The sequence below is a fragment of the Aegilops tauschii genome, chromosome 3 (genome assembly GCF_002575655.3).
Source record: "Aegilops tauschii subsp. strangulata cultivar AL8/78 chromosome 3, Aet v6.0, whole genome shotgun sequence".
NCBI lineage: Eukaryota > Viridiplantae > Streptophyta > Magnoliopsida > Poales > Poaceae > Aegilops > Aegilops tauschii.
This window is the reverse complement of record NC_053037.3, coordinates 201,289,937-201,362,025: the sequence shown is the minus strand read 5'-3', so window position 1 is coordinate 201,362,025 and position 72,089 is coordinate 201,289,937.

Here is a 72,089-nt window from a genome sequence, read left to right as displayed (position 1 = left end):
CAGAGCAGCACCTAGGGGTGCCCCGAGGGGGGCACAACCCACCAGGGCGTGCCAGGCCCCCTGGCATGCCCAGGTGGGTTATGCCCACCTCGGTGGCCTCCCGCACCCCCTCTTTGCACTATAAATTCCCAAATGTTCCGAAACCCATCGGGGTTAACCTAGATTAGAAGTTCCGCCGCCGCAAGGCTCTGTAGCCACCGAAAACCAATCGGGAGCCTGTTCCGGCACCCGGCCGGAGGGGGGAATCATCTCCGGTGGCCATCTTCATCATCCTGACGGCCACCACGATGAGTAGGGAGTAGTCCACCCTCGGGGCTGAGGGTTTGTACCAGTAGCTATGTCATAAATGTCTCTCTCTCATGATCTCTATCATGGCCTATGTTAATATAGTCGGATCATATGATGTTTCTACCCTCTATACTCTTGTTATGATGAATTGAATCTTCACCCTTTGAAGTTTTGTCTTGTCGGATTGAATATTCAGAGATGAGAACACATGGTATATATCTTGCTGTATGAATACTTGAGGTGACAATTGGGGTATCATATTGATTCACTTGATATGTGTCTTGGCATTCAACTCGGGGATTCCCGCGGTGATATTGGGGTAATCCATGCATAGGGGATGATGCACGTTTTTCTCCGGTAGAAACTTTGGGGTCTCCTTGTAGTTCTTTGTGTGGACCGAGTATTATGAATATGAACTTGCTTTGGTGTTATCTTAGTACGAACTCTTGATTAGATCGATTGGAAAGAATAGCTTGCGTTACTCTAGTACGAACTCTAGGATAGATTGATCGCAAAGAATAGCTTTGAGTTGGGTTCGTACCCTACAAACAATTCCTATCTTTTGTTCCCCGCTAATAGGAACTCGGGAGTGATTCTTTATTACACTTTGAGGGATAATCATATGATCCAACTATGTTAGCACTGTTGAGAGATTGGACTAGTGAAAGTACGGACCCTAGGCCTTGTTTTTAAGCATTGCAATACAGTTTTTGTGCCCGTTTACTAATTGCTACCTTTCTGTTTTTATTTATTCAGATTATAAAAATATATTTCTACCATCAATATTACACTTTTATCACCATCTCTTCACCGAACTAGTGCACCTATACAATTTTCCATTGTATTGGGTGTGTTGGGGACACAAGAGATCTCTTGTATTTGGTTGTAGGGTCGTTTGAGAGAGACCATCTTCATCCTACACCTCCCACAGATTGATAAACCTTAGGTCATGCACTTGAGGGAAAATTGCTACTGTCCTACAAAACTCTGCGCTTGGAGGCGCAACACGAGTTTACAAGAATAAAGTTGCGTAGTAGACATCAATTTTCTTGTTATTGGTTCCCCACAAGATGAATTTTATCCCATTATCTTTGGTAGACCTTTCTTGAACACCATTAATGCTAAAATATATTGTGACAAACAAACTGTCAGTGTTAGCTTTGGTGATGAGTCTCGTGATTTTAATTTTTCCAAGTTTAGTAGAAAATCTCATAAAAAAGAATTGCCTGATGAGGATGAAATAATTGGTCTTGCTTCTATTGTCGTACCTCCTACTGATCCTTTAGAACAATATCTGGTAGACCGTGAGAATGATTTACATATGCATGAAAGAAATGAAATAGATAAGATTTTGTTTGAACAACGTCCTCTGCTTAAACACAATGTGCCTATTGAAACTCTAGGAGGTCCACCTCCACCTAAAGGTGATCCTGTGTTTGAATTAAAACAATTGCCAAACACTTTGAAATATGTTTATCTTGATGAGAAGAAGATATATCCTGTTATTATTAGTGCTAACCTTTCAAAACATGAAGAAGAAAGATTATTGAAAGTTCTAAGGAAGCACCGAGCCGCTATTGGATATACTCTTGATGATCATAAGGGCATTAGTCCCACTCTATGTCAGCACAAGATTAATATGGAACCTGATGCTAAACCCGTTGTTGATCACCAACGTCAGTTAAATCCGAAGATGAAAGAAGTGGTAAGAAGGGAAATATTAAAACTTCTGGAAGCAGGTATAATCTATCCTATAGCTGATAGTAGATGGGTAAGTCCTGTTCATTGTACGTCCCTAAGAAGGGAGGTATTACTGTCATTCCTAATGATAAGAATGAACTTATTCCACAAAGAATTGTTACAAGCTATAGAATGGTAATCGAATTTAGAAAATTAAACAAAGCAACTAGAAAAGATCATTGCCCTCTTCCTATTATTGATCAAATGCTAGAAAGATTATCTAAGCACACACACTTTTGCTTCCTTGATGGATATTCTGGTTTTTCATAAATACTTGTTTCTCAACCTAATCAAGAAAATACCACTTTTACTTGTCCTTTTGGAACTTATGCTTATAGACGTATGCCTTTTGGTTTATGTAATGCATCTGCTACCTTTCAAAGATGTATGACTGATATATTCTCTGACTTTTGTGAAAAGATTGTTGAGGTTTTCATGGATGACTTTTTCTGTTTATGGGAAGTCTTTTGATGATTGTTTAAGCAATCTTGATCGAGTTTTGCAGAGATGTGAGCAAACAAATCTTTTCTTGAATTGGGAGAAGTGCCACTCCATGGTTAATGAATTTATTGTTTTGGGCCATAAAATTTCTGAAAGAGGTATTGAGGTGGAAAAAGCTAAGGTTGATGCAATTGAGAAATTCCATGTCCTAAAGATATCAAAGGTATTCGTAGTTTCCTTGGTCATGCTAGTTTCTATAGGGGATTTATCAAAGACTTTTCTAAAATTTCTAGGCCTCTTACAAATCTTTTGCAAAAAGATATTCCTTTTTTTTATGATGATTGTTTAGAAGCCTTCGAAACACTCAAGAAAGCCTTAATTTCTGCACCTATTGTTCAACCACCTGATTGGAACTTACCTTTTGAAATTCTGTGTGATGCTAGTGATTATGCTATTGGTACTATTGTAGGACAAAGAGTTGATAAGAAACTAAATGTTATTCATTATGCTAGTAAAACTCTAGATAGTGCTCAACGAAATTATGCTACTACTAAAAAAGAATTTCTAGCAGTGGTGTTTGCTACTGATAAATTTAGATCTTAATTGTTGACTCTAAAGTTATTGTCCACACCGATCATGCTGCTATAAAATATCTTATAGAAAAGAAAGATGCTAAACCTAGGCTTATTCGATGGGTTCTCTTGCTACAAGAATTTGATTTGCATATCACCGATAAAAAAGGAGCAAAAAACCCCGTAGCTGATAACTTGTCTAGGTTGGAGAATGTCCTTGATGACCTACTACCTATTGATGATAGTTTTCCTAAGGAGCAGTGCTGCCATAAATGTTTCTCATAACACCCCTTGGTATGCTGACTATGCTAATTACATTGTTGCTAAATATTTGCCACCTAGCTTTACGTACCAACAAAAGAAAAAAATTCTTCTATGATTTAAGACATTACTTCTGGGATGACCCACATCTTAGAAAGAAGGAGTAGATGGTATTATTAGATGTTGTGTACCTGAGCATGAACAGGGACAAAACTACGGAAATGTCACTCCGAAGGTTATGGAGGACTCATGCGGGAGACAGAACTGCTCACAAGGTATTGCAATATTGGTTTTATTTGCCTACTCTTTTCAAGGATGCTCGTAAGTTCGTCTTATCTTGTGATGAATGTCAAAGAATAGGCAATATCAGTAAATGTCAAGAAATGCCTATGAATTATTCACTTGCTGTTGAACCATTTGACATTTTGGGATTTGATTACATGGGAACTTTTCCTTCCTCTAATGGGTATACTCATATTTTGGTTGCTGTTGATTATGTTACTAAGTGGGTAGAAGCTATTCCAACTAGTAGTGCTGATCACAACACCTCTATTATAATGCTTAAGGAAGTTATTTTCCCATGGTTTGGAGTCCCTAGATATTTAATGACTGATGCTGGTTCACACATTATTCATGGTGCTTTCCGTAAAATGCTTGCCAAGTATGATGTTAACCATGGAATTGCATCACCATATCATCCCCAGTCTAGTTGTCAAGTCGAACTTAGCAATAGAGAAATAAAATTAATTTTGCAAAAGACTGTCAATAGGTCCCGGAAGAATTGGTCTAAGAAATTCGATGATGCACTTTGGTCATCTAGAATAGCATATAAAAATCCTATGGGTATGTCTCCTTATAAGATGGTTTATGGAAAAGCTTGTCATTTACCTCTTGAGTTAGAACATAAAGCTTAATGGGAAACTAAAGAACTCAACTAAAATTTCAAACTTGCTGGTGAGAAGAGGTTATTTGACATGAGCTCATTAGATGAATGGAGAACCCAAGCTTATGAAAATGCCAAGTTATTTAAAGAAATGGTTAAAGGATGGCATGATAAAAGAATCCAAAAGCCTGAGTTTTTAGTTTAAGAATATGTTCTTTTGTACAACTCTCGTTTTAGATTCTTTGCAAGAAAACTCCTTTCCAAATGGGAAGGACCCTATGTTATCGAGGAGGTTTATCGATCCAGAGCTATCAAAATAAATAATGCCGAAGGTACTAACCCGAGGGTTGTTAATGGGCAACGAATAAAACATTATATCTCAAGTACGCCCATTAATGTTGAAAGCAATATTATCCAAACTATGACACCGGAAGAAGACATAAAAGAAACCTTCCGCAACACTCCAGAATCGTGAAAAAGAAGATGTACGTGATACGGTAAGTAAACGGACTCCGAAAAATCTGCAAAAATATTTTTTGTCCGTTTTGGAATATAACAAAAAATAGGAAAAATAAGAAACTACTGGGAAGGTGACCCTGGTGGGCACAAGACACCAGGGCGCGCCTGGCCAGGCACGCCCAGGTGGGTTGTGCCCACCAGGGGTACCATCCGGACTCCATTTTTCTTTTGTTTGCTTGTTTCCCAAGATAGAAAAATCTTTATATACCCCCCGAACCTATTGACCAACATATCATGGAGAAATCTTCTGTTTTCGTTTCTTCCTGTTTTCAGTCAGATCTGTTGAGCTAGGCATCATGTCTTCCTCCTCCTCCAACAAAGTGGAAGAGGATGCTACCGGAGATCAAGCGCCGGTGGTTGAGCAGGCCTGGCCTGCTGAGGAAGAAGAAGAAGATATCATTAAACCATACGATGATCATCTCACCCCCACCGAGATCGAAGCCTTCCGGATCATCAAAATGGTTCGTGTGCAAAATAAATATCTCACCCGTGAAAATATTCTCTTGCAAGAGCACATCATCGCCCTCCGGAGCGTCATCCGTAGATTGGACAATCTCTTGATCATGAAGGATAAGATCGCTACTTCATCATCACCACCACCTTCTTCTTCATCACCAAAAGAAAATTGAGTATCGGGTATGGGCACTCCCCTTGGCTTACCACTACTAGGGAAAACCCTAGCAGTAGCGCGGGTTTTGAGGCTATCAGCAGGGCGGGCAGCCACGCTACTAATAAGGCGCTAAGCTAACTATTAGTAGTAGCGCGATCTGTACCCGCGCTACTACTATTGACTATATCAGCAGCGCTTTTCCAGAACACGCTACTATTAGTTAGCTGTAGCGCTTTCCTAGCCCCTCGCTACTGCTATGTGTTTCATCATTTCCCCCCAGCTTCCTACCTAGTTTCAGTTTCAATAAACTGCAATTTCCAGATACTAGGTACTACTAGATATCAATTTCATAAAGCATTATAGGTATTAGGTAGTACTACCTCTGTCGGTGTCAAAACCGGCGGATCTCGGGTAGGGGGTCCCGAACTGTGCGTCTAAGGCGGGTGGTAACAGGAGGCGGGGGACACAATGTTTACCCAGGTTCGGGCCCTCTTGATGGAGGTAATACCCTACTTCCTGCTTGATTGATCTTGATGATATGAGTATTACAAGAGTTGATCTACCACGAGATCGTAGAGGCTAAACCCTAGAAGCTAGCCTATGATTATGATTGTTGTTGTTGTACGTACTAAACCCTCCGGTTTATATAGACACCAGAGGGGGCTAGGGTTACACAGAGTCGGTTACAAGGGAGGAGATCTACATATCCGAATTGCCAAGCTTGCCTTCCACGCAAAGGAGAGTCCCATCCGGACACGGGACGAAGTCTTCAATCTTGTATCTTCATAGTCCAACAGTCCGGCCAAAGGATATAGTCCGGCTGTCCAAGGACCCCCTAATCCTGGACTCCCTCAGTAGCCCCTGAACCAGGCTTCAATGACGATGAGTCTGGCACGCAGATTGTCTTCGGCATTGCAAGGCGGGTTCTTCCTCCGAATACTCCATAGAAGATTTTAAACACAAAGATCGTGTCCGGCTCTGCAAAACAAATTCCACATACCACTGTAGAGAGTATAATATTTCCACAAATCTAATCTGCTGACACATTTCATAGCGTGACATCACGCCGCGGCCCGGTCATTACGGACCGTTTTTCCCAGCCTGCCCCTGCACATCTTGCGAGGCGGTTTTATTGGCACGTCTTGTCGAAGCAGAGATCATGTCCCCTTATCACGGGATTCTCATCAATACGGGTGTGGGTAACCCAACAGCGCCATCAATTACGGCGCTTGGGGAATAAGTGAGTTTACCAGGCAGGTGAGGAGGTGCACAGTTTGCACCGCCCTTATGAAGGGGCAAGGACTCCTCCTTTTTACCCACGCCCTCTTCTTCCCTGCCCATCCATTCTCGCGCACTCGAGCTCCAGCGCCCAAGTTCGCATTTTCTCCGCAAAATCACTCCAAGCATGTCCGAAGCGGGAGGCAAGTGGATGGTCTCCTCCGTTACGGAGGAGAACATTATGAAGCTCCGGGAAGCCGGATACCTGGCCGCAGATATCGCGCACCGGCTCCCAGATGCGGGGCAGATCGTCCCCACCCCAAACCTCACGAAAGGGTTGTATTTCTTACCCATTTCGTCCGCGGGCTAGGATTTCCCCTCCACCCATTTTTCCGCGGGCTCATGTTCTACTACGGGCTGGACTTTCATGATCTTGCCCCCAATATCATCCTCAAAATCTCGGCGTTTGTCGTCGTATGCGAGGCCTTCCTCCGCAATAAGCCCCACTTCGGCCTGTGGCTGAAGACCTTCAATGTTAAACCGAAGGTGGTGGTCGGCCAGCAAGCGGAGTGCGGAGGCGCCATGGTGGGGAAAATGCCCAACGTCACCTGGCTCGAAGGCTCCTATGCGGAGATCGTAAAGGGGTGGCAATCGGGATGGTTCTACATCACCGAGCCACGCGACACCAACTGGGTGGCGGTCCCCAAATTTTGATCCGGTATCCCCATGCGGCTCACCTCCTGGAAAGAGAAGGGCCTATCCTGGGGTTCATCGATGGAGCTGACCGGACTCCAGACCTGCGTCAAAAAACATGATAAGCAAGAAAATCAAGCTTGTCAACGTGGTCCAAGTCATGCTCTTCCGCCGGATCCTCCCATGTCAAAGACGGGCATTCAATTTGTGGGAGTTTGACTCGGCTAAGCACCAGACGCTGCGACAACTCTTCGACATGACGCACAAGGACGTCTGGAAGGTGCTGTTCAAGGGCGTCGAGGTACCTCCTCCCATTACCCAGGATCGCGGACTCAGCGCAAAGCGCCCTGCCAATCCGGTAAGTCTTTTATATCTCATAAGATGTTCTTTTCCCCAGTATAACCGTGTGAGGGATCTGAGCCTCCACGCCTTTTAATAGGACTAGGTAGCGACAGCGGAGCAGATCGATTGTCCAGCCCCCCTGCCCGAAGATCCAACAGATGCTCTCCTAACGGAGCTGCTGGTCCTGGCGCCTTATGAGGCGCCGGAGAAGAAGGCCAAGAAGAAGGCCACGGGGACCAGGAAAGGTCTCCGGCGCAAGGTTATATCGGACTCATCGTCCGAAAACACCGAGGTGCACTCCGCCCACAAAAAAGAGGAGGAGGAAGAGGAAAGTTCTCCCCCCCCCCCCCGCCAGCCGGGGGGGATAGGAAAAGGAAGGGCGCCCCATCAGGGGAGGCCGAAGGGTCCAAGAAGGGAAGGACCCTCCTTCCGGACTGCTCCACGACGGCCGCTTTCAGCGACGAGGAGTGGTTACCCAGGGACAAGCCCCTGGCGAAGTCGTGGTTACCATAATAGTTCTTGCTATGTTTTATTTCATTGCTTCTTATCACACCGAACATGATTATGCAGTCCATCCCGAGCCCATATCGACGTATCTTCTTTGGATGATTCTTTGGGTCCGTCGGATATGAACAGCGATTCACTCCCGACCGCCTCTTCCCCCGCCCTATGGACGATGCCGAGGTGTTGTCTCAAAGGGCACTGAACCAAGGGGAGACAGTTTCGGAGGCGCCCCAAGGCGACATTCCAGGCGCTGGGCGCACGAGGGGCAAGACTCCCCTGGGCCCTAATGCCGGGGGCAGCAAGTCTAGCCCCCAGCCGAATACTGCGCCAGAACCTCGAGTGGTTCCGGATTCTGTCAGGCAACCCCTCGCCAAGGGGGGAAAGCCGTCTGTGCCGATGGCCTCTGTCCATCCAGAGGCATCGGACAAATTGCTGGAAGCGCTTCGCGGCACTTCCATTGACGAAGAGCACCGTACTGTTATGAGTGTGGTGGTCAAGAAGGTTCAGTCCGCCAAAAGCGTACTGACTGAAGCATGTGCCAGCCTCCTAACAGGCTTTGAGGTAAGTAATAAAATTATTAGAAAATGTTACAACATAGATAGTAGCCCCTGATGCTTTGTTTGGCGTTTGCGAAGAAAGGCCGAACAGAGGATCACATAATAATCGCAGGAGTCTAATCAGAATGTGTCTATGTGAATAAGCAGGCTTCACTGCTGGCCGCTGCCGCTCGTACTGCGGAGGTCGCCGCACTGAAGCGGGACCTTGAGCGGTCCAAGGAAGAGCTCGGCCTTACCAAGAGGCAGCTCGAAGAGAACAAAGTTAAGTGACACCCCGTCTGTATATTGTTAAAGAAAAATGTGGTTTTTGAATAATAGGATCGTCATGAATTTTGCTAGGGGCCACGACCGAAGTGGCGGCCCTGAAGAAGGCGCTGTCTGAGGCCGAAAACAAAGCGGCCAAGGAGCACATCGAGCGAGAGAAGCAAGAGGCCCGAGTCGGTGAGGTGCAACAAGAGCTCCAGGCTCTCGTCAAGAAACACGAGTCCTTGGAGCATGACTCTAAGACGCAAGGGTCCGAGCTTGCGAAGGCCCTCGAAAACGCACAACATGCCAAGGCCGAAGCCCAAAAGGGCCTCCAGGATATTCAGGCGGTTAAGAAGATTGCGGCAGGTAAGGCATTCATTATGCAAAGCAAGCATGTGAAGGAAACTTTCCTTTTACTTACCCAAGTTCGGAGCTCTCTAGGAGCGTTCGCAGACCTACCCCGCAGTGTGTCGGATGCCGCGGAGTTCTACTGGTCTCAGTATACTGGGACCGAACATCCGATGCCCTTGAGCGACCAGCTGAAGCAACTGGTCGAGCTTCACAAGGCGGCCGAACAGGCCATGAAAGGTCTTATAGTCCGGATGTGGCCTGGTGAGCCCCTGCCTGGTAGCTACTTCGGTCTGGTAAGGTGGCTTGTGAATGCCTGCCCACGGTTTGAAGTCATAAAGTGGTTCTTCTGCATTGAGGGTGCGCGCAGGGCCTTTGCCCGGGCGAAAGTGCACTGGGAGAAGTTGGACGCTGAAAAGCTGGTGAAGGAAGGGCCGCCGGAGGGCAAGGAGCATCGCCACCCCGAAAAGTATTATGACAGTGTCCTGAAGGGTGCCCGCCTTGTGGCGGAGGAATGTGCTAAGGATGTAATATTTGAATCAATGTACTCATGTGATCCTGTAATATGAAACGAGTTCATCTGTGCTATGCAATGCTTGTTAATTTAAAATATTACCTTCTGTGCGGCCGTTTATAAAATCTGAGAGTTGGCCAGTCGTCGGCTTCTTCCCCCATGTAACTAGTACTGAGGTGTTCGGGATAAACCTGATCACTCGTTATCCCAATTTTGGGTCCTTCGAAGGAGGTGTTCAGCACAATGAACCAGGCAATCGGACTATAAAGCTTTATCACTCTCACTTAGCCATAGAAGTCTACAATTTTAAATTTTGGCGAAGCCCCTAGTATTCGGAAGGCCGAATTTTGGGGCGCTATATACGCCTAAATCGGACAAGGCCGACTCCTCGCCCAAAGCGGAAGAAGTCTTTAAGGACTTGAGACCTCTCGAATAGCGACCAGCTCTCGCCGCATCATGACAGTTAGTTTTCGGCTTTCTCTACTGAGGTGCTTGTCCGGAAGAACCGGGACACAATCGCAGTAGTTCTCCCAGTGCTACCTTAGCCGATATAGCGGAACGTAAGGTACCAAAACATGGGAGCCGGGCAAACCCAACTATTGATCCAAGACATGATTCGGAGCTGATGCATATAATCCTATAAGTTCGGGGTGCCGCACTGTCGAAAGTGTTTGGACTTTCCACGCCGTGTTATGGGGTACACTGAAGCCCCTGGCGCACTAGTCGTACCAGAATGTACGGGTGCAATTTGTCGTAAATAAGCAGACAAGGAAAAAAAAGTAAATGCAATAATAGGCTAACGCTATGCATTGTTATTTAAATAATACGTCAAAGCGTACGAATACAAGTAGTGCAATAAGCAAAAAATAGGACTATTTGACATGTCCTATCCAAGGGCAAGCTACGTATGGGTATGTAAAACAGGTATATCGATCGTTATCAGAGACCACCTGGGGACTCCCTTGTACGTCAGAGCGTCTTGCTTCCTTGGTATTTCCTTCCCGCAATGGGTCCAATGATCAGACTGCCGGAAAGGGCTTCCAGAGAGTAAGGTCCTGAAAGAGAGAAAATGATAAAGGTATACGGCCCCTGGGGTGGTTGAGCCGCATTGTGGGACGTGCCGTAGTCGTGCCTTCGCCTATGCCCATGGTATCTTGAGTGCGTAGTTATGTACGGGCGGCGCAAATTTTGCCGCTTGACTGGGACTAGGACGGAGGCCGAATTGCTAGGCGAGCTCAAAACGTGCCTGGCGATCCTCCTGCGGGGTACTCTAGACACGCTTGAAGGTGTCCGGGGTCTTTTTCGCCGAATGGGCGGTTTGCCTAATAAGGCTCGTTTGCACTTCTGCTGCGACGGCCGCAGTGTGCTCCTCCGTGCGGAGCGAGCGTTCTGTGTTTCCATTAATTGTTATAACCCCGCGTGGTCCTGGCATTTTGAGTTTGAGGTATGCATAATGCGATACCGCATTGAATCTGGCAAATGTAGTTCGTCCGAGCAGTGCGTGATAGCCGCTGCGAAAGGGGATGATATCGAAGATTAACTCTTCTCTTCGGAAGTTGTCCGGAGATCCGAAGACCACTTCCAGTGTGATTGAGCCCGTGCAAAAGGCCTCTACGCCTGGGATGACACCTTTAAAGGTAGTTTTGGTGGGTTTGATCCTCGAGGGGTCTATGCCCATTTTGCGCACTGTATCCTGATAGAGCAGGTTCAGGCTGCTGCCACCGTCCATAAGGACTCGAGTGAGGTGAAATCCGTCAATGATTGGGTCAAGGACCAATGCGGCAGAACCGCCATGGCGGATACTAGTGGGGTGGTCCCTGCGATCGAAGGTGATCGACAAGAGGACTGTCACAGCCCCAGATCAGCCCTTGCTTGATTTTTCTTGCATCCATGCATCATGTTTAAATTCAAATGAAATTTGAATTGGGGAATTTTCAAAGCCTCAGAAACCTTTTTAAAATGATCAACATTAAAATCTTCTCAAAGAAGCCCAAGAAAATGTTCCTGTTAAACCTTGAAAAATATTGGCAAGAATAAAATTCAAACCAATATTTTTGGAATCACAGAAATATTTATTTTGGGCCTTCTTGAATTAAATCAATTACATATTTGGGTTGGATTTATTTCTGTTACATAAGAAATAAAGTTCATATATTTTTGTGAGTTGCCTGTGACCTTGGACTAGTTTCTGAGCTCACATAACAATTTACAGAAAGTTTAGAAAATGATTTGATGTTTAAATCAAGTCAAAACAAATAGCAGAAAAATTAGAAAAGAGAAATAAAAGTCAGAGAGGAGGGAAAATTTACCTGGCCTCACCTGTGCGGCCCAGGAGCCGGCCCAGCCCAGCTGGCCGATGCCAGTCACCTCCCACCTCGCGCCAGAAGGACGCGAGGCGTGTGTTCGCCGCACGCCGGCACGCGCCCGCGCCACCTCCTGCTTTCCGCCGCTTCCCGACGCGGCTGTGAACGCCACGCACCTCCCCTCGGCCCCCTCGCTCCTCTCCCTCACTCCCTGCTCTCTCCCTCGCCCTCTGCTCCCTCTCCCGAGCACACCCGAGCGGAGCTCGTCGACGCCACTCGCCGTAGCCATGGCCACCGGCCACCCCTCGCCCCGCCAATGAGTCCACGAGCTCCGCCTCGACGCCTTGAAGCTCCCCCTCAACGCGAGCATCGCCGGACGCCCTGTCGCCTCGCCATCGACCCGTCGTCTCCGCGCACGGCCGTGCATCGCCGCCGCCAAATTCCGACGCCGTCCGTGCCTCCCCGAGCTCGCCGAGAACCTCTTCGTGACCACGGTGAGCCCCCGGTCATTTCCCCCTAACCCTGTCCCCGTTTGGTTGCCGTAGCACCATTCCCCACGAGCACCGAAGCTCGCCGCCGCCATTGCCAACGAGCTCCGTGCTCCTGAGCTCGGCCGCTCGCCCGAGCATCACCAGCGTGCTCGCCGCGCTCCTGTGAACCTGAAGCACCCACGGGTTCGCCCTGCCGTGCCCTGTAGCGCCATCTCCGCCATTGCCCGAGCTCCGACGGCCGCCCAAGTGCTCGCCGCTGGCGAACCAGGCCACCCCGCGACCTTCTGACACCTCCCCTGGATGCGGAAGAGCACTTGGGCGGTTTCCGCGCGTCCAACCGCCGTCTGTAGCTCAAGTCCGGCGAGTTGCCGCCGCAGTTTTGGTTGTCGCCGGCGAAACTCCGGCGAGGACCGACGTGGCGCAGTCATTAGCGCTAATCCCTGCCAGCTCAGCCGCCCTTAGCCACTGACAATGGGCCCCGCAGCAGGTCAAAGTGCTAGTCAACGCGGGTTAGCACCAGGTGTCACTGACGTGTGGACCCCACACATCAGGTTTGACCCTGGTCAGCGCTGCTGACCTGCTGACACAGGCATGACGCAGTGCTGACGCAATTAATCCTTTTCTGGATTTAAACTAATTCAGAAAATTCCAAAAAATAGTATAAACTTCTAAAAATCATATAAAATCAACCGTAGCTCAGAATGAAATAATTTATATATGAAAAATGATCAGAAAAATGCAATCTATCCATCTGTATCATTTTCATGCATGTCAAACTAAGTTATACCTGCTGTATAGGTGAAAACATGATAATGACATTATAAATGCTAAATATGGAGTTTGCATATGAACCCTTAGTTCATATGGACCTCATTTAAACTGTTGCTAGATGCATTAGTGTAAATCGTAACATTCTTGACATGTCATGACCATGCATCATATTGTCGCATTGCATTGATTGTGTCCTTCTCTGTTTGCCGGTAACCGTCCCCTCTCAGTAGCCGATGCTCCGATGACGTGATCGATGACACCGATGAAGAACTATAATGTCTTTAGAAGTGCCAGGCAAGCAAAACCCCCTTGTTCATTCCGATACAATCCCACTGTCTCGCTCCTGCTCTCTTTTACTGCATTAGGACAACAACGATTCATCTGTTACTTGCTGCGATAGCTGAACCCCTTTATCCTCTGCATGACCTGTCATTGCCACAGTAAATAGATGAAACCCACTAGCATGAGTAGGAGTTGTTTGAGCCCTGATGTGCCTACTCATTTATGATTATTTGTCATGCCTGCTAAGCTTAGAGTTGTGTCAGGTCTGATTCATCGGGGATGAGTTGGAAGGGTGATGAACATGTCCTACTGTGTGTGAGCTAAGTGTGTGAACACGATTTGGTAAAGGTAGCAGTGAGAGGCCATGTAGGAGTACATGGTGGGTTGTCTCATTGAAGCCGTCCTCAGGAACTGAGTTCTATGTTTGTGATCCATGATACAGTTACTACCACGCATTGGGCCCGAAACCAATGGACCCTCTCGGCTTCTTAATCACCCTTGTCCTCTGTCCAGGAGTTGCAAGTAGTTTCTGGTGTTTGTAGTATGCTGGAGGCCGTGGGCAGCGCTGACCGGAGGGGTGGGCTGGGATGCGGTAGGCACGTGGCCGGGCATGCCGGGCGCTCGTTTGGTATCTCGGAACCCCGCACACATCGTTCGGGGCCGTATGTGGAAACCTCGGCCGGACTCCCTGCGGATGGAACCTGAATAGGCGATAAACCTGGACTAGAGACTTGAGTGTTTAGGTAGGCTGTGGCTGACACCCTCACTGGGCTTCCGCTTGAAGGTTGCCGAGTACATGCTGTGTAAGCGGCGGTAAGTGGTGAGAGCGTGTGTGATGAAGTACACCCCTGCAGGGTTAATATGATCTATTCGAATAGCCGTGTCCGCGGAAATGGACTTCTGGGTTGCCTATAACAGTTCATAGACAAGTGAAAGTGGATACTCTAAAATGCGCAAGATAAGCGTGAGTGCTATGGATGGCGTTCTCGTAGGGAGACGGGAGCGGATCCATAGTGGAGTATTGATATGGTGATTATGTGGACTCGTGTGCGCCACCTCAAAGAGTTACTTGCATTCATAGTTTAGGATAGCCACCGAGTCAAAGCTGGCTTGCTGCAGTCAAACTCCACCACCCCCTTTGTTGATACCGATGCATATGTAGTTAGTTCTGATGTAAGTCTTGCTGGGTACATTTGTACTCACGTTTGCCTATTTTATGTTTTGCAGAGAGATACCAGTCTCGCTAGTAGTTCCGTGTGGACTTCGACGTTTAGCTTGATACCTCAGCTACGATCTTGTGCCCTCGGCAGGATCTAGTAAATAGTCAGGCTTCTCAGCCTTTTTCATTTGTAGATGTCTGTACTCAGACATGTTAAGCTTCCGCATGTGCTTTGACTTGTATGCTCTGAATGTTGGGTCATGAGACCCATGTTTGTAATATCTGGCTCTTCGGGGCCTAATGAATAAATACTCTGAGTCGTAGAGTCTTGTTGTGATGCCATGTTGTATTTGCACATATCGAGCATATTGTGTGTATGATTGAAATGCTTGGTATGTGTGGGATCCGACAATCTAGTTGTCTATCCTTAGCAGCCTCTCTTATGGGGAAATGTAGTCTTGTGCTTCCATGAGCCATAGTAGTCCGCTACAGCCCGGTTCACCGGAGTCCTGCTAGCCCAGCACTACTGCTCCGGAACACTTGACTGGCCGGCATGTGTTTCACTTCGTTCCTGTGTCTGTGCCTTCGGAGAAATGTCACGCGGTGACATCCGGAGTCCTGCCTAGCCTGCTACAGCCCGGGTTCCCGGAGTCCTGTTAGCCCAGTGCTACAGCCCGGATTCGCACGCTGCTGACCGACACGTTCGATGTTGATTCATGTATGCCTGTCCCCATACGTTAGTGCCGCTTTGGGTTCACGACTAGCCATGTCGGCCCGGGTTCTCTATCATATGGATGCTAGCGACATTGTCATATACGCGAGCCAAAAGGCGCAAACGGTCCCGGGCCATGGTAAGGCGACACCCGTGGGAGTACCGTGCGTGAGGCCGCAAAGTGATATGAGGTGTTACAGGCTAGATCGGTGTGACTTGGAATCGGGGTCCCGACAAGGACCATGGGTTGAACTTTGGGGCGACTGGCTCCATCGCATAGACGTCCCTTAGTGCACGCTTCCGTTCCCTCTTGGGAATATGGGTTGTGTCGTGGAATTATCACGGCAGATGTCCTCGGGCTAGGACTTAATCGTGGAGCCATCGCAACTAGGAAGCTTGAAGGGGTTAATGCGGGACAAGGAACACGAGGGTTATACTGGTTCGGCCCCTTTCGGTGAAGGTAAAAGCCTACGTCCAGTTTGAGGTGGTATTGATTAGGGTTATGATCACCAGGGAGCTAAACTGCTATGCCCGGCTCTCGATGAGATTGTTCTTCTCCCTCAACCACTGCCGGGTCGTCCCTTTATATAGAGAGGCTGACGCCCAGCAGCCCTTAGAGTCTCGGCCGGCTCATAAGAGTGTCCGGCTCGGACTCTCAATCATACTTGCCTTACACTACAAGTTCTACCATAATAACGTTTGTAACCACGGGCCTTAAGACATATCCGGGTCTTAAGCCCATCTCTGGCCCATCGTCTTCAAGCTTGGCTCCGGGCTTCTGGTAATGACCATTAGAGTAACCCGGCCCCTCCTGGCGGGTGACTCTAAGGTCTATATCCTCAACATTAGGCCCCAGATTGATTTGAGCCGGCTCATGTCAATCTTCGACTCTGCCGACAGAAAAAATCTCCGGCTTACCATTCATGTGAAGGCCATAACCCGGCGTGACGTCATCCTCCGGCCTCCGGATAATCCGCCGTGACATCATCTTCCATTAAGCCCGTTTTTTACTCCACCAGATCCGCAACGGATCTTTGCTTTTACTGTCATCCCGAAAATCGAGGCGCCGTGGGGGGGAGATAACCACGCCGTGGTCTCCTTGAATCTCACGCCCACTTATGACCTTGCCTTATAAATAGGCCGGCCCGACGGGCTTCTCTGCCACTCTTCTTCCTTCTCGCGCCGCTGCCTCTCTCCCTGAGCTCGCACTTCGCCGCCGTCGTCTCGCCTCCGGTCTTCGTCAACTTTGGCCGCTGCATCACCCTGACTCGGACCAGATAAACGGCGACGACTCCCGCACCTCTTCGGCTCCGGTAAGTTCTCATTACCCCGTAGAGTAGATCTGCAGTAGGGTTCATCCACGATCTTCGTGTTCGTCACCATTGCCCGCAAGTTCGGTAGTTCTCCTAGTTGCTGCTCCTGCTTGATCTTAGGCCTGCATAGAACTAGTGTGGTAGTTGTTTTAAGATAAATTTCACACGCAAGTAGCCTTCCTTGTACTGCATAAGAACCTTGTTCGAACCCAAGAACTTCCTCACTTCAGTTTCTAGGTCTAGAAATGCTTTCCTTTGCCAGACCATTTTGATCCAAAAAAGTTACTGCAATATGTGAAACCTGTTTTACCACACTTAGTAAAAACTGCAACCATTGAACCTTGGCGGCTTACAATTCCGGTTTAAAGAAACCACGCGCCGTAGAATCCTTCGATTTAAACAAAACCATGCTTTGTAGAATCCTCCGGCTTAGCTGTGATAAGGCCGTAGATAATCAATTTATTCTGAATGCCCCTGTGGCTTAAATAACCCACTGTACCAGAGTATATATCATTAGTCCCCTTCATAAGCCGCCACCTTAGTTTTGAACTGCAAATCTCCGGCTTATAATTAACCCGGAATTTTTTCCTTTTTGTCATAGACCGCCAACTTTCACCATGCCTCCTAAGGCTCCCATCACGTGCAACTGGATGAGGTCCAACGTCACCAACGAGACCCTAGCCAATTTTGTTAAGTCCAGATATCTGCCTAAGAAAGAAGTCATGCCCTACCGTGCCCCTGACCCGTCAGAAGAGAGACCACAGCCAAAGGATGGGGAGGTAGTGATTTTCGCGGATCACATGAGCCGGGGCTTCGCACCGCCCGGCTCAAAGTTTTTTAGGGACGTGCTCAACTTCTTCGACTTGCGGCCTCAAGATATAGGGCCCAACTCTGTATCCAACATCTGCAATTTTCAAGTCTTCTGCGAGGTTTACCTTGGAGAAGAACCTAGTCTGCTGCTCTTCAGAGAGATTTTTTATTTAAACCGCCAGAATGAGTGCGCCAACGGGCCAAGTCTGGAGTTAGGTGGCATCTCCATACAGCGGCGTAGGGATTGTCTTTTCCCTTACGCAGAGCCACCGAGCCACCCCAAGGACTGGACATGACTTGGTTCTACTGCCAAGATACGTCCCCGGCTGATGAAAGCCCGCTGCCCGGCTTTCGCCCAACACGTCTGGAGCCGACTCACCCACTGTCGGACAAGCTGACTCAAGCGGAGCGCCAGCCTCTGCTTCCTACTATCAACAAAATCAAGGCCCTCCTGGGCAACGGTCTGAACGGAATTGACCTGGTCCGGGTCTGGATCTCCTGGCGGGTGATCCCATTGAGCCGCCGCCCCGGCTTAATGTGTGAGTACACAGGGCGAAAGGATGACCCTCAGAGGCACAGCCGCAATGATCTTCCAGAAGACGTTGCAGAAGAGGAGACCAAGGCTCTTTTAAACGAGAGCCTGGCAGACTGCGGAAGGGCTGGGTTAGCCCCCTTCTGCAAGACCAATCCAGCCCCAGCGGTAAGCCGCTGACTTTAACTTTTTTCTTTGTCTGCATATAACCTTCGTCTGAACCGTTTTAAGAATTCGTCATTGTATTTTTCAGCCTGATGATAAGTTCTGGCGGGTCAAATATGACCATGAGGAGGCCAAGAAAGCCAGGAAGGCGAAAAAAGCCGCCAAGAAAGCCGCCCCTTGCAAAAAGGGAAGCAGGCCTACTGCTTCGGAGCTGATGCAATTAAGCGACAGCTCTGAGTCAGAAGTAACTCCTGAGCATTTAAGTCCTTATTATATTCACTGTTTGTTGCTGTCCGCCTTATCAATACTTGCTCATTGACAGGATGACACCGGCGCAAGTAACCCGGTGGTTGAAGAGGTAATGTCGCTTTCCTCCGACTCGGAGCCCTTGCCACAGCTAAAAGTCCGAAGGGTAACCCGGAAAGTAAGCTTTTCACATCCTTTAGCTTACCAAGACCCTCAATTTATTTTTAAGCGACAGGTTCATGAAAGCCCGCGTCACACCCAGACCAACAAGGACACCGATCTCTCCGCCGGGCTACCCGACGCAACAAGGAAGCGTCGAACTGAGGTTTTTTCTCACTTGTACCCTTTTCATCCGTTGGCGGGTGTCATCCGTCAGCCACTCAATTCTTCTGACTCCAATTATCAGGAGACCTCCCCTTCTTCGGGCGACTCTATGCAGTCGAGCCTTCCAGCTTTCAAGACCGCGCCCGGGTAATGACAACCATCTTACATTATATTTGTCTGTACGTACTCTTTGTGTGCTTAACACTTCTGTCTTTTCAGTGCTCAGGCAAAACTCACCAAAAGAGCAAAGAAGACCAGATCAGCTGGAGTGCCGGATTTGCCTGAACCGGAGGTGATGGCTCAAGAACCGCCAGCTGCCTCCGCCCCCGAAGCCACCACTCCAATGGACACGGCACCTGAAGCCGCTGCCCCAACTACCAAGGCAACAACCGAAGCATCAGTTAACCCGGAGGCCTCCGGCTCAGCTCCACCAACAGACGACCCGGACGTGGTGATCACCCGGACGGAGTTTGTTGAGCCGGGGAGACCGACCGTGTTGGCCAAATGCTCCGCTAAGGGGGAGCTGCTCCAGCCCCACCGGGCGAATCTGGACCTCTCCAACTACAGCAACCTGAGCATTGGAGAGCTCGTCTCTTGCTACATCAGCCAAGTACACAAGAGCCGGGACGCCGAGGTCGCCATGGTAAACCAGATCCAGCAAAAATCTGAGGTATCCTTCTGTTATCTTCTTACTTACTACATAGTTATCTTTGCCATGCTAGCCCCCAAGTCGACGAGTTATGATTTGAATATGTTGTAGACTTAGGTTCCGGCTTACTCAATTGAGCCAGCTGTATGTAGATAGATACGTTCAATATGCATTAGCCCCCAAGTGCCAAGTATCTTTGCTTGGAAAGTGCTTGGGACTTATATAGTAACTGCTCATGTCATAACCCGGAAATTTATACAGGCTGTTGGCAAGAAACTAGAGTCGGACCTTGCGGATCTCAAGAGCCGGCTGAAGACGCAGGAGATGGAGACCCGGAAGGCAAATGCCAAGTTTGTCTCCAGCATCGCCGCTCAAGAGAAGCTAAAGACAGAATTTGATGCCGAGCGGAAGGCCTGGGCTGAAGAGAAGGCCGCACTGGTGACCCGGGCAGAATAGGCGGAGAAGACTCTCTCTGAGAAGACCGCCGAGCTCTCCGGCCTAAAGCGCCAGGTTTCCCAAATGGTGGCCGCCATCTTCGGTAAGTCGCCTTACCGGCTTTCATCAATGTTAGAATATTTATATCTCATGATTCATCCTTGTCGCCGACTTACTTGATTCTGTTAAACAGGTCCCAGAAGTGCCAACCTCAATCAGAGCGTGGTCACCAAGCTAAAGGCCGTGTATACCCTGGTGGAGCAGCTCTACTCACTTGGCAGAAGTCCTGCGCTGGCTCGCCGTTCTGCCTCAGCGGATCCAAGAGCTGCGACGGGCTTCTGCGAGAGCCGGAGCGATCGCCGCGCTGAGCCGGGCCAAGGCACTCCTGCCGGAGTTAGACCCGGCGAACATCGCCCTTGGCTATCCAAGCCTGAAGGAAGATGGCTCAGCTTTCGATCAGAAGGACTTCGCAGCGTGCGTGAAGGCTGTACGCCCGGTGGCCACCCTTATCGGGAACGACACAGATCTGACCAAGTACCAGCCGGGTTATGACGCGGAGAATCAGAGGATTCCAACCCCTCGCTATGAAGCCCTCAACCTGATCCCGCCGGCTCGTCAGCACACCTTCGCCCCGGAGATTGACCCGGCCGGTTTAATTGACGAGGAAGCCCAATTCGAGGCTCTCCGCGACATCGATTGGAAGTCATCAACCTTCCAGGTCTTGGGATCAGCCGGAGGAGAAGACAGGAACGAGCCGGAGACTTCCACTCAGCGGGCATCGTAACTCAGCTGGCGGTTTACCAAACAATGCTCCACCCTTTTTAGACTTGATAAGTTTTGTAATAGAGTAGGTGCAACAGTCTACCTCTGCCGTGCCATCGTGCACGTATTAAATGCCAAGGTCTTATGAAATTGTCTATTTGATGTTTCTCCGGGTCATAATCATCCCTTTGTTTTTCTCCAACTGAAAGAGGTGCCTTTTAAGTATCCTGCATAAAAAGGCAAATCACAAGTCTCGAGGCGGCTTACCGCCCTGAGAATCAGGTGTTTCGGATAGATAACCCGGAATATGAATCAAAAAAGACTGGTGCTCAATTATATCCTTAACACAGTCGTAATAACACCCTTAGTGGCCTGTAAGCATACTTCCGGTTTAGATAACCCGGGTAACAAGGTTGATATCTTAACTCTGAGTTACCTGTCTTGATGACACCCATGGTGTTCATCTAACATCGTAAACCAAAGTTAAGCCGGCAAAGCGAGACCCGGCCGTACACACCTTGACATAATCAGAGTAAACTTGTGATAGAACATAGGAACTTAGGGGCTTCCAGTTCGAATACGACTAGAAACCCGGCCCAAAGGGGTTAAGCTAAGATTCGGATACGATCACATAGCCCCCAGTGGGTGTGGCGATGCCAATCAAGAGGGTACCGACAGCTATGCTCTCTTTGGTTCGAATACGACCCATGTTTGAACAGGAAGCCCCCAAGTGATTTTTAGAAATTGTTTAACGACGCTGATTCGAATACGATCCACGTCGGTTCTCAGAGAGGTTAAACTATGATTCAAATGTGACCAAAGGTAACCTCCCAATGAGCTCGGCACTTTGCCAATCAAATGGGTATCGACAGCTATGTTCTCTTTGGTTCGAATACGACCCATGTTTGAATAGGAAGCCCCCAAGTGACTTTACTGCTTACGGCTAGATTCAAATACGATCATAAGCCGGATCCTCCTTTAAGTCATCATGTAATCTTGTAATAAAAACAACACGTGCATATTTGGAGGAGAAAATAGGACAGAGGTCCTGCTTTATTGCTTTATCATAATATATACATGGCTGAGAGAAGTATGTACATCACGAGAGCCGGCGGCTCAAGTGTAGTAAGGCCGAAGCTGAGCTATGTTCCACGGCCGACGGGTCTCCTCCTCCGACTTACGTGAATCTTTGTGCTCCCGAATGTCAATGAGATAGTATGACCCATTGTGCAAGCTCTTGCTGACCACAAAGGGCCCTTCCCAAGGTGGGGATAACTTGTGTGCATCTGTTTGATCCTAGATCAGCCGGAGCACTAGGTCGCCTTCCTGGAAGACCCGGGTTTTGACCCGGCGGCTATGATAACGGCGCAGGTCTTGTTGGTAAATCGCTGAACGGGCTGCTGCCACATCACGCTGTTCGTCCATCAAGTCAAGAGCATCTTGGCGCGCCTGTTCATTATCCGTCTCAACATAAGCCGCCACGCGAGGTGAGTCGTGACGGATGTCACTGGGGAGGACTGCTTCTGCTCCATAAACCCTGAAGAAAGGCGTGAAGCCTGTAGACCTGTTAGGAGTAGTGTTGATGCTCCATAAGACGGAGGGCAACTCCTCTACCTAACAACCCGGCGTCCGTTGCAAAGGGACCGAAAGCCGGGGCTTGATGCCCTTCAGAATCTCCTGGTTAGCTCTCTCAGCTTGACCATTGGATTGAGGATGAGCCACGGAGGAAACGTCAAGTCGGATATGCTCTCGTTGACAAAACTCTTCCATGGCGCCCTTGGAGAGATTGGTGCCATTGTTAGTTATGATGCTGTGCGGAAAATCAAAGCGGAAAATCACCCTTTTCATAAATTGAACCGCCGTGGCTGCATCGCACTTGCTAACTGGCTCAGCTTCCACCCACTTTGTGAACTTATCAACTGCCACCAAGAGGTGGGTCTTCTTATCCTTGGACCTTTTAAAAGGCCCCACCATATCAAGCCCCCAGACCGCAAAGGGCCAAGTGATTGGGATCATCCTCAGCTCCTGAGCCGGCACATGAGCCCGTCGTGAGAACCTCTGGCAGCCATCACATTTACTGACCAAGTCTTCTGCATCAGCATGAGCCGTCAACCAATAAAAACCATGACGAAAAGCCTTGGCCACAAGAGACTTTGAGCCGGCGTGATGGCCACAATCCCCTTCATGGATCTCCCGCAAGATCTCTTGACCTTCCTCAGGGGAGACACAACACTGAAACGCTCCTGTAACACTGCGATGATGTAACTCGCCATCAATAACAATCATTGACTTGGCCCGCCGGGTTCTTTGCCTGGCCAAGGTTTCATCCTCAGGCAACTCGCCCCGGGTCATGTAAGCCAGATATGGCATTGTCCAATCTGGTATGATATGGAGAGCCGCCACCAGTCGTGCCTCCGGGTCAGGGACAGCCAAGTCTTCCTCCGTAGGCAACTTAACCGAAGGGCTATACAGAACATCCAGGAAAGTGTTAGGCGGCACCGGCTTCCGCTGAGAACCTAGCCGGCTTAAGGCATCAGCCGCCTCGTTCTTCCTGCGATCAATGTGCTCTACTTGGTAGCCCTGAAAGTGCCCAGCAATGGCATCAACTTCGCGGCGATAAGCCGCCATGAGCGGGTCCTTAGAGTCCCACTTGCCTGATACTTGTTGAGCCACCATGTCTGAGTCACCGAAGCATCTTACCCGGCTCAGGCTCATTTCCTTAGCCATCCGAAGACCGTGGAGCAAGGCCTCGTACTCAGCCGCATTGTTAGTGCAAGGAAACATCAACTGTAGCACATAATGGAACTTGTCACCTTTGGGGGAAGCCAATACAACACCAGCCCCCGAGCCCTCCAACTGCCTGGACCCATCGAAGTGAATAGTCCAATATGTGTTATCCGGCTTCTGCTCAGGCACTTGTGACTCTGTCCAATCGTTGATGAAATCCACCAAGGCCTGAGATTTAACAGCAGTGCGTGGCACATATTTGAGACCATGAGGTCCAAGTTCTATAGCCCACTTAGCAATTCTCCCTGTGGCCTCTCTGTTTTGGATGATGTCACCAAGGGGGGCAGAGCTAACCACAGTGATGGGATGACCCTGAAAATAATGCTTAAGTTTCCGGCTTGCCATGAACACACCATACACGAGCTTCTGCCAATGCGGGTACCGCTGCTTGGACTCAATGAGCACCTCGCTGACATAATAAACCGGCCGCTGAACCGGATGTTCCTTACCCTCCTCCTTGCGCTCTACCACAATGGCCACACTGACAGCTCGTGTGTTTGCTGCCACATACAGTAGTAAGGGCTCCTTATCAACCGGAGCAGCAAGGACTGGGGGCTCTGCCAGCTGCTTCTTCAAATCCTCAAAGGCGGTATTAGCTGCATCATTCCAGACAAAGTTATCAGTTTTCTTCATCAACTGATATAAGGGCATGGCCTTCTCACCCAAACGGCTTATAACCCGGCTTAGCCAGGGAGGTGATGGCCTTGATCTTCTCCGGGTTAGCCTCAATGCCTCTGTCAGAAACCAAAAAGCCCAAGAGTTTGCCTGCAGGAACACCAAAGACACACTTGGCCGGGTTAAGCATCATCTTATAGACCCGGAGATTATCAAAGGTTTCCCTTAAATCATCTATCAGGGTTTCCTCTTTTATGGACTTAACCACAATATCGTCCACGTGAGCGTGAACATTACGCCCAATCTGTTTATGAAGACAGTTCTGTACACAGCGCTGGTAAGTCGCCTGTGCACACTTGAGTCCAAAGGGCATGGATACATAGCAGAAGGCTCCAAAGGGAGTAATGAACGCCGTCTTCTCCTGGTCCTTAACTGCCATCTTAATCCGATGATAACCGGAATAAGCATCCAAGAAACTTAGACGTGCAGAACCTGCCGTAGCATCAATGATTTGATCAATACGGGGGAGGGCAAAAGGATCAGCCGGACACGCCTTATTCAAGTCCGTGTAGTCCACATACATCCGCCAGGTGCCGTTCTTCTTGAGTACGAGCACCGGGTTAGCCAACCACTCTGGGTTAAAGACTTCAACGATAAACCCGGCCGCCAAGAGCCGGGCCACCTCTTCACCAATAGCTTTCCGCCTCTCTTCATTAAACCGCCGAAGGAACTGTCTGACCGGCTTAAATTTAGGATCAACATTGAGAGTATGCTCAGCGAGTTCTCTAGGTACACCTGGCATGTCAGAAGGTTTCCATGCGAAGATGTCCCTATTCTCACGGATGAACTCGATGAGCGCGCTTTCCTATTTTGGATCCAGATTTGCACTGATGCTAAACTGCTGAGATGAGTCACCTGGAATGAAATCAACAAGTTTAGTCTCATCAGCTGATTTAAATTTCATTGCCAGCTCTTGTTCTGTAGTTGGCTTTTTCAGAGAAGTCATATCTGTTGGGTCAACATTGTCCTTGTAAAACTTCAACTCCTCTGTAGCACACAGAGATTCTGCATAAGCCGCATCGCCTTCCTCACACTCCAGAGCCACTTTCCGGCTGCCGTGAACCGTAATGGTCCCATTGTGACCTGGCATCTTGAGCTATAAATACACATAACACGGCCGTGCCATGAACTTGGCGTAAGCCGGCCGTCCAAATATAGCATGGTATGGACTTCTTATCTTGACCACCTCAAAGGTCAATTTCTCCACCCTGTAATTGTTCTCATCACCAAAGGCCACTTCCAATTCCATCTTGCCGACTGGATAAGCCAACTTACTAGGTACTACGCCATGAAAGATAGTGTTTGACTGGCTGAGGTTCTTATCAACCAACCCCATACGGCGGAAAGTCTCATAATAGAGGATGTTGATGCTGCTGCCACCGTCCATGAGCACCTTTGTGAACTTATATCCTCCCACTTGTGGGGCCACTACTAATGCCAAGTGGCCCGGGTTATCCACCCGGGGAGGGTGATCCTCCCTGCTCCATACTATAGGCTGTTCAGACCACCGCAAATAGCGTGGAACCGCCGGCTCAACAGCGTTCACAGCCCTCTTGTGAAGCTTCTGATCTCGCTTGCACAAACTAGTGGTGAACACATGATACTGTCCACCGCTAAGCTGCTTTGGATTGGTCTGATAACCCCCTGCTGCTGTTGATGACCCTGGCCAGACTGTTGATTAAAGCCCCCTTGACCGTTCTGAGGACCAGAATTTGAGCCACCACCCGGGCCATGAAAACCGCCGGCGCCTGAGCCGCCGCCCGGGCCATTGTAGTTCTTAAAGGCCTTCATGATTGCACAATCCTTCCATAGATGAGTCGCTGGCTTCTCTCTAGAGTCGTGCCTCGGACAAGGCTCATTCAACAGCTGCTCCAGTGAAGGTCCTGACCCGCCGCCTCGGGGAGGGGGCCTCCCCTTGCGTCGCTAGTTATTGCCTTGTGCACTGGCGTTGGCCACAAACTCTAGGCTGCCATCTGCCTTGCGCTTGCCTCCTCCTTGGTTCCCCAGGTTAAACTGAGGACCCTTGCCATTGCCGATCTTCTTTCCCTTCCCTGCCCTTTCATCATCTGAAGGGGGATCCTTGGTACCATCAGAATCGGCGTACTTGACAAGAGCTGCCATTAGTGTACCCATATCACTGCAGTCGCGCTTAAGCCGCCCGAGTTTCATCTTCAGGGGCACAAAACGACAATTCTGCTCTAGCATTAAAACCGCTGAGCCGGCATCCATCTTGTCTGACGAGTGTATGATCTCCTTAACCCGGCGAACCCAGTGTGTCATAGACTCACCCTCCTGCTGCTTACAGTTAGTCAAATCCACAATTGACATAGACTGCCTACAGGTATCTTTGAAATTTTGGATGAACCGGGCTTTCAGCTCAGCCCAAGACCCAATGAATTCGGTGGTAGCCCTTTCAACCAAGTGCGGGCAGTCCCATCTAACATCATGGTAAAATATTTGGCCATGGCCGCCTCACTGACTTCCAGTAGCTCCATAGCCATCTCATAACTCTCGATCCAAGCTGCGGGTTGTAAGTCAGCTGTGTAGTTAGGCACCTTCCTAGGGCCCTTGAAATCCTTAGGTAGACGTTCATTACGGATAGCTGGCACTAAGCAAGGGACTCCCCCGGTCCTGGTAGGGATACCCACATCAATGGAAGCCGTCGGATAAGCCGGGGGGGGGGGTTTGGTAAGCCGTCAATTGCGGCACTTGCTCCGCCTCTTGCCGCGCTTGATCTGCTGCGTAAAAGGCTCCATTATGAGCCGGGCCATGGCCAGGGGGCGGGTCATGGCGTCAGACGTTACTTGAGCCGGTTGCTGAGACCATGTGCCGGCTGTAACTCGGGCTCTGGCCTGGACGAGGAGTCGAGTGGATCCTGTCCCGGCTGTAGGAGTACGCCTCTTGCTGCGCCAGTGCTGTCTGAAGGAGTTCCCTGACCCGGCGGGTTTCAATAGCCGTCGGAGAGTCGCCATCAACTGGTAGGGCCGCCAGCCGAGCTGCCGCAGCGACCATGTTCTCCAGCGGGTTATTATAATGACCCGGGGGTATTGGCACATACTGAGGCGGGGCAGGGGGCACCTGGGGAGGCCCCATCACTCGTGGCTGAGTAAGGGGTCCAGACCCGGGCGCTATGACCCCTGGCGGGTTACTAGACCCTGCACCCGGCGTGTTGAAGAGGTTGCGTGGATCGTAAACCGGAGGGAGTCGAGATTGGGCCTTTTGATGCCTCCTTCTCAGGACCTCATTAGCCGCGTTTTGATCCATCGTGAGTTGGAAGGACTGCGCCTGGATCAGCTGGGTTTGGGCATCGAGAGCCGCCCTCTCCGCAGCCAGCCTGATCCCTTCCGCTGCAAGATCCTCTTTAGCCTTCACTAGATCCAATTTTAACTGTGCCACCTCCGCGTCATGCCGAGCTTGATCCGCCGGGTCAACCGTGGCGGTTAACAGGGCCGTCATCTTGTCCGTGAGATCCATTAGCACCTGAGCTAGCGAAGGCACCAGGGTTCCCGCTCCAGCAGCGGGGCTCTAAACAGGCTGTGCTCCAGCCATAAAAACTCCAACCTGACTTGGCGGCTCAAATAGGTCCGGAATACTGTCACCATCGGAACAACCCATGAGCCTGCCATCCTGAAGTTGGTACAACGAGTTTGACTCATCGGTGGCCGACTCGCCGTCAGAGCCGGCGGCCGTCTCATCACCAGGCCCAGCTGAATTAGAGGGCCCTCCATGGATGCATCCCACAAAAGCGCGCCTTAAGGCAGGCCGGGCCCAGGCGGGTCGTGCGCGCTGAGCCGTTTCGATGAGATCGGCGCAGAGATCCGGCTCAGGTCCCGGCTCACCAATCTTGCCAATGAAGATATGAATTCCACCGAAGGGGACCCGGTACCCGTACTCAATTGAGCCGGCGTCGGGGCCCCAGTTTGCATCGTCGATGTAGAGCTTGCCGCGACGACTCTTGGTCATCCGGCCCACAGCGTACCCCTTGAGCCCTTCGAAGCTGCCCTTCAAGAACTCAAATCCGCCGTGCGCTGGCCCCACGGTGGGCGCCAACTGTCGTGGAATTATCACGGCAGATGTCCTCGGGCTAGGACTTAATCGTGGAGCCATTGCAACTAGCTTGAAGGGGTTAATGCGGGACAAGGAACACGAGGGTTATGCTGGTTCGGCCCCTTACGGTGAAGGTAAAAGCCTACGTCCAGTTTGAGGTGGTATTGATTAGGGTTATGATCACCAGGGAGCTAAACTGCTATGCCCGGCTCTCGATGAGATTGTTCTTCTCCCTCAACCGCTGCCGGGTCGTCCCTTTATATAGAGAGGCTGACGCCCAGCAGCCCTTAGAGTCCCGGCCGGCTCATAAGAGTGTCCGGCTCGGGCTCTCAATCATATTTGCCTTACACTACAAGTTCTACCATAATAACATTTGTAACCACGGGCCTTAAGCTATATCCGGGTCTTAAGCCCATCTCTGGCCCATCGTCTTCAAGCTTGGCTCCGGGCTTCTGGTAATGACCATTAGAGTAACCCGGCCCCTCCTGGCGGGTGACTCTAAGGTCTATATCCTCAACAGGTTGCGTATATCATGTTCACCGTTTTCACTTGTGGAGGAAACTTCTTCTCTCCTACTATTTTTGGCGGCCGGGGCTCCACGTCGTCGTCGCTATGTAGCCCCTTTTTCTTGTTTTCGGCATTCAACTTGCCAGCCTGCTTGAACACCCAGCATTCTCTGTTGGTGTGATTGGCTGGCTTATCGGGGGTGCCGTGAATTTGACATGAGCGGTCGAGTATGCGGTCCAAACTGGACGGGCCCGGATTGCTTCTTTTGAACGGCTTTTTCCGCTGACCGGATTTAGAGCCACTGAATCCGGCATTGACTGTCACAGTCGTGTCTTCGGTGTTGTGGCCGTTCTTGCGGTGTTTGTGTCTATTGCAACGTGGTCTGCCGTTAGTATCTTTGGCATCTGAATTTCCAGGATTTCTTGATGTGTTGTTGCTGCGAGCTAGCCAGCTGTCCTCGCCCGCGCAAAAGCGGGTCATGAGTGTCGTTAGGGCTGCCATGGACTTCGTCTTCTCTTGGCCAAGGTGTCGGGCGAGCCACTCATCACGGATGTTATGTTTAAATGCCGCTAAGGCCTGGGCATCCGGACAGTCGACAATTTGGTTCTTTTTAGTTAGGAACCGAGTCCAGAATTTCCTGGCCGATTCCCCTGGCCTTTGGGTTATGTGGCTCAATTCATCAGCATCCGGTGGTCGCACATAAGTGCCCTGAAAGTTGTCAAGGAATGCATCTTCCAAATTCTCCCAACTGCCAATGGAGTTTGCTGGCAGGCTATTCAACCAATGCCAAGCCGGTCCTTTGAGTTTTAGTGGGAGGTACTTGATGGCATGTAGATCGTCACCGCGGGCCATGTGCATGTGGAGGAGGAAATCTTTGATCCATACCGCGGGGTCTGTTGTACCATCATATGATTCAATGTTCACGGGTTTAAATCCTTCTGGGAATTCGTGATCCATCACTTCATCAGTGAAGCATAGGGGGTGTGCGGTGCCTCTGTGCCAGGCTATGTCATGACGCAGTTCATACGAGTCTTGTCTGCTGTATTCGGCCCGGTCGGATTTGCTTTTAGTGTATCCGGCGTGACGATCATCGTCACGCGTTGGGGCGTGCACCCGTGATCCGTAGATCGATCTTGTATGTCCTGCTTTGTTTTTCAATACGTCTCGCAGGTCCCGCGTTTTGCCCCAGGCCTTGGTGTTTTTGTTTGAATGGCGGCGGGGTGTGGGCTGAACTTCGGGCTGATATGCCACTCTGTCTCGGCCACGAGGTGGCCGATCAGCCGCATCGTACGCTGGTAATGTAGGTTTTAATGCTTCCTCCTCGAGTTGGGGCGTTCGAGTTCGTATTCCTCGGCCGCCAGGACCTCGGTCCATCTATCCGCTAGCAGGTCTTGATCAGCTCGAAGGTGTTGTTGCTTTTTCTTCAGGCTATTTGTTGTGGCTATAAGCCGGCGCTTCAAGCGCTCCTGCTCGACGGGATCCTCAGGCACGATAAATTCTTCGTCGCCGAGGCTCACCTCGTCTTCGGAGAGAGGCATGTAGTTGTCATCCTCAGATTCTCCGTCTGCTGCCTGTTCCTAAGGGCTAGCTTGCCCATCCTCCCGCTTGAGGCCTGGCTGGAAGGGATTGTCTTTGTCTTCGGCACTATCCGGAGCGTTATTGTCTCTTGTGCCGGTATCGCTGCTTTTGCTATGGCGGGACTTAGAGCGGTGCCGCTGACGCCGGTGCTTGGATTGCTTCTTGCAGGGATTATCCTTCGTTGCCTTATCGCCATCACCTTCTTTGGGGGTGTCCACCATGTATATATCATATGATGAGGTGGCAGTCCAGCGCCCTGTGGGCGGTGGTTCCTGTTCGTCTCCTGCATTGTCGTCCATACCGTCGATGTCTTCGGAGCCGAAATCGAGCATGTCGGTTAAGTCGTCGACAGTGGCTATTAAGTGGGTCGTGAGTGGGGAACGAATTTCTTCGTTGTCCGCTTCCCACTCAAGCCGGAAATATTTCGGCCAAGGGTCTCCAGACAAGGAGAGAGACCTTAATGAATTTAGCATGTCGCCCAGTGGCGAGTGCTGAAAGATATCCGCAGAGGAAAACTCCATCATCGGTGCCCAATCAGATTCGATAGGCACGGACGCAGGCGGTTCGGAGCCCGTGGCTGGGGACGAATCCAGGTGTCCGGCAACACGGGTCTCATAGGGGGTGAAGTTAGTATTCGGCTCTATCACCGCTGAGTGTGCGGCCTCCGTGGCGGGGTCCATCCACCCGTCCTCGGACGGCACAATCTGCTCCGGATTGAGAGCCGGAGTAGCTACAGGTGGGATCTCCCGAACACCGTCCGATGACAGAGCTAAGTCGTGCTCATCGTGACTGTGCGGCGCACCTGACATGGGTTCAAATCCGCCGAAGATCAAGTTTCCGCGGATGTCGGTAGTCTAGTTCAAGCTTCTGAACCTGCCCTGATGGCCAGGGGCGTAGCTCTCGATCTGCTCCAGATGGCCAAGCGAGTTGGCCCGCAGTACGAAGCCGCCGAATACGAAGAGCTGTATGGGGAGGAAAACCTCGCCCTGGGTCGCATCGTTGCCGATGATCGAAGGAGCCATCAAGCCTTTATCGTGACAGCACAGTGGAACTCTGAATGAAAGCACCAATGTCGGTGTCAAAACCGGCAGATCTCGGGTAGGGGATCCCGAACTGTGCGTCTAAGGCGGGTGGTAACAGGAGGCGGGGGACACAATGTTTACCTAGGTTCGGGCCCTCTCGATGGAGGTAATACCCTACTTCCTGCTTGATTGATCTTGATGATATGAGTATTACAATAATTGATCTACCACGAGATCGTAGAGGCTAAACCCTAGAAGCTAGCCTATGATTATGATTGTTGTTGTCCTACGGACTAAACCCTCCGGTTTATATAGACACCGGATGTAACACCCCGGATGTAACTTTTCATATTTGTATCTCCAACTCTTGCCATTTTCGACTAGGTGTTATGATATTCCCTCCGTTGTCGGGTTTTGTCTTTCGTTTTGCTTTTTGTTCATGTCATGCATATCATACCTTGTCATCATGTGCATTGCATTTGCATACGTGTTTCGTCTCATGCATCCGAGCATTTTCCCCGTTGTCCGTTTTGCAATCCAGCGCTCCCATCTCCTCCGGCGCACCCCTCATGTTTTCTTTCATGAGCGGGTGTCATACGTTCTCGGAATGGACCGAGGCTTGTAAAGTGGCCTTGGTATACCACCGGTAGACCACCGGTCAAGTTTCGTTCCATTTGGAGGTCGTTTGGTACTCCAACGGTTAACCGGGTAACCGCAGATGCCTTCTGTGTGTTGCAGCAAAACCCCCTCTCTAAACAGCCCAAAACCCACCAAACTCTCTTCCATGCTCTAGGTCGTTCGATCACGATCGTGTGGGCGAAAACCGCACCTCATTTGGACTCTCGTAGCTCCCTCTACCTATAAATATATATCTCTCCCGAAAAACGGTCGCAGTCCAACCCTAACCCTATCCCTCCGCGCCGACGGACACGTCCGCCGCCGGCCGGACGAAAACCCGCCGCCGCCCGCAGCCAGTGGGGGCGCGCCACGTCACCCCCGGGCGCCCCACTTCGCCGCCCCGCGCCGCGGCCCGCCAGGCCCACCGCGGGCCCGCGCGAGCCCGCCGCCGCCTGCCTCCGCCCGACGCCCGCCGCTCCTTCCTCCTCCTCCAGCGCCGCCCCGTCGCCGCCGCGCCGTCTCGCCGGCCGCCGCCGCGCGCACTTGCCACCGCCGCCCGCGCGCCCCGGCCCCGCCCTGCTGGAGCCCGCCGCCGCCTGCCTCCTCTCGTCCGGCCGTCGCCGCCTCCCAGCCGGGCTTCTCTCCTCCGGCCGTCGGCATCGTTCGCCGGCGAGCTTGAGCTCGAGAGCCTCGGCCAGATCTGGATCGAGCATAATGCGTTGACTTTTTCAAGAGACCCCGAGATATTTCTAAGTCTTTGAATTTTACGATATGTGCACATGTTCATAGCATCATAACTCTCTGCATATAGCTCCGTTTTGCGCGTGTAATATGTGAAATTGTTCGTCTCGTGATGCTCTACATTTTGTTCAATTGCACCATGGATAGCTTTATAAACATGCCATCTTGCTGTAGGTATGCTAGTTTTGTCATGCATTGCCTTGTGGTGAGTGCATCAAGCTCACAAAGATGCCTTCATATTATTGTTTCTACCATGCTCTGTTTTCTGCTAAGTCCGAAACCTGTTAACGAAACTTGCTACGTTTACATGCTTGCCATCATATCTTCTGTTCCTTTTTGGCTTATTGTCAGTAAGGGACTTTTGTCATATGCATTTAGTAGAATACTTCCATGCATTGTTTGGCTATGTTAAGTTACTGTAGCATGTTGATTTCGTGCTCTGAACATTGCTACCTGATGCCGTTTTCGGCCATGTCCAGTAATTTCACCAAGTCTGTGAACCTGTTATCTTTTGCACTTTTGCCATGCATGTTTGAGCCTGTTATGTTGTGATCTAGCCGTAGCTCAGTGTTCATCTTTTGTCAAGCATCTCCTGTAGATTACTGCCATATTCTTTGTTGCTATGTTGGAGTGCTGTAACTTTGTTACTTGTTGCATTTTAAGTGCTATCATGCTGTTAATCGCAGATTCGTGTCATTCTTGTTTTGCTTGCCATTTGCAAACCATGCATCCGTTTCCGGTGATCTTTATATCGATTTTGACCGAAATCATCTCATATTTCCAGTGGCATGCTTGGTTTGCCAAGTTACTGCCTTGTTTATCATTTTCCTGCTGGAGCACGCATATGCATCGCATATCATATCTCGCATATCATACATGTTTTGCATCATGTTGCTTGTGCATTTCTCGTGATTGATTGTGGTTCCGTTGCTTGTGTTCTTGTCTTGGGTAGAGCCGGGAGACGAGTTCGTGAACGAGAGTACGCTTACAAGGATCAAGCTTTCGACAACTCTGAGAACCTTGCAGGCAAGATGACCACCCCTCGAAATCACTTCTATCTTTGTTCTGCTAGTTGTTCGCTCTATTGCCATGCTGCGCTACCTACCACTTACTATATCATGCCTCCCATATTGCCATTTCAGCCTCTAACCATCCTTTCCTAGCAAACCATTGTTTGGCTAAGTTACCGCTTTTGCTCAGCCCCTCTTATAGCGTTGCTAGTTGCAGGTGAAGTTGAAGTTTGTTCCATGTTGGAACATGGGTATGTTGGGATACCACAATATCTCTTGTTTAATTAATGCATCTATATATTTTGGTAAAGGGTGGAAGGCTCGGCCTTATGCCTGGAGTTTTGTTCCACTCTTGCCGCCCTAGTGTCTGTCATACCGATATTATGTTCCTTGAGTTTGCGTTCCTTACGCGGTCGGGTGATTTATGGGACCCCCTTGACAGTTCGCCTTGAATAAAACTCCTCCAGCAAGGCCCAACCTTGGTTTTACCATTTGCCACCTAAGCCTTTCCCCCGGGTTTTCGCGAGCCCGAGGGTCATCTTATTTTAACCCCCCCGGGCCAGTGCTCCTTCGAGTGTTGGTCCGAACTGAGTAGACTGCGGGGCCCCCTCCTGGAAACTCGAGGTCTGATTTTACTCCTAGGATGTCTCATCCGGTGTGCCCTGAGAACGAGATATGTGCAGCTCCTATCGGGATTTGTCGGTGCATAGGGCGGCTTTGCTGGTCTTGTTTTACCATTGTCGAAATGTCTTGTAACCGGGATTCCGAGACTGATCGGGTCTTTCTGGGAGAAGGTTTATCCTTCGTTGACCGTGAGAGCTTATGATGGGCTAAGTTGGGACACCCCTGCAGGGTATTATCTTTCGAAAGTCGTGCCCGCGGTTATGAGGCAGATGGGAATTTGTTGATGTCCGGTTGTAGAGAACTTGTCACTTGACCCAGTTAAAATACATCAACTGTGTGTGTAGCCGTGATGGTCTCTTCTCGGCGGAGTCCGGGAAGTGAACACGGTTTGAGTTATGAATGACGTAAGTAGGAGTTCAGGATCACTTCTTGGTCATTGCTAGTTGACGACCGTTCCGTTGCTTCTCTTCTCGCTCTCTTTTGCGTATGTTAGCCACCATATATGCTTAGTGCCTGCTGCAGCTCCACCTCATTACACCATCCTTTCCTATAAGCTTAAATAGTCTTGATCTCGCGGGTGTGAGATTGCTGAGTCCTCGTGACTCACAGATTCTACCAAAACAGTTGCAGGTGCTGACGATGCCACTGCAGATGATGGGATCGATCTCAAGTGGGAGTTCAACGAGGAACGTGGTCGTTACTATGTGTCTTTTCCTGATGATCAGTAGTGGAGCCCGGTTGGGACGATCGGGGATCTAGCTTTTGGGGTTATCTTATTTTTCATGCGGATCTTGACCGTAGTCGGTCTATGTGTGCATGTTGGATGATGTATGAATTATATTTATGTATTGTGTGAAGTGGCGATTGTAAGCCAACTCTTTATCCCATTCTTGTTCATTACATGGGATTGTGTGAAGATGACTCGTCTTGCGACAAAACCACAATGCGGTTATGCCTCTAAGTCGTGCCTCGACACATGGGAGATATAGCCGCATCATGGGCGTTACAAGTTGGTAATCAGAGCCATCCCCGACTTAGGAGCCCCCTGCTTGATCGAATCGCTGGCGTTGTTGAGTCTAGAACAAAAATGTTTTGAGTCTTAGGATTATATATATCGGAGAGTAGGATTATTTTTACTCCACAGTCCCTTCGTCGCTCTGGTGAGGTCTCCTGGCGTAGAAGTTTTGACTCTTCTCTCCTCAAATGTCACTAAAAAAAATTTAGGATCACGCGGGTATCTTGGAATCGTTCCGATGGTTTTGTGACGAGAACATTGTTCTTGGTGCCTCCTGACATTTAGGGGTTGTGGCAGTGTCCCGGGGAGTTGAGCTCCGAGGTGTTGTCGTCACAATTTTATCGTTGCAGTTCTGGAATACCTGAGTTTCGCCGACATCGAAATCTCTTTTATGCAGTTGTTGGTGAGATCACCTCGACACCACCCAGTACTGGGCGGGATTTCGGGAGTATTGCCATAACTTGTATAACGGATGCTTTTCGAAGGTTGAGGTAAACGATTTCTGAAGGTTTCTTGGTTATGTGTTGACGGATGGATACAGCTGGATCTAGGGATTGCTAGTTTTGGTGATATATTTTGTGTCCCCTGTATCCCCAACACCAGATTGCATAACCAGAAAAGTTTCGGGAGTTTATAAGTGGGAATTCAAGTAGCCTTAGGATATCTTTCCGACAGACGCATGATATGAGATTGGGGTTCGACGTCTAGTGGTCCGCCTATACACGGTTGGTTTTACAGTGGTCTCGTAGTGTCTTAAAGAGTCCTTGGCTATGCCGACTCGGGGACGCTTCGTATGTCATGTGCACAGCATTGTACATGATGGTGCTGTACGATCGAGCCCGTGTGGGCCCCACCACGAAAACTTCGGACGAAATCTCTATCATATGTTTGTTCCGGCTTATTCTGCAAGCCAATACTTTGTTTTGTTTTTGTATTGTGGTATTCGAGTTGCTTCGAAGGCATATGTTGATTCCATATCTTTTTCAAGTGGCTTCTCAACTAATGGAAGTGTGATGATTTACTATGGAATTCATTCGTTCATCTTCGTTCGAATGTTTATTGTGAAGACTATTTGTTGCAATTTCTATCCGTTGATTCTACTTGTCTATTTGTCTATCAAGATGCTAACGGATGTCACACTCTTCAGGATGGCTCCGCCAACGCGTCAGAATCCGGATCGCAATGAAGGGAGTCAGGCGAACCCTCCGCCACCACTTCCGCCTCCGGAGGCATGGCAAGCTATCATGGTAGCCACCAACGCCAATGCTCAGATGATTCTGCAACTCTTGCAAGAACGCACCCAAGGGCAAGGCAATCAAGGCAATCAAGGTCAAGGCAACAATCAGCCTCATTTCGCTACCCTCAACCAGTTTCTCACAAATCAGCCCAAGTCTTTCAGCTACTGTGCCGAGGCCACGGATGCCGATGATTGGCTCGTGGACATCAACAAGCATTTTGAATGTAGCAATGTCAGGCCTGAGGACTATGTCAAGTTCGCTTCTTTTCAGCTCAAGGACCAAGCTGCTGATTGGTTTCAGCAATACAAAGATTCCAGAGGAGGTCGTGTGATCACTTGGACTGACTTCTGTCGGGACTTCAAAGCGCACCACATTCCACAAAGTGTTGTTGAGAGCAAGCGTGAGGAGTTCCGTAATCTCAAGCAAGGCAACATGTCTGTGTATCAATTCAACATCCAGTTTCAGAAACTTGCTCGCTTCGCTAAACAAGACGTTCCTGATGAAAAGAGCATGATCTATCACTTCAGAGGTGGCCTTAGAGAGGATCTGCAGTTAGCTCTCGTTCTTGTTGAGCCTACTCAGTTTGATCAATTCTACAATATGGCACTGAAGCAAGAGGCTGCTCAGCTCAAGTGTGAGGCTTCTAAGAAGAGAGTCAGGGACGCAGTCCAGTCTTCTTCTTCCTCACTTGTGGCTGCTAAGCAACAGAAGTTCTGGTTGCCCCCTCCTCCTCCGTTTCGTCAGCCTTACCAGCAAAAGAACAAAGGTGGCCATGGTTCTTCCAACTCTTCCAACTCTGGCTATCAGAACAAGTCTCAGAATCAAGCTCCAAAGTCGAATGCTCCTTATCACCGTCCACTCTTAGAGGTGACTTGCAACAAGTGTCAGCAGAAAGGTCACTATGCTAACAAGTGCTTCAACCAAAGGCGTCTTCCGCCTCCTCCTCCTATCAGATCTTCCAGCAATGCAGTGGTCAAGCATAACCCAAAGTCTGCTAAGGTGAACATGATGAATGCAGCTCAAGCGGAGGAATCTACTGATGTGATAATGGGTAATCTCTCAGTTAATGATATTCCTGCAAAAGTCTTATTTGATACTGGTGCATCGCATTCTTTCTTGTCATACCCATTTGCATCGAAGCACAATGTTGACACAGAGATTTTATCCAAAGTTATGCAAGTTGTTTCTCCGGGAAAGCTTTTGACTTCTAGTTTGGTTGCTCCCGATGTTTCCATCAAGATGGGACACTATAAATTTCTGTCTTCTCCAGTTGTTCTTGGTGACTCGGATATTGATCTAATTCTCGGGATGGACTGGCTTTCTAAGCACAAGGCTCAACTTGATTGTGCTGTCAGGGAAATTCAATTGACACACTCTTCTGAGGATGTTATCATTTATGCCGCTCGTGATGAAACCATTCGGTTATTTTCTCTCAATGAGAAGGGCGAATTGAATGCCATCTCTCAAATTCTAGTCGTTTGTGAGTATCAAGATGTCTTTCCAGAAGAGCTTCCGGGTATGCCTCCTCACCGGCCAGTTGAGTTCGTTATCGATCTTGAGCCAGGCACTGAACCCGTTTGCAAGCGTCCATACAAGCTTGGACCCAACGAGCTAAAGGAATTGAAGAAACAGCTCGATGAACAAGAGCGTCTAGGTTTGATCAGACCGAGTTCATCTCCATGGGGTTGTGGTGTTCTTTTTGTAAAGAAGAAGGATGGCACGGACCGACTTTGTGTCGACTACCGTCCATTGAACAAGAAGACAATCAAGAACAAGTATCCACTTCCCAACATCAATGAGCTATTCGAGCAACTCAAAGGTGCTAAAGTTTTCTCGAAGCTTGACCTTCGTATGGGTTATCATCAGATTCGCATTCGTGAAGAAGATATTCCCAAGACAGCATTCAGAACAAGCTTTGGTTCTTATGAATATACTGTCGTGTCTTTCGGCCTTGTCAATGCTCCTCCAGTATTCTCTCGGATGATGAATTTCATCTTCAACCCCTATACCAATGAATTTGTTCTAGTGTATCTCGATGATATCTTGGTCTTCTCCAAGAATAAGAAGGATCATGCCAAACATTTGCGATTGGTGCTCAACAAGCTCAGAGAGTATCAATTCTATGCGAAGTTCTCAAAATGTGAGTTTTGGCTTGATGAAGTTCTTTTCCTTGGTCACATCATCTCTGCCAAGGGCATCACTGTTAACCCCGAGAAGGTGTCCGCAATTGTGAATTGGGAACCTCCTCAGAATGTCAAGCAGCTCCACAGTTTTCTTGGTCTTGCAAGCTATTGGCGAAGATTCGTTGAGAATTTCTCTAAGATTGCAAAGCCTCTTTCCAACCTCCTCTAGAAGCATGTGAAGTATGTCTGGTCTCCTGAGTGTGACGTTGCTTTCAACACTCTCAAAGAGAAACTAGTCACAGCTCCTGTCTTGACTCCTCCTGATGAATCCAAGCCATTTGAAGTTTTCTGTGATGCTTCTCTCCAAGGTCTCGGTGCCGTGTTAATGCAAGAGAAGAAAGTTGTGGCCTATACCTCTCGTCAGTTGAAGCCCAATGAGAAGAACTACCCCACTCACGATCTTGAGTTGGCGGCAGTTGTCCATGCATTGATAACATGGAGACATCTCTTGTTGGGAAGACAAGTGGACATTTTCACCGATCACAAGAGTCTCAAGTACATCTTCACTTAGCCCAACCTCAACCTCAGGCAGACTCGATGGGTCGAAATGATTCAGGAGTACAATCCGAGTATTGAATATACTCCAGGCAAGGCAAATGTCATTGCAGATGCTTTAAGCAGGAAGGCTTATTGCAACAGCCTAATTCTCAAGCCATTCCAACCGGATCTTTGTGAAGCTTACCGTAAGCTGAATCTCCAAGTTGTTCCTCAAGGTTTTCTTGCCAACCTCATAGTCTCTCCTACTCTGGAAGATCAAATTCGTGAGGCACAACTTCTTGATGCCATGGTGAAGAAGGTGAAACGTTGTATCGACAAGGGTCTTTCCAAATATAAGTGCTATCGCATTGATGACAGAGACACTTTATTCTTCGAGGACCGGATTGTGGTTCCTAAAGGTGATCCAAGGAAAGTCATTATGAACGAGGCGCATAATTCTCTTCTTTCCATTCATCCTAGAAGTGCGAAGATGTACCATGACCTCAAGCAGTCGTATTGGTGGACTCGAATGAAGCGAGAAATTGCTCAATTCGTGAATGAATGTGATGTCTGTCGAAGAGTGAAAGCAGAACACCAACGACCAGCTGGTCTCCTCCAACCTCTTGCTATCCCAGAATGGAAGTTTGATCATATCGAAATGGACTTCGTGACTGGTTTTCCAAAGTCCAAGCGCGGAAATGATGCTATCTTCGTTGTCATTGACAAGCTTTCTAAAGTGGCTCATTTCCTTCCAATCAAAGAATCTATCACAGCAGCTCAGTTGGCAGAGCTATACACCTCCAGAATTGTCTCCCTGCACGGCATTCCACAATTGATTTCTTCTAATCGTGGAAGCATCTTCACCTCTAAGTTCTGGGACTCCTTCCAGAAGGCCATGGGCACAAACATTCGCTTCAGCACAGCTTTCCATCCTCAAACTAGTGGCCAAGTCGAGCGAGTCAATCAAATTCTTGAAGATATGCTCAGGGCTTGTGTCATTTCCTTTGGCATGAAATGGGAAGACTGTCTTCCATATGCCGAATTCTCCTACAACAATAGCTTCCAAGCAAGTTCGGGCAAGGCCCCATTCGAGATTCTCTATGGCAGAAAGTGCCGTACTCCTCTCAATTGGTCAGAGACTGGTGAACGCCAACTTCTTGGCAATGACTTAATCACAGAAGCTGAAGAAATGTGTAAAGTCATCCGTGATAATCTCAAAGCCGCGCAATCGTGCCAGAAGAGTTGCTATGATAGTAACCACCGTGATGTGGCTTTCAAGATCGGAGACCATGTCTACCTCCGCGTCTCTCCAATGAAAGGCACTCGTCGCTTCGATATCAAAGGGAAGCTTGCCCCTAGATACGTGGGTCCTTTCTAGATCATGGGCAAAAGAGGCGACCTCGCCTATCAACTTGAGCTTCCTTCAAACTTCGCGAACGTGCACGATGTGTTCCATGTGTCACAGCTCCGCAAGTGCTTCAAGACTCCTGAGCGCACTATCAACTTCGAAGAGATTGACCTCCAAGAAGATTTGTCTTATCATGAGCACCCCGTTGCTATTCTTGAAGAAACTGAGCGCAAGACTCGCAACAAGTCAATCAAATTCCTGAAAGTGAAGTGGTCGCACCATTCTGACCGGGAAGCCACCTGGGACGCGAGGACCATCTCCGTTCCGAATATCCGGAGTTCTTTCAGTCCTAGATCTCGGAACGAGATCCTCTCGTAGTGGTGGAGTGTTGTAACACCCCGGATGTAACTTTTCATATTTGTATCTCCAACTCTTGCCATTTTCGGCTAGGTGTTATGATATTCCCTCCGTGGTCGGGTTTTGTCTTTCGTCTTGCCTTTTGTTCATGTCCTGCATATCATATCATGTCCTCATTTGCATTGCATTTGCATACGTGTTTCGTCTCATGCATCCGAGCATTTTCCCCGTTGTCCGTTTTGCAATCCGGCGCTCCCATCTCCTCCGGTGCACCCCTCTTGTTTTTCTTTCGTGAGCGGGTGTCATACGTTCTCAGAATGGACTGAGGCTTGTCAAGTGGCCTTGGTATACCACCGGTAGACCACCGGTCAAGTTTCGTTCCATTTGGAGGTCGTTCGGTACTCCAACGGTTAACCGAGTAACCGCAGATGCCTTCTGTGTGTTGCAGCAAAACCCCCTCTCTAAACAGCCCAAAACCCACCAAACTCTCTTCCATGCTGTAGGTCGTTCGATCACGATCGTGTGGGCGAAAACCGCACCTCATTTGGACTCTCCTAGCTCCCTCTACCTATAAATATATATCTCTCCCGAAAAACGCTCGCAGTCCAACCCTAACCCTATCCCTCCGCGCCGACGGACACGTCCGCCGCCGGCCGGACGAAAACCCGCCACCGCCCGCAGCCAGTGGGGGCGCGCCACATCACCCCCGGGCGCCCCACTTCGCCGCCCCGCCCCGCGGCCCGCCAGGCCCACCGCGGGCCCGCGCGAGCCGCCGCCGCCTGCCTCCGCCCGACGCCCGCCACTCCTTCCTCCTCCTCCAGCGCCACCCCGTTGCCTCGGCGCCGCCGGGCCGTCTCGCCGGCCGCCGCCGCGCGCACCGGTCGCCGCCCGCGCGCCCCGGCCCCGCCCTGCAGGAGCCCGCCGCCGCTTGCCTTCTCTCCTCCGGCCGTCGCTGCCTCCCCGTCGGGCTTCTCTCCTCCGGCCGTCGGCATCGTTCGCCGGTGAGCTCGAGCTCGAGAGCCTCGGCCAGATCTGGATCGAGCACTGTGCGTTGACTTTTTCCCGAGACCGCGAGATATTTCTAAGTCTTTGAATTTTACAATATGTGCACATGTTCACAGCATCATAACTCTCTGCATATGTTAAATTGTTCGTCCCGTGATGCTCTACATTTTGTTCAATTGAACCATGTTCATTGGAGGCCATCTTGATGCCCAAATCTCTGGCGCAAGAGTGCTAGTTGCTGTTATCTGCTGGTTCTTAGCAGAACTTGGAGATTTGTTATTTTTGTATCATTTTATCTGTGCATCTTATGGGCATGAGTTCTACATGTGTTTTGTTGTATGCCATTCCATATTTCCAAGGGGGTATGCCATGTATTTGTGTGATCTCTGTGGTGACTAGCACAAGCATGCAAACTAGGCTCCGTAATGTTTCTGATTTCAGGGACTTAGTAAATTCTCCAAGTCTTTGTCTGCTGTTATTTTGTTGCCATGTAAACTTGATGCTACAGAGAGATCCATGCATATTTTGGAGATGTTCAGTAAGGAGTTTTTGTAGATATTATTGTAATTGATCCATTCCTGCCCTTGTTTGCAATTATGGAGTACCATAGCGTGACTCAATCTTGCTCTACTTTTGCTATAAAATATTTCTGGCAGATTCTTAACATGACATGCAATTTTGCCAAGCTTGTTGTAGTTGTTTTATACATGCTATGCTTTTGTTCTTGCCATGGATAGCTTTATAAACATTCCATCTTGCTGTAGGTATGCTAGTTTTGTCATGAATTTCCTTGTGGTGAGTGCATCAAGCTCACAAAGATGCCTCCATATTATTGTTTCTACCATGCTCTGTTTTCTGCCAAGTCCGAAACCTGTTAACGGAACTTGCTACGTTTACATGCTTGCCATCATATCTTGTGGTCCTTTTTGGCTTATGGTCAGTAAGGGACTTTTGTCATATGCATTATTAGAATACTGCCATGCCTTGTTTTGCTATGTTAATTTCCTGTAGCATGTTCATTTCGTGCTCTGAACATTGCTACCTGATGCCGTTTTCTGCCTGTCCAGTAATTTCACCAAGTCTGTGAACCTGTTATCTTTTGCACTTTTGCCATGCTTGTTTGAGCCTGTTAGGTTGTGATCTAGCCGTAGCTCAGTGTGCATCTTTTGTCAAGCATCTCCTGTAGATTACTTCCATATGCTTTGTTGCTATGTTGGAGTGCTGTAACTTTGTTACTTGTTGCAGTTTAAGTGCTATCGTGCTGTTAATCACAGATTCGTGTCATTCTCGTTTTGCTTGCCATTTGCAAACCGTGCATCCGTTTCCGGTGATCTTTATATCGATTTCGACCGAAATCATCTCATCTTTCCAGTGGCATGCTTGGTTTGCCAAGTTACTGCCTTGTTCATCATTTTCCTGCCGGAGCACGCATAGGCATCGCATATCATATCTCGCATATCATACATGTTCTGCATCATGTTGCTTGTGCATTTCTCGTGCTTGATTGTGGTTCCGTTGCTTGTGTTCTTGTCTTGGGTAGAGCCGGGAGACGAGTTCATGAACGAGGAACCTGTTGAGTACGCTTACGAGGATCAAGCTTTCGACAACTCTGAGAACCTTGCAGGCAAGATGACCACCCCTCGAAATCACTTCTATCTTTGCTTTGCTAGTTGTTCTCTCTATTGCCATGCTGCGCTACCTACCACCTGCTATATCATGCCTCCCATATTGCCATGTCAGCCTCTAACCATCCTTTCCTAGCAAACCATTGTTTGGCTAAGTTACCGCTTTTGCTCAGCCCCTCTTATAGCGTTGCTAGTTGCAGGTGAAGTTGAAGTTTGTTCCATGTTGGAACATGGATATGTCGGGATACCGCAATATCTCTTGTTTAATTAATGCATCTATATATTTTGGTAAAGGGTGGAAGGCTCGGCCTTATGCCTGGTGTTTTGTTCCACTCTTGCCGCCCTAGTTTCTGTCATACCGGTATTATGTTCCTTGAGTTTGCGTTCCTTACGCGGTCGGGTGAGTTATGGGACCCCCTTGACAGTTCGCCTTGAATAGAACTCCTCCAGCAAGGCCCAACCTTGGTTTTACCATTTGCCACCTAAGCCTTTCCCCCGGGTTTTCGCGAGCCCGAGGGTCATCTTATTTTAACCCCCCCCCCCCCCGGGCCAGTGCTCCTTCGAGTGTTGGTCCGAACTGAGTAGACTGCGGGGCCCCCTCCTGGAAACTCGAGGTCTGGTTTTACTCGTAGGATGTCTCATCCAGTGTGCCCTGAGAACGAGATATGTGCAGCTCCTATCGGGATTTGTCGGCGCATCGGGCGGCTTTGCTGGTCTTGTTTTACCATTGTCGAAATGTCTTGTAAACCTGGATTCCGAGACTGATCGGGTCTTTCCGGGAGAAGGTTTATCCTTCGTTGACCGTGAGAACTTATGATGGGCTAAGTTGGGACACCCCTGCAGGGTATTATCTTTCGAAAGCCGTGCCCGCGGTTATGAGGCAGATGGGAATTTGTTGATGTCCAGTTGTAGAGAACTTGTCACTTGACCCAGTTAAAATACATCAACTGTGCGTGTAGCCGTGATGGTCTTTTCTCGGCGGAGTCCGGGAAGTGAACACTGTTTGAGTTATGAATGACGTAAGTAGGAGTTCAGGATCACTTCTTGGTCATTGCTAGTTGACGATCATTCCGTTGCTTCTCTTCTCGCTCTCTTTTGCGTATGTTAGCCACCATATATGGTTAGTGCCTGCTGTAGCTCCACCTCATTACACCATCCTTTCCTATAAGCTTAAATAGTCTTGATCTCGCGGGTGTGAGATTGCTGAGTCCTCGTGACTCACAGATTCTACCAAAACAGTTGCAGTTGCCGACGATGCCACTGCAGATGATGGGATCGATCTCAAGTGGGAGTTCGACGAGGAACGTGGTCGTTACTATGTGTCTTTTCCTGATGATCAGTAGTGGAGCCCAGTTGGGACGATCGGGAATCTAGCTTTTGGGGTTATGTTATTTTTCATGCGGATCTTGACCGTAGTCGGTCTATGTGTGTATTTTGGATGATGTATGAATTATATTTATGAATTGTGTGAAGTGGCGATTGTAAGCCAACTCTTTATCCCATTCTTGTTCATTACATGGGATTGTGTGAAGATGACCCTTCTTGCGACAAAACCACAATGCGGTTATGCCTCTAAGTCATGCCTCGACACGTGGGAGATATAGCCGCATCGTGGGCGTTACACCGGAGGGGGCTAGGGTTACACAGAGTCGGTTACAAGGGAGGAGATCTACATATCCGAAATGCCAAGCTTGCCTTCCACGCAAAGGAGAGTCCCATCCGGACACGGGACTATGTCTTCAATCTTGTATCTTCATAGTCCAACAGTCCGGCCAAAGGATATAGTCCGGCTGTCTGAGGACCCCTAATCCTGGACTCCCTCAACCTCCGTTCCAAATTACTCGTCGTGGTTTTAGTTCAAACCACGACGAGTAATTTAGAATAGAGGGAGTACTAGATAACAATTTGATATATAGTCAACATGCATCCTCAAGCAGTACAAGGTGATATCGACGATGATCATCATATGTAGTTCTAGATGATATCGACGACAATCATCATATGTAGTTCTACATGATATCGACGACGATCATCATATGTAGTTCTAGATGATATAGCCAAACACACATATGTAGTTCTAGATGATATCAAGGACGATCATCATCCTCAAGCCTGGGCGGTGGGTGTTCCTGATAGTAATTAGGATGGCCTGTCCAACACGAAGATTCTTGCCAACGAGGAATCTCTTCTACCCAACCGAGTTTAAGTGTGTGCGACCGTCTGTGTCCATGAGGTAAGTACAGGTGGTGATAGAGCCCCTTGTAGTAAGGCATAGTCCAGCTGAGCCTTCTTCATCAGGCTCGATACCACAACTCACAGATCGGTTCTTTGGCAATTTCTGAATAAGAAAAACATATCAATTAATAAATAGCCTCGCACATAATCTTGCAAATATATTTCTATTAAGTATAAATTTCTATACTATTAAAAGACACAGTACTACACATTTTTACTAATTAAGAATTAATTCTACTAATAAGTATATATGGATTATCTACACTATTAATAGTTCCTTGGATTCTACACTAATAAGCATGTGATCAGACTCTACACTAAAGCATATCATCGACTATATTCCACACAACATATCATTGGACTCTACATTAAGCATATCATCGTATTCACTAAGCGTATCATTGGATAATTTGCATTTCTAAGTATAAACATAAAGCATATATATCATAAAATTACTACAGTCAGTAAAACATACCATTTCATGCCGATCGACCATGGTACTTGTAAGGCGGGTCACGAATGGCACCCCGACAAAGTCATCACATGGCGGAATTATGTCCCATAGGTTGCACACCTCCTCCTCGCTCAGCCTCATTCTTTGAGCTACGATGGCTTCATGAAGTGGGTTCTCATCATATTCATCGAGTGGGTCCTCATTATCTTCATCATCTTCATCATCTTCTTCATCTTCATCATCTTCATCATCTTCCACCAGGTTGATATAAATGACAGCTAGCTTGGGTCTTTCTGCTCTAAAGGAGAAGCTGATCAACTCACCACCAGTAAGACGCATGCGGGCGAGGAAACGGGCCCATCCATCTCGTCCAATCTGCGACATATTGCGTCCTTTCTTGACCTCCATAGTGTACGGCCCCCCAGGAGCCTCAAATGTCACAGTGTCTCCTGTCATCTTGTTGAATTTCAACCTCACATTGCATGGGACGATCTGTGTAATAAAAGCAAAATGACAATGCAGTAATGCCAACACTAAAAATAAAATAGCTGTTACATTTCATCTAATTTCTTACCGCCGCATGACGTAAACTCGGCTGGAAGTAGATGCCGAACAGCTTGCCAGTTGCAAGGCTGCTGGCACACATTGACTTGCACAGTCGACATGGTGGTGGTGGTGGTGGCGCCATTTTCCTAAAGCAATATGAGCAAAGGATTAACGATCCACTTCACAGGAAAGAAAAATAGTAGCATGTGATATTTTTGGTTCTTCCGCGAGAAGCAATTTGATGGACAATTATAATCCTAAGATCTAGTAACATATTAGATGACAAGGTACCACCAACCAAAGCATTTCGGTGGCACCTATTGCCGAAAAAACTTTTCACAAATATCTAGCAAATCAGGGTACCACCTACAAAGACATTTCATCTATTTTGGCCCCTATTGCCTAACATAATTGATTAAAAAAACAAGTGGCAAATTTAACTAAATTGGCACCTACATTTTGCAAAAAAATAACTTATTACAGAAAAACAAAAGCATCTAGCTATCCATGTACAGAAAAAATAACAATAAAATGGTGCATACTAAATCAACTAGCCTACTAAATCCAATAAATCAAATAAATAAAAATGTTCTAAATCAACTAGCCTACTAAAGCAACTAAATCAAAATGTTGCATATGGAGGAGGGAGGAGGGAGAAGGAGGGGCGACTCGAGGAGGGAGAAGAGAGTAGGATGAAGGAGGAAGGCGGAGCGAGGAGGGGCCGACCGGCAGCGAGTGGAGGGAGGATGGAGGAGGAAGGCGGAGCGAGGAGGGGCCGGCCAGCGGCGAGTGGAAGGAGGACGGAGGAGGAGCCCGGTACCGAGTCCAGCAAGGGGGAGGAGGTGACGGCGGCGCAGAGGGGGGAGGGGCGACGGGGGAGGACCGGCGCGGGGGGTTGAGGGGGAGATCCAGTGAGAGTGTGAGTGTGAGTGGATCGGATAGAGGAGAGTAGGGGGGTGGGAGATGGAATGGCTTAGCAGTAGCGCGCTATAGAGAAAGGCGCTACTGCTATACGACCTAGCAGTAGCGCCTTTCATGTAGAACACGCTACTGGTATGTGTCAGCATGTAAAAATAGACATAAAAAATACATTGATCATCAATGATCTTTTTGTGTACAATCTGATTTTTCAATATGAGTCCTCACCGGTTTAGGAACCGGTGAAGACTCATATTGCGGCCACAAATTCTGCACATAGAGTTCAATGAAGACGAAGTGCTTGTGAAAGTTTGAGAAGTAACATATTTAAGGTGGTAGAAACACTCTTCACGGAGCGAGGTGGGACTAAATTTTTGTAGTAAACTTAGCAGTAGCGTTATTGAGGAAATGCGTTGCTGCTATGATCCGTAGCAGTAGCACTCTTCGTATTAATGCACTGCTGCTAGAACTAGCCTCGCAGCGGCGTCGTGGCAATTATAGCAGTAGCGCGTCTTAGAGCGGGTGCGCTACTACTAAATTTATTTCAGCAGCGAGTTTTCTGTGCACGCGCTACTGCTACGTAGCAGCAGCGCCTTATTTTAAAGCGCGCTGCTGGTAAGAATCTGTGTATAGGCTTTTCCCTAGTAGTGTACACTAAGCTTGGGGGAGGTTCCCCGGTATCGTATCACCTCCACTATCTTTTGCCTTTACTTATCTTAGTTCACTTCATAGTTATCTTTTGGTTTAGATGAATAAAAGTTTAGTTCGATCCTTTCTTTTTGAAATTTTGCTTAGTGATCTATCTTTGTAATCTTGTGCGATATATATAATAAGTTTTAGATTGAGTTTTGCTTTCTTTACTTTCATGTTTCAATAAAAAGAAAGGAAATAAATGAAAGAGGTCATATAATCTTATGGTAAGTAATGACATCACATAAGGAAATGTATAAGTAGAAAATTTTATTGGAGATTGACAAACATAGCATTGGTCAATGATGCAATTCATGAAAGAATTAATAAGGGAAGAGAAGATTCACATACAAATACACTATCTTGGAAATCTTTTGTGATTGTGAGCCCCCATCAAAATGTTATATGCCAAAATTGTTGACGTTGGACAAGGAAGACAACGTAATGATTTGTGTTTGTTCATATTCACATAGAAGTTATATTGTCATAGATCCTTAAACATGTGGTGCTTGCCCCCCATCTTTGCTAGCCAAAAATTCTGCACCAAGTAGAGATACTACTTGTGCATCCAAAAAACCTTGAACCCAAATCTTATTTTCAAGAGTCCACCATACCTACCTAAGGATTGAGTAAGACCCTTCAAGTAAGTTTTGATTTGTGCAATAAGGCAATAAAAATTTCTTCTAGAAGTGTTAGATCATTTAGTGGAAGAGAAAATTGAGCATTGTAAACTTGTGATAGCAAAGACTAAAAGCGACAGACTGCATAATAAAGGTTGCTATCATAAGGGGCAATATAACGTGACATTCTTTTGCGCTAAGGGGTTGAGCATACAAACAAAAGGTGCATGCCAACCTCTGCTTCCCTCTACGAAGGGCCTATCCTTTTTATTTTCTCTTTTGGCAAGCATCATGCGGTGAGGAAAGATCTAGGCACATATATCCAGTTGGATGTGGGTAGCATGAGTTATTATTGGTGACATCACCCTTGAGGTGAATACCTTGGGAGGAGAAATTATAAGCCCCTATCTTTCTATGTGTCTGGTTGAAACGTTTTGCTCATGTGTATGCGGAGAGTGTTCGCAATCATAGAAGACTATAAGATGGTTGAGTATTTGGACTTGCCTAAAGGCTCCGATACGTGACCCTTCCTGAAAAGATGATGAATTGTAGTTGCAAATTGACTGAGAACATAGTTTGTTGGTTTCCAATAGAGTTTATGCTTTATACTTCAATGTTGTGAGGAATTGTTACTTATTCATGAGAAGTCTATGATAAAAGTTCTATGATAAAGTTTTATGTTTAAGTTTTTTGCTGTTATAATAATGTACATGATGCTTCTATGTCCGAATTTTGTTTTCATCGACACCTCTCTCTCTAAGCATGTGGACATGTTTTTCGATTTCGGATTTCGCTTGAGGACAAGCGAGGTCTAAGCTAGGGGGAGTTGATACGTCCATTTTGCATCATGTTTACCTACTGTTATTTATAATGTTTTAATGCATAATAATGCTTTTTGGAGTAATTCTAATGACTTTTCTCTCATAATTTGCAAGGTTCACACAAATAGGGAGAATTCCGGCAGCTAGAAATCTGGACCTGAAAAGCTACATCAGGCCACCTATTCTGCACAACTCCAAATGAGCTGAAACATCACGAGGAATTTTTATGGAATAAATAAGAAATACCGGAGCAAATAACTACCGGAGGGGGGTCCACCTGGTGAGCACAATACACCAGGGCACGCCTGGGGGCCACCTGGTGAGCATAAGACAGCAGGGCACGCCTGGCCCCCCAGGCGTGCCCTAGTGGGTTGTGCTCAGCCCAGCCCACCTCCGTTGCCCATATTCTGGTATATAAGTCATTTTGAGGTACAAAAAATAGCGAGAGGACTTTCGGGACGGAGCGCCGCAGTCTCGCGGCGAAACTTGGGCAGGAGCACTTTTGCCCTCTGGCGGAGCGATTCCGCCGTGGGAACTTCCCTCCCGGAGGGGGAAATCATCGTCATCATCATGACCAACAAATCTCCCATCTTGGGGAGGGCAATCTCCATCAACATCTTCAAAAGCGCCATCTCATCTCAAACCCTAGTTCATATCTTGTGTTCAATCTTTGTACCGGAACTATAGATTGGTGCTTGTGGGTGACTAGTAGTGTTGACTACATCTTGTAGTTGATTACTATGTGGTTTATTTGGTGGAAGATTATATGTTCAGATCCAATATGCTATTTAATACCCCTCTGATATTGAGCATGGTTATCATTTGTGAGTAGTTACTTTTGTTCTTGAGGTCACGGGAGAAATCTTGTTGCAAGTAATCATGTGAACTTGATATGTGTTCGATATTTTGATAGTATATATGTTGTGATTCCCTTAGTGGTGTCATGTGAACGTCGACTACATGACACTTCACCATATTTGGGCCTAAGGGAATGCATTGTAGAGTAGTTATTAGATGATGGGCTGTGAGAGTGACAGAAGCTTAAACCCTAGTTTATGCGCTATTCCGTAAGGGTCCGATTGGATCCAAAAGTTTAATGCCATGGTTAGAATTTATACTTAATACTTTTCTCGTAGTTGCGGATGCTTGCGAGGGGGTTAATCATAATTAGGAGTTTTGTTGAAGTAATAACAGCACCTAAGCACTGGTCCACCCACATATCAAATTATCAAAGTAGTGAACACGAATCAAACCAACATGATGAAAGTGACTAGATGAAATTCCCGTGTACCCTCAAGAACGCTTTGCTTATTATAAGAGACAGTTTTGGCTTGTCCTTTGCCTCAAAAGGATTGGGCTACCTTGCCGCACTTTTGTTACTACTATCGTTACTTGCTTGTTACAAATTATATTGCTATCAAACTACTCTGTTAGTTACAATTTCAGCGCTTGCAGACATTACCTTGCTGAAAACCACTTGTCATTTCCTTCTGCTCCCCATTGGGTTTGACACTCTTACTTATCGAAAAGGCTACAATTGATCCCATATACTTGTGGGTCATCATGTTCCTGGCTCTTCATTCTCCTAGCTGTTTTTCCTTCGTTTGGTTTTCATTTTTGTGAAAGATGGTGGATGCCTGTGGTTCGCCCAACCGCACCGCGCGAGCGGGGGGCTGGGCATGGTGCGCACGCCGACGCTAAAAGCGCCCTGAGGGCCCATGCCACAACAGCCGTAGCCTTGCCCGCACGCACACCTCCTTGATCCTTGCAAGGCGCTCTCGAGCGAACTGGCGGGCGTGCATCGCCTGGGACCCTCAACAGGCGACCCCTCTTGGGTTTTGAGCCAGACACGGCGAGCTGGCACGACAATGGCGGTTACCCCTGCTTAGGGGTCATGAGCGCGTGAAAAGCAAAGGGGCAGCAACAGGGAGTGCAAATATCACTTAATACGTTTCATGAAAAGTTCTTCCAAAAATACTTTCGCACCCCAGCGGGGTCACGTTCAGAATCTTGACAAGAAAATAGGGAAATACAAGCCTAGCGAGACGCCCCACCATCAGCATCGCTGTCATCAGCGCCCCCACTTCAGCTGCGAGCGCAACCACATCGTTGGCAAGGGCGAATTCTGCGATCAGGTCGTCCACCCAACTCGCCAGGTCGCCATCGGTTACTTAGGGCACGGGGGCTATCACGGAGCTGAAGTCGAAGTCGGGATCGAGGCTAAGAAGGTGGATGAAGACACGCAAGAACGCGTGTCCAAGAAGGTGGCAGCTCTGCTCTTCGACGAGTTGGCGTGCCCTTGCGACCCCGCCTTCGAGGCAGGTCACGACCTGGGTGAAGAAGCGGAGGTAGCCGGCATCATCAGCTTTGTACGAGCGGGAGATGTTCTTGTTGCAGATGGTGCTTAGGGCCCGGTTGGCCCTGATCCTCATGTCCTCGAACATCAAGGAGCGCTCGCGCTGTAGCGTTTGGCGGTGGCCCGCCTCATCCGAGGCTCTCTCCACCAGGGGCGTAGCACCTTCAACCTACTGATGAAGGAAGGATAGCTCGGCCTCAGCAGTGGCCCGGGCTGCCTCGGCGGCCTTCTCGCGCCGCTCTGCCGCGGCCATTGCCCTATAGTTCAACACGCCGCTGCTTGAAGCGAGCCTCGTGGAGACCCAACTTCTAGCAATATTCCTCAAAGAGGGCCTCGCGGATCCCTGCCACCTTCTGGTCGACCTCTCATTGGATCCTCGCCTCCGAGACGCAAGGGCATCCTCGGCTGTGGCCACTTGGCGCTCCATCACCTCCAGCCGCTCGCGCTACAGGCTTAGCTCCACTGCCTCCAGCACCAGCGTGTCGTCGGGCGTGCGAAGCCTCGCCTCACTCGAGGGCGGCCCGGTCTCCGGAGCGGCGAGTGCGGCCATGCGCGTGTAACGCCCCGAGACCGACGCTTCAGAAGACTTCCTTATTTTCGTGATCACCGTGTGTTCCTTTTGGTGCTTGCTCTTTTATTTTTGCATTGCATCATGTCATCATGCCATCATGTCATTAATCTTTGCATCAAAACTCAACTAAATAAATTGCATGGATCTTCGATCCATTTAAATCGAGGGAAGGGTGACTTCTCTTTATAACATATCCTCCCAATATTAGGGTGACTTCTCTTTTTAAAGTATTCCATGTATGTGGAATTACCTTTGACACACTTGCAAATAAATCCCAATGCCTTTGTCATCTCAACTCTTGGTCTCCAACTTGTCCTCATATTCTTTTATCGTTTTATCGAGGCTCTTCCTGAATGTTCAGCATTTTCGGAAACTTCGGATTCCTACTCCTTGTTCAAACCATTTGAATTAAATTCAAATGTAAACCTTGCAATCTTGCCCACTCCATTTTTCTTGGAACGAGCACATTTTTGTGAGCCCGGGAAAATAATCCCCATGCCCAAATTCTTTCCAAAGCCTCTCTTTCTTTTCTTCTCTCTATTTCTTTTTGTGCTAAAGAATGAAAGAGAAGGGAATGGAAGGGAGAGAGAGCATGCACCCGCCGGCCTGTTGGGCCTCACCAACCAGGCCGACCATCCCTGCCCTAAGGCCCAGCCGCACCTAAAACCTAGCCTGACCCTCGCCTCTCAATCTCTCCCCCTGCCACCGCCTCCTGCTCGATCCCCCTGCTCTCGCTCGTCTCCCTCTCCTCCTCTCGCGCTGCTATCCACGCACAGGAGAGGGATCCCGATCCCGCAGCGCCGCTACCTTGCGCCCGACCCCCCTCACAGCCTCCCGCGCGCCTCCCTCTGCAGCACTAGGCCGCGACCACGCCTCCTCCTCGCCAAATCCCCGTCGCCCAAGTGCCCGAGGAGAGGAGCTCCTCGAGCACCTACGCCCGCAGCCGTCGTCCTCCATGCCCAGCAGGAGCCCCGCGCCGCTCGTTCCCTTCAGTTTGGCCGGAGTTCGCCGGAGCCCCTAGCACCGGTCGTCATCGAACCTCCTTCACGCATCCCCGCCTCTGGCGACCAAGTCCGCCGACAACCTCGACTTCCAGCAGCCGTCTTCGTCCGCAGCTAACCGTCTCCCGCTCGTGCCCGAGGATCGAGCGCCTCCACCTCGTCTACTGCTGTTCCCGTCGCTCCACCCTCCCGCAAGCCCGACCTCGTTCTGCTGCTCCTCTGCTTCGTCCTCTGCCGCGACCATCTCCTCCCCGACGGCTTGCTGCTACTGTTGCTGCAAGACCACCACGGCGCCATCATGGAGCCCCAGGTCCGAAGATGACCACGGCTAGGCGTCTCTCCTTGTACCACTTTGGAGTTCAAGACCATCAAGTACCCCGACGCTCATCACCATGCACGACTACAACGCCAAGGGAACCACTACCCTCGACTCAGGGACGCCAAGTACCTCTACGACCCGTGTACAACTACGTGATTTCACCAAGTACCCCTCGGATGCGCCAAGTTCGACTACATGGACCACCAAGTTGCTCTACCGATGACTCTACCGTCGACCCGCGAAGACCCCGTGGACGTCACGTTTCTTGTCGTGACCCCGAGCATCTACGGAACATGAACGACTACTTCCTCTCCGACTTGTGAACCACTACTTCCACTACTTCCCTCAACGAACGTGATCTGTTTCAAAAGGCACGCTTCAAAGGTATAACTGCCGAGAACGACCGCCCGTGAACGAATGCATGTGTTGTATGAGCTGCTTGCGTTTGCACCGTGCCCGACTTGTTCGTTGCACGCTGTCACTCGTTTCCTTGCCACCGTCTCGTGGGACACCCGGTAACCGGGATCACCCCACCATCTTGCATGGCTCGCTCACGCCCACTTCTTTTGCACCGGTATCTCCGCGAGCTACCGGAACCGATATGTTGCCGTGGCATCATTTTCGGATTCGTTGCCGTGGTACCCCTTTCTTCCACCACGGTTACAAATGCTTCATAACATGCTTATAACAACATTTTCATAATATTGCATAAAACTTGCTTTGTCATCCGCATCATGATAACAACATTTAAATGTTTAAAATTGTTGTTCGCTTTAAATTTCTAAATATGCATATGGGGTTTTCCGGAATTGTTATTTGTTATATTCCGGCCTCATTTAAACTTGCCTCAATAGTTAGTTTACTTATGTTCCATCTCTTGCCATGTTAAATAACATTTAATATCGTTGGGTACATAACCGAGAGTTAACTAAATAATTAAATGTGGTGTTTCTTCAATATGCAACTCGTTGCATATTGACCTCCACTTAATTTGTAGTATTGTTTGCTGCATTTTCCCATGCCATGCCATGCATATTCGAACCGGACATGCATCATACTTGTTTGTGCATCATGCCATGTTTATGTGATGGTTGTTTTACTATGTTGTTTGTTTCTTTCCGGGTTGTTTCTCTCGTTACCTTCGGTTCCGTTCCGGAGTTGTGAGGATTCGTTCAACTACATCCGTTTGTCTTCTTCATGGACTCGTTCTTCTTCCTTGCGGGATTTCAGGCAAGATGACCATACCCTCGAAATCACTTCTATCTTTGCTTTGCTAGTTGTTCGGTCTATCGCTATGCTTGCGCTACCTACCATTTGGTTATCAAGCCTCCCTTATTGCCACGAACCTCTAACCTTTGTCACCCTTCCTAGCAAACCATTGTTTGGCTATGTTACCGCTTTCGCTCAGCCCCTCTTATAGCGTTGCTAGTTGCAGGAGAAGATGAAGATTGCTCCATGTTGTATTATGTTTATGTTGGGATATCACAATATCTCTTATTTAATTAATGCATCTATATACTTGGTGAAGGGTGGAAGGCTCGGCCGTATGCCTGGTGTTTTGTTCCGCTCTTGCCGCCCTAGTTTCCGTCATACCGGTGTTATGTTCTTTGATTTTGCGTTCCTTACGCGGTTGGGTGATTTATGGGACCCCCTTGACAGTTCGCTTTGGATAAAACTCCTCCACCACGGCCCAACCTTGGTTTTACCATTTGCTACCACCTATCCCTTTTTCCCTTGGGTTCTGCAGACTCGAGGGTCATCTTTATTTTAGACCCCCCCCGGGCCAGTGCTCCTTCGAGTGTTGGTCCGAACCGAGCAGACTTCGGGGCCACCTTGGGGAAACTTGAGGGCTGGTTTTACTCATAGGATGTCTCATCCGGTGTTGCCCTGAGAACGAGATATGTGCAGCTCCTATCGGGATTTGTCGGCACATCGGGCGGCTTTGCTGGTCTTGATTTACCATTGTCGAAATGTCTTTTAAACTGGGATTCCGAGACTGATCGGGTCTTCCCAGGAGAAGGTTTATCCTTTGTTGACCGTGAGAGCTTATAATGGGCTAAGTTGGGACACCCCTGCAGGGTATTATCTTTCGAAAGTCGTGCCCGCGGTTATGAGGCAGATGGGAATTTGTTAATATCCGGTTGTAGAGAACTTGACACTTGACTTAATTAAAATGCATCAACCGCGTGTGTAGCCTTGATGGTCTCTTCTCGGCGGAGTCCGGGAAGGGAACACGGCTTTTGGGTTAAGTTTGACGTAAGTAGGAGTTCAGGATCACTTCTTGATCATTACTAGTTGACGACCGTTCCGTTGCTCCTCTTCTCGCTCTTATTTGCGTATGTTAGCCACCATATATGCTTAGTGCTTGCTGCAGCTCCACCACACTACCCTTTCCTTCCTATTAGCTTAAATACTCTTGATCTCGCGGGTGTGAGATTGCTGAGTCCTCGTGACTCACAGATACTTCCAAAACAGTTGCAGGTGCCGATGATACCAGTGCAGGTGACGCAACTGAGCTCAAGTGGGAGTTCGGTGAAGACCTTGGTCGTTACTATGTTTCTTTTTCCTGTTCTTCAGTAGTGGAGCCTAGTTGGGACGATCAGGGATCTAGCAGTTGGGTTATCTTCTTTTCTTTTGGCTTTGACCGTAGTCGGTCTATGTGTGTATCTTGAATGATGTATGAATTTATTTATGTATTGTGTGAAGTGGCGATTGTAAGCCAACTCTTTATCCCGTTCTTGTTCATTACATGGGATTGTGTGAAGATGACCCTTCTTGCGACAAAACCACAATGCGGTTATGCCTCTAAGTCGTGCCTCGACACGTGGGAGATATAGCCGCATCGTGGGCGTTATAAGTTGGTAATCAGAGCCATCCCCGACTTAGGAGCCCCCTGCTTGATCGAATCGCTGGCGTTGTTGAGTCTAGAAAAAAAATGTTTTAGTCTTAGGATTATATATATCGGAGAGTAGGATTCTTTTTACTCCTCAGTCCCTTCGTCGCTCTGGTGAGGCCTCCTGACGTAGAAGTTTTGACTTTTCTCTCCTCAAATTTCACTAAATTTTTTTTAGGATCACGCGGGTATCTTGGAATCGTTCCGATGGTTTTATGACGAGAACATTGTTCTTGGTGCCTCCTGACATTTAGGGGTTGTGGCAGTGTCCCGGGGAGTTGAGCTCCGAGGTGTTGTCGTCACAATTTTATCGTTGCAGTTCTGGAATACCTGAGTTTCGCCGACATCGAAATCTCTTTTATGCAGTTGTTGGTGAGATCACCTCGACAGCACCCAGTACTGGGGCGGGAGTTCGGGAGTATTGCCATAACTTGTATAACGGATGCTTTTCGAAGGTTGAGGTAAACGATTTCTGAAGGTTTCTTAGTTATGTGTTGACGGATGGATACAGTTGGATCTAGGGATTGCTAGTTTTGGTGATATATTTTGTGTCCCCTGTATCCCCAACACCAGATTGCATAACCAGAAAAGTTTCGGGAGTTTATAAGTGGGAATTCAAGTAGCCTTAGGATATCTTTCCCATAGACGCATGATATGAGATTGGGGTTCGACGTCTAGTGGTCCGCCTGTACACGGTTGGTTTTACAGTGGTCTCGTAGTGTCTTAAAGAGTCCTTGGCTATGCCGACTCAGGGACGCTTCGTATGTCATGTGCACTGCCTTGTACATGATGGTGTTGTACGATCGAGCCCGTGTGGGCCCCACCACGAAAACTTCGGACGAAATCTCTATCATATGTTTGTTCCAGCTTATTCTGCAAGCCAATCCTTTGTTTTGTTTTATTTGTGGTATTCGAGTTGCTTCGAAGTCAAATGTTGAATCCATACCTTTCCTAAACGGTGTTCTCATATTGCTATGTGAATACTAATCCTTCTTGATCATCGAGGTCGTCATGTTAATTCTTTTCCAACCGGCGTGTTTCTCTTCAAGTGCATCCAGTCATTCCAACATTCGCAAGATCAATTCTATGTTTTTTCTCAACGGTGTTTATTCCATCTGACCCAAGTTCCCTTTGTTTTCCCACCCTCCCACCCTTTTTCTTCAAGGTATTAGATGTCTTAACCAAGTATCGATTTTATTCACGTGAAGTCCCTTCATTCTTTTCAATCAATGTTCTTACCCGGTGGTTCTCATGAAGATGTTCTTCAAGTTTATCATTCTTCATTTTTTTTCTTCTCGGGTGGACTCAAATCAAGCTTTCAGTGTTGATCGTATTCTTTTCCTCCTTTCAAATGCTTTCTCATGTCGGTGCATCTCTTAATCATCCACCTCTTGCTATTCATGTTATCTGGAGTACTGAAGATATCTCAGAGGATTCACATTTCATTCCCAATCCGTTCAAGCTATCTCGAGGTTGTTATCTCTTTTGAGCCATTTAATTCAACCGGCGCAATCTTTCTTTTAATCATTCAACTGTGTATCTTTTGAGTGGGCCCTAACCCACAGGTCTTTTCCCAGGATCTTACCTGACTCTTCTAACTTTTCCCGGAGCTATTCTCAAATTTATTTAAAAGTTTGACGTAAGAATGAATTATCATCAGTCATATGTCTTTCTCCAAGATCTTTCGAATTCTTTTCATTGTTGATTCAACCTTTCTATTCTTCATGGTTCCGGAGGGCCTCAATAATTCATGGTGGTGTTTGTCATCATCATTCTCAACATTTGAAGACCGAAGAATAGTTTCCCTTAAATCTTGCTCCATTCTCTTCAAGATTCATAGTTCTAGCTTATGCCATCCTCCCATAATTGTTTTTCGATTGTGAAAATTCTTTTCATACCCATCCGGAGCATTTCATGAGTTGTTTTCGTTTCTTGATCATCCAAAGGCCATCATCTCAGAATTATTCATTCAAGCTTTCAGCTCTCGTTCTCCAAATCATACCGGTGCATCGTTCAAATATCCTCTAATCAGTTCATGATCTTTTTGTTCTCATGTGTCTAAATTCTGTCAAGTATCTTTATTCGTTTTCTAATTCTTCCCAAGTTTGCGCAATATCTATCTTAATCCTTTCCACAAGAATAAGTAGTATGCCAAATCCATTGCTTGTCATCAATTTAATTGGTGAAGGATGAGCATAATGTAATTCTTATTCTTGTTTCATCGAGTAAATTCAATTCCTTATTCCGGAGATTCATCAAAATTCTTGTTTTCATTTGTTCATCTTTCTTTCCGGAGTTCCAAGTTTTCTCGGTTATATCATTTCAAAGCTCCATCTAAATCATTGCAAGGCTTCACCTTGTGTTTTTAACTTCTCTTTCTTTTTATCATCTTTTCATTACCGGAGTTCTTCATGGAGGCTCTACATGGTGGTTCGTCAAGGATTCTTTTCATTCTTCAATTGTTCTTCAAGATTTCTCTCGGAGTTATGATCCGCCAAGCTATACTCTAAAATAAAGATGGTGTTCAACACATGTTTTGTCCTGAGGAGTTCAAGTATTCTTCATCTTGCATTTCAAAGTGCTATTCTTTCTCTCTTATCTTTTGAGGTGGTGTTATGTCCTTCTTGACAATTTCCATCCATGTTCCATGTTCCACATGTTGTCAAGAATGAGATATTTTAAATCCACCAATCTCTTCGTTGGAGTTATCTTGTGTCATATTTCACCTAATGCCTTCCCTAAGGAATGTTGCTATTATGGTGCTTATCAATGATCCATGTTTTCTCCTATCCTCTTGGTGAAAGAAGTTTTTCATCTCCTTGTTGATCTCAATCCAATCAACTGTTTTCCGTTAGTGGCATGTTAGCACCTCATAATTTTGAGATGTGCTCCATAAGCCCTCAACAAGCTTGTTCTTTTCATTGTTGATTTTTCCAACAACTCCGTTCAATCCTACTTCGTAAGGATGCTCTTTAAAATTCATTTATTGTAGGAGATGTTGGTTTCATTCTTCATTCTATTCACTCCAACTATCTAACTATCATGCATTGTTTCCGGAGGCTTTGTGATGTTGCTCTCTTCGACCAATCATCTTGTTTTGTCAAGATCATGTAATTTTTCCTTTCTTATCCGTTTAGCCGGAGTGTCGTGTTTTCATTCGAGTTCTCTCATCTTATCAAGTTTTTTTTTCGCCTTCCTCAACTGGAGGGCTATTTGAAATCTTTCTTACCCCTTGTGCCATTCTTTCATTAGTTCCAGAGGCAATGTGTTGTTAATTTCATCGAGTATCCTCTCATCTTGTCAAGATCATGTTCAATTCCTTCCATTTACAGTCGGAGTGCTGTCCAAATTATATCACTCTTATTCCTTCTCTATCTTGTTTTAACCGGAGTGTTGTCGTAATTGATCTTTATCGTTCCTTATACATCTCGTTTCAACCGGAGTGCTTGCAGGTACTTCTTGTCCATCGTAACCATTTTTGTTTGTCTTTCAACCTACAAGGTTCTTGTAATGTTCCTTGTTCCTCTTGCTAAATGGAGTTTTTAAATTTTGTTCACCTCCGTCCTGTCATTTCTTCAAGCTTTGCGAGCTCTCAAGGTTCAATGGTTTCACTCATTTGTCAAGAAGCAACTTTGTTTTTCTCTTCCTCTTTCGTTCTTTCCAGTGCCATCCTAGATCTCGGGACGAGATCCTCTTGTAGTGGTGGAGTGTTGTAACGCCCCGAGACCGACGCTTCAGAAGACTTCCTTATTTTCGTGATCACCGTGTGTTCCTTTTGGTGCTTGCTCTTCTATTTTTGCATTTCATCATGTCATCATGCCATCATGTCATTAATCTTTGCATCAAAACTCAACTAGATAAATTGCATGGATCTTCGATCCATTTAAATCGAGGGAAGGGTGACTTCTCTTTATAACATATCCTCCCAATATTAGGGTGACTTCTCTTTTTAAAGTATTCCATGTATGTGGAATTACCTTTGACACACTTGCAAATAAATCCCAATGCCTTTGTCATCTCAATTCTTGGTCTCCAACTTGTCCTCATAATCTTTTATCGTTTTATCGAGGCTCTTCCTAAATGTTCAACATTTTCGGAAACTTCGGATTCCTACTCCTTGTTCAAACCATTTGAATTAAATTCAAATGTAAACCTTGCAATCTTGCCCACTCCATTTTTCTTGGAACGAGCACATTTTTGTGAGCCCGGGAAAATAATCCCCATGCCCAAGTTATTTCCAAATCCTCTCTTTCTTTTCTTCTCTCTATTTCTTTTTCTGCTAAAGAATGAAAGAGAAGGGAATGGAAGGGAGAGAGAGCATGCACCCGCCGGCCTGTTGGGCCTCACCAACCAGGCCGACCATCCCTGCCCTAAGGCCCAGCCGCACCTAAAACCTAGCCCGACCCCCTCCTCTCAATCTCTCCCCCTGCCGCCGCCTCCTGCTCGATCCCCCTTCTCTCGCTCGTCTCCCTCTCCTCCTCTCGCGCTGCTATCCATGCACAGGAGAGTGATCCCAATCCCGCAGCGCCGCTACCTTGCGCCGACCCCCCTCGCAGCCTCCGGCGCGCCTCCCTCTGCAGCACCAGGCCGCGACCACGCCTCCTCCTCGCCAAATCCCCGCCGCCCAAGTGCCCGAGGAGAGGAGCTCCTTGAGCACCTACGCCCGCAGCCGTCGTCCTCCGTGCCCAGCAGGAGCCCCGTGCCACTCGTTCCCTTCATTTTGGCAGGAGCTCGCCGAAGCCCCCAGCACCGGTCGTCATCGAACCTCCTTCCCGCATCCCCGCCTCTGGCGACCAAGTCCGCCGACAACCTGGACTTCCAGTAGCCGTCTTCGTCCACAGCTAACCGTCTCCCGCTCGTGCCCGAGGATCGAGCGCCTCCACCTCGTCCACTGTTGTTCCCGTCGCTCCACCCTCCCGCAAGCCCGACCTCGTTCTGCTGCTCCTCTGCTTCGTCCTCTGCCGCGAGCATCTCCTCCCCGACGGCTTGCTGCTGCTGTTGCTGCAAGACCACCACGGCGCCATCATGGAGCCCCAGGTCCGAAGATGACCACGGCCGCGCATCTCTCCTTGTACCACTTTGGAGTTCGAGACCATCAAGTACCCCGACGCTCATCAACATGCACGACTACAACGCCAAGGGAACCACCACCCTCGACTCAGGGACGCCAAGTACCTCTACGACCCGTGTACGACTACGTGATTTCACCAAGTACCCCTCGGATGCGCCAAGTTCGACTACATGGACCACCAAGCTCCTCTACCGATGACTCTAACGACTACGAAACGTGTACCACTACTGTCGACCCGCGAAGACCCCGTGGACGTCAAGGTTCTTGTCGTGACCCCGAGCATCTACGGAACATGAACGACTACTTCCTCTCCGACTTGTGAACCACTACTTCCACTACTTCCCTCAACGAACTTGATCTGTTTCAAAAGGCACGGTTCAAAGGTATAACTGCCGAGAACGACCGCCCGTGAACGAATGCATGTGTTGTATGAGTTGCTTGTGTTTGCACCGTGCCCGACTTGTTCGTCGCACGCTGTCACTCGTTTCCTTGCCACCGTCTTGTGGGACACCCGGTAACCGGGATCACCCCACCATCTTGCATGGCATGCTCACGCCTACTTCTTTTGCACCGGTATCTCCGCGAGCTACCGGAACCAATATGTTGCCGTGGCATCATTTTCAGATTCGTTGCCATGGTACCCCTTTCTTCCACCACGGTGACAAATGCTTCATAACATGCTTATAACAACATTTTCATAATATTGCATAAAACTTGCTTTGTCATCCGCATCATGATAACAACATTTAAATGTTTAAAATTGTTGTTCGCTTTAAATTGCTAAATATGCATATGGGGTTTTCCGGAATTGTTATTTGTTATATTCCAGCCTCATTTAAACTTGCCTCAATAGTTAGTTTACTTATGTTCCATCTCTTGCCATGTTAAATAACATTTAATATCATTGGGTACATAACCGAGAGTTAACTAAATTATTAAATGTGGTGTTTCTTCAATATGCAACTCGTTGCATATTGAGCTCCACTTAATTTGTAGTATTGTTTGCTGCATTTTCCCATGCCATGCCACGCATATTCAAACCGGACATGCATCATACTTGTTTTTGCATCATGCCATGTTTATGTGATGGTTGTTTTACTATGTTGTTTGTTTCTTTCCGGGTTGTTTCTCTCGTTACCTTCGGTTTCGTTCCCGAGTTGTGAGGATTCGTTCGACTACATCCGTTTGTCTTCTTCATGGACTCGTTCTTCTTCCTTGACGGATTTCAGGCAAGATGACCATACCCTCGAAATCACTTCTATCTTTGCTTTGCTAGTTGTTCGCTCTATCGCTATGCTTGTGCTACCTACCATTTGCTTATCAAGCCTCCCTTATTGCCATGAACCTCTAACCTTTGTCACCCTTCCTAGCAAACCATTGTTTGGCTATGTTACCGCTTTTGCTCAGCCCCTCTTATAGCGTTGCTAGTTGTAGGAGAAGATGAAGATTGCTCCATGTTGTATTATGTTTATGTTGGGATATCACAATATCTCTTATTTAATTAATGCATCTATATACTTGGTAAAGGATGGAAGGCTCGGCCGTATGCCTGGTGTTTTGTTCCGCTCTTGCCGCCCTAGTTTCCGTCATACCGGTGTTATGTTCCTTGATTTTGCGTTCCTTACGCGGTTGGGTGATTTATGGGACCCCCTTGATAGTTCGCTATGAATAAAACTCCTCCAGCAAGGCCCAACCTTGGTTTTACCATTTGCTACCACCTATCCGTTTTTCCCTTGGGTTCTGCAGACTCAAGGGTCATCTTTATTTTAGACCCCCCCCCCGGGCCAGTGCTCCTTCGAGTGTTGGTCCGAACCAAGCAGACTGCGGGGCTAGCTTGGGGAAACTTGAGGGCTGGTTTTACTCGTAGGATGTCTCATCCGGTGTTGCGCTGAGAACGAGATATGTGTAGCTCCTATCGGGATTTATCGGCACATCGGGTGGCTTTGCTGGTCTTGTTTTACCATTGTTGGAATGTCTTGTAAACCGGGATTCCGAGACTGATCGGGTCTTCCCGGGAGAAGGTTTATCCTTCGTTGACCGTGAGTGCTTATAATGGGCTAAGTTGGGACACCCCTGCAGGGTATTATCTTTCAAAAGCCGTGTCCGCGGTTATGAGGCAGATGGGAATTTGTTAATATCCGGTTGTAGAGAACTTGACACTTGACTTAATTAAAATGCATCAACCGCGTGTGTAGCCGTGATGGTCTCTTCTCGGCGGAGTCCAGGAAGTGAACATGGCTTTTGGGTTAAGTTTGACGTAAGTAGGAGTTCAGGATCACTTCTTGATCATTACTATTTGACGACCGTTCCGTTGCTCCTCTTCTCGCTCTTATTTGCGTATGTTAGCCACCATATATGCTTAGTGCTTGCTGCAGCTCCACCTCACTACCCTTTCCTTCCTTTTAGCTTAAATAGTCTTGATCTCGCGGGTGTGAGATTGCTGAGTCCTCGTGACTCACAGATACTTCCAAAACAGTTGCAGGTGCCGATGATACTAGTGCAGGTGACGCAACTGAGCTCAAGTGGGAGTTCGATGAAGACCTTGGTCGTTACTATGTTTCTTTTCCTGTTGTTCAGTAGTGGAGCCCAGTTGGGACGATCAGGGATCTAGCAGTTGGGTTATCTTCTTTTCTTTTGGTTTTGACCGTAGTCGGTCTATGTGTGTATCTTGAATGATGTATGAATTTATTTATGTATTGTGTGAAGTGGCGATTGTAAGCCAACTCTTTATCCCATTCTTGTTCATTACATGGGATTGTGTGAAGATGACCCTTATTGCGACAAAACCACAATGCGGTTATGCCTCTAAGTCATGCCTCGACACGTGGGAGATATAGCCGCATCATGGGCGTTATAGCGCGCCCGGACTTGCTTCTCAAGGATGGAGTTAGAAGCGTGTAGCTCCAATGCTGCGGTCTGCGGCCTGGGCCTAATCCAAGGCACGATCACGAGCCTCCCTTGCTGCGGCTAGGGGCCCCTCTGCCTCCATGTGGGCCTGCTCGCGCTGTGGACGACTGAAGTTGATGGCAACTTGTAGTTGGCACCATTCGTGCGCCAGGCGTAAGCGCTCCACTTTGAGGCGGGCGTCGACATCACCAAGCTCCACCTCGAGGTGCCCCACAACGCTCACTGCCTCTGGGAGAAGATCATGACGGACGACACTCCGCCCGCATGCGGTCTCCAATGCTCGACCTGGGCTCTCCCCCGCGCCCAAGTCAACCCAAGAGGCGTCCGAGGCCTCACCCGCCTCAGGCAGGGGTCCGGAGACTAGGGCTCCCTTGCCCGCTCGTACGGCCCAAGCTGGGGCCAAATGCGGACTCATCTCGCTGCTTGAAGACGGTGTCGTCCCACAAGGCACCCAGCTATCGGCGAAGATCAGTGGGGGAGCACTCGACACAGCAACCGTGGCCCAAAAACTTCTCCAGGAGAAGGACGCCGGCAGCACGATCCTGTGGCTCCCCGAGTGTGACCCTGGCTCGCCTATAGGCGACGCACTGCGCGCGGCCGTCGGGCTCGCGAGGTTTAAGGTCATAGCAGGACCAGTGCCCTCTGGAGAACGCGCCTGGGACACACTCGCCCCCGCAACGGGAGGGATCCGAAGGGGTAGAAGTCAGAAGTGAGCGCAACATGCAAAAGTCAAGGGAAAGGCGAGGTACATACTCATCCACAGATATCCAATTTCTCCTCTTCAGGGACTGCGGGACGAGGTTGCGCTAGCTCCCGAGCCCCTTCCTCTCATGGGGTACCCCAAGGTCTGGAAGGGACACGCCGCACACCGGCGCGCGACCCTTCTCGGCAGGGGCGGCATGTGCGTCCGTAGGTGTAACGCCCATGATACGGCTATATCTCCCACGTGTCGAGGCACGACTTAGAGGCATAACCGCATTGTAGGTATTGTCGCAAGAAGGGTCATCTTCACACAATCCCATGTAATGAACAAGAATGGGATAACGAGAGTTGGCTTACAATCGCCACTTCACACAATACATAAATTAATTCATACATCATCCAAAATCCACACATAGACCGACTACGGTCACATCCAAATGAAAAATAAGATAACCCCAAATGCTAGATTCCCGATCGTCCCAACTGGGCTCCACTACGGATCATCCGGAAAAGAAACATAGTAACGACCACGTTCCTCGTCGAACTCCCACTTGAGCTCGGTTGCGTCATCTGTACTGGTACCGTCGGCACCTGCAACTGTTTTGGTAGAATCTGTGAGTCACGAGGACTCAACAATCTCACACCCGCGAGATCAAGACTATTTAAGCTTGTAGGAAGGATGGGGTAATGAGGTGGAGCTGCAGCAAGCACTAAGCATATATGGTGGCTAACATACGCAAATGAGAGGGAGAAGAGGAGCAACGCAACGGTCGCGAAGCTAGAAATGATCAAGAAGTGATCCTGAAACTACTTACGTTCAGGCATAACTCAAACCGTGTTCACTTCCCGGACTCCACCGAGAATAGACCATCACGGCTACACACACGGTTGATGTATTTTAATTAAGTCAAGTGTCAAGTTCTCTACAACCGGACATCTGCCTCATAACCGTGGGCACGGCTTTTGAAAGATAATACCCTGCAGGGGTGTCCCAACTTAGCCCATTATAAGCTCTCACGGTCAACGAAGGATAAACCTTCTCCCTGGACGACCCGATCAGTCTCGGAATCCCGGTTTACAAGACATTTTGACAATGGTAAAACAAGACCAGCAAAGCCGCCCGAATGTGCCGAAAAATCCCGATAGGAGCTGCACATATCTCGTCCTCAGGGCACACCGGATGAGCAGTCCGTACAACTAAAACCAGACCTCAAGTTTCCCCGAGGTGGCGCTGCAAAGGGCTCTAGTTTGGACCAGCACTCAGAGGAACACTGGCCCGGGTGTTTAAATAAAGATGACCCTCAGGCTCGCGAAAACCCAAGGGAACAGGCTTAGGTAGGCAAATGTAAAACCAAGGTTGGGCCTTGCTGGAGGAGTATTCAAGGCGAACTGTCAAGGGGGTCCCATAAATCACCCAACTGCGTAAGGAACGCAAACTCAAGGAACATAACACCGGTATGACGGAAACTAGGGCGGCAAGAGTGGAACAAAACACCAGGCATAAGGCCGAGCCTTCCACCCTTTACCAAAATATATAGATGCAGTAATTAAATAAGAGATATTGTGATATTCCAAAATATCCATGTTCCAACATGGAACCAACTTCAACTTCACCTGCAACTAGCAACGCTATAAGAAGGGGCTGAGCAAAAGCGGTAACTTAGCCAAACAACGGTTTGCTAGGAAAGGATGGTTGGAGGCTTGACATGGCAATATGGGAGGCATGATATAGCAAGTGGTAGGTAGCGCAACATGGCAATAGAACGAACAACTAGCAAAGCAAAGATAGAAGTGATTTCGAGGGTATGGTCATCTTGCCTGCAAGGTCCACAGAGTTGTCGAAAGCTTGATCCTCGTAAGCGTTCTCAATAGGTTCCTCGTTCACGAACTCGTCTCCCGGCTCTACCCACAGCAGGAACACAAGCAATGGAACCACAATCAATCACGGGAAATGCACAAGCAACATGATGCAATACATGCATGATATGCGAGATGTGATATGCGATGCATATGCGTGCTCCGGAAGACAAAGGATGAACAAGGCATCAACTTGGCAAACCAAGTATTCCAATGGAAAGATGAGATGATTTCGGTCGAAATCGATATAAAGATCATCGGAAACGGATGCACGGTTTGCAAATGGCAAGCAAAACAAGAATGACACGATTCTTCGATTAACAGCATGATAGCACTTAGAATACATCAAGTAACTATGCTACAACACCCCAACATAGCAACAAAGCATATGGCAGTGATCTACAGGAGGTGCTTGACAAAAGATGAACACTGAGCTATGGCTAGATCACAAAATAAATGGTTCAAACAAGCATGGCAAAAATGCAAAAGATATCAGCTTCACAGACTTGGTGAAAATACTGAACATGGCTAACACAGCATCAGGTAGCAATGTTCAGAGCAAGCAATCAACATGCTAAAGGAACTTACCATAGCAAAACAAGGCATGGCATCAATCTACTAAATGCATAGAACAAAAGTCCCTTACTGACCATGAGCCAAAAAGGCACAGGAGATATGATGGCACCCATGTAAACACAGCAAGTTTCGTTAACAGGTTTCAAACTTAGCAGAAAACAGAGCATGGCATTAATAGAAATATGAAGGCATCTTTGTGAGCTCGATTCACTCATCACAAAGCAATGCAAGACAAATTAAACATACCTACAGCAAGATGGCATGTTCTTGAAGCTAAACATGGCAAGAGCAAGTTCATATCATGTATGGATCAACTACAACAACCTTGGCATTCTGCGAGGAACATTTTATAGCAAAAGTAGAGCAAGATTAAGACATGCTAGGGAACTCCATAATTGCAAACAGGGGCATTGATGGATAGATCATAACCATACGTCCAAAACATCCTTAATGAGCATACTCAACAGAAGCATGGCTCTCACTGTAGCCACATGGATACATGGCATCAAAATAACAGCAGGTAAAGACTTGGCAAAATTCTAAGTCCCTGAAAACAGAAACATCACGTAGCCTAGTTTGCATGCTTGTGCTAGTCACCACATAGATGACAAAAATACATGGCATACACCCCTGTAAAGATGGCATGGCATAGATCAAAAAACTAGTAAATCTCATGCCCATAAGATGCACACATCAAGTGCAACAAAAATAACAAAACATCAAGTTCTGATAAGTAACAGCTGTAAACATCATATAGCACTCTTGCACCAGAGATTTAGGCATCAAGATGAACTCAAACGAGCATGGCATAATGGAACAAATTTCGACATATCATGCACGCAAAACGGAGCAGCATGCAGTGAGATAGGATGTGATGAACATAGCAACATAATGTGATAACTTCGGGACTTGGAGGATTTCGGGGTCAACCTCTCCAGATCTTGGGTTTGGCACGCGAACTGAGGTCGCCGGAATCTCGCCGGAGATCGCTGCGGTGGCTGGAGTTGGACGGGGGAAAGGCGCCGGAGTCGGGGCGGCGTCGGGGCACGCCGGCGCGGGACGACGCGGGTCCCGCGATCGGGCACGGCGGCGAGGGAGAGGAGGCGGCGGCGGACGCCGGGGCGGACGGAGGCGGCGACGACCGGCGGGCGGCGGGGCGCGCGCTCGGGCGGCGGGGGAGCCGCAGCAGGGCGCGGGCGGCGGGGGAGCGCCCGGGCTCGGGGGCCGGCCTCGGGCCCGGCGGGCTTTGGCGGCGGGGACGCGGGCGGGGCCACATGGCGCGTGCCCGTTGGCTCGGGGCGGCGGCGGCGTTTCGTCCGACCAGACCGGACGTGTCCCGCGGCGGAGAGGGAGCGGGCTAGGGTTTTGGGGCCCGGATTTGGAGGAGGGTGCACATATTTACAGGTAGAGGGAGCTAGGAGGCTCCAAATGGAGTGCGGTTTTCGCCCACACGGTCGTGATCGAACAACCGAGAGCATGGAGGGGGCTTAGATGGGTTATTGGGCTGTTTGGAGGGGTGTTTGGCTGCAACACTCAAAAGGCCTTTGCGGTTACCCGGTTAACCGTTGGAGCGTCAAACGACCTCCAAATGGAACGAAACTTGACAGGTGGTCTACCGGTGGTGTACCAAGGCCACTTGGCAAACCTCGGTCCATTCCGAGAATGTTTAACACCCGCTCACGAAAAGAAACAAGAGGTGTGTGCCGGTGCACGTGGGAGTGTCGGATTGCAAAACGGACAACGGGGAAAATGCTCGGATGCATGAGACGAACACGTATGCAAATGAGATGCGCATGGTGACATGATATGAGATGCATGACATGAACAAAATGCAAAACGAAAGACAAAACCCGACCACGAAGGGAATATCAAAACACATAGCCGAAAATGGCAAGAGTTGGAGTTACAAATATGGAAAGTAACATCCGGGGTGTTACAACACTCCACCACTACGAGAGGATCCCGTCCCGATCTAGGACTGAAAGAACTCTTGATATTCGGAACGGAGGTGGTCCTCGCGCTCCCAGGTGGCTTCTCGGTTGGAGTGGTGCGACCACTTCACTTTTAGGAATTTGATTGACTTGTTGCGAGTCTTGCGCTCAGTTTCTTCAAGAATAGCAACGGGGTGCTCATGATAAGACAGATCTTCTTGGAGGTCAATCTCTTCGAAGTTGATGGTGCGCTCAGGAGTCTTAAAGCACTTGCGAAGCTGTGACACGTGGAACTCATCGTGCACGTTCGCAAAGTTTGAGGGAAGCTCAAGTTGATAGGCGAGGTCGCCTCTTTTGCCAATGATCTTGAAAGGACCCACGTATCTTGGGGCAAGCTTCCCTTTGATATCGAAGCGACGAGTGCCTTTCATTGGAGAGACGCGGAGGTAGACATGGTCTCCGATCTCGAAAGCCACATCACGGTGCTTACTATCATAGTAACTCTTCTGGCGCGATTGCGCGGCTTTGAGATTTTCACGGATGACTTTACACATTTCTTCAGCCTCTGTGATTAAGTCATTGCCAAGAAGTTGGCGTTCACCAGTCTCTGACCAATTGAGAGGAGTACGGCACTTTCTTCCATATAGAATCTCGAATGGGGCCTTGCCCGAACTCGCTTGGAAGCTGTTGTTGTAGGAGAACTCGGCATATGGAAGACAATCTTCCCACTTCATGCCAAAGGAAATGACACAAGACCTGAGCATATCTTCAAGGATTTGAAAGACTCGCTCGACTTGGCCACTAGTTTGAGGATGGAAATTTGTGCTAAAACGAATGTTGGTGCCCATGGCCTTCTGGAAGGAGTCCCAGAACTTAGAAGTGAAGATGCTTCCACGATCTGACGAAATCAATTGTGGAATGCCGTGCAAGGAGACAATCCTTGAGGTGTATAGCTCTGCCAACTGAGCTGTTGTGATCGAGTCTTTGATTGGAAGGAAATGAGCCACTTTAGTAAGCTTGTCGATGACAACGAAGATAGCATCATTACCGCGTTTGGACTTTGGAAATCCAGTCACGAAGTCCATTTCGATATGATCAAACTTCCATTCTGGAATAGCAAGAGGTTGGAGGAGACCAGCTGGTCGTTGGTGTTCTGCTTTCACCCTTCGACAGACATCACATTCGTTCACGAATTGAGCGATTTCTCGCTTCATTCGAGTCCACCAATACGACTGCTTGAGGTCATGGTACATCTTCGTACTTCCAGGATGAATGGAAAGAATAGAATTGTGCGCCTTGTTCATAATGACTTTCCTTAGATCACCTTTAGGAACCACATTCCGGTCCTCGAAGATTAAAGTGTCTCGGTCATCAATGCGTTAGCACTTGTATTTGGAAAGACCCTTGTCAATACCACGTTTCACCTTCTTCACCATGGTATCCAGTAGTTGTGCCTCACGAATTTGATCTTCCAAAGTAGGAGAGACTAGGAGGTTGGCAAGAAAGCCTTGAGGAACAACTTGGAGATTGAGTTTGCAGAAAGCTTCACAAAGATCCGGTTGAAATGGCTTGAGAATTAAGCTGTTACAATAAGCCTTCCTGTTCAAAGCATCTGCAATGACATTGGCCTTGCCTGGAGTATATTCAATACTCGGATTGTACCCTTGAATCATTTCGACCCATCGAGTTTGCCTGAGGTTCAGGTTGGGCTGAGTGACGATGTACTTGAGACCCTTGTGATCGGTGAATATGTCCACATTTCTTCCCAACAAGAGATGTCTCCATGTTATTAATGCATGCACAACTGCCGCGAACTCAAGATCGTGAGTGGGGTAGTTCTTTTCGTTGGGCTTCAACTGACGAGAGGTATAGGCCACAACTTTCTTCTCTTGCATTAACACAACACCGAGACCTTGAAGAGAAGCATCACAGAAAACTTCGAATGGCTTGGATTCGTCAGGAGGAGTTAAGACAGGAGCTGTGATGAGTTTCTCTTTGAGAGTGTTGAAAGCAACATCACACCCAGGAGTCTAGACATACTTCACATGCTTCTGAAGGAGGTTGGAAAGAGGCT